Genomic DNA, 64,374 nt, shown 5'->3' with positions numbered 1-64,374 from the left:
TAATGAAATATAAGGATGTGTGCTGTGTGCAATGCAGTAACTGGGTAAGGGGGTTACATTAACTACTACTACTACTACTACTACTACTACTACTACTAATAATAATAATAATAATAATAATAATAAATTATTAAGACTTTTGTATGTAAATTAGCTGTCGTTTGTGTGTAAATTAGCTGTCACAATCACAACTAATTGTTGTGTTACATGGTTGAACTATGTATGAGCATAAATTCAGTCTGCTTCAATCTCTGTGTGCAAAAGTTAAACGCTGAAACTCAGTCATCTTCTCTTCTTGCTGAAGTTGAATAAAGTTGAAACTTTTTTCCTGATGTGTGACTAATGGGACAGCATATGCTGTGTCTTAACAGATCTTCTCAGGTCCTGAACCCCCCATGACAGATGGCAGGGCAGATAATAATCACCCTCCACACCCCCCACCCCCCTCACACACACACACACACAGCACACACAGGGGCCCTGATTGAAGTCCAGGGCATCTGCAGAAGGCTGAATGAAGCAAGAGGGGAGGGGTCATTTCACTTTGACTTTTCACACAAAGTTTTATTTCAAAAGAATAAAAGATGGTAATATTTTTTATTAGTAGCATTAGTAGTAAGAGTGCCAGCAGTGGCAGTATTAGCACTATAGTATTAGCAATAACAATTGTTTAGGTAGTTAGGCAGCAGCAGTATTTTTGTTGTTAAAATATAACTTTATTTCTATAGCACTTTTGGTGAGTTTTAAATTTGGGAAACTATTCCAGGCTCTGAGGGCAGCAAAAGCAGCAAAAGCAGAGGTCGACCTCAGATTAGATTAAATTTTTATTGATCGCTGTGGGGAAACTGGGTCACTGTTGCAGTAAATAGGAACAGCATCCAGGAAAGAAAAACAGGATTATAAAGAGAAAAATAGATTATACCAAGAACAGCACAAATGAGGGGTGAATCTACACGCACAGCTGACAACTGAACTAGAACATGGTAAGTAGAATGTATGAGGAGTGAGTGCTGGGCCTGGAGAAAAGTCTGGATTAATTTGCTCAAACAAAGAAAAGACTGACTGCAGAATATAGACGAAAATGAAGCCAATCAGAAAAAGCACTGTTTGAACATATGACAATATGGTTTTATGATAAAACATGTACTCAAATTATACTTTTTAAAAAACCTTTGCTGTATATATATGTTAAGCTATATGTCATAGAAAGGTAAAAGTCACAAAAGAAGCAAACTGGAGTGCATCCGTTAGAAAATAATGTTTGACTTTAGTTGAATGTTTTTACTCTTTAGTGACTACTTGGTTGGCTCTGGTATTTTTATTTTTATTTTATTTTATTTATTTATTTATTTTTTTTGGTAATGTCACATGCTTTCATTTCATTGTCTGAAAAGCTGTTCAAACCAGATTTTTTTTTTTTTTTTTTTTTTTGCACATTTCTCACACACGTTATTAGTCATTTATTTATTATTCAATATTGCATTAATAAACTAATTCAGAGTTTGCCTCATCAATGACTCAGTAGCCTTACAGAGCTCCTAACACTGAAACTATTTCATTTAGTTTTTAGTCTTATTTTAGCATTATAAATGCTGTTTGAGAGGCTCTTCCACCCTGAGAACTATACAATTAAGAGAAAAACACTGAGCACAAGGAGTGTTTCGGGATGAAGATGTATAAGATATTGAACGTCAGCACAAAATATCAGCTTTCAGCACCTCCAGTGGAAAACACATTATCAAAAATATCATTTCTTTAAATAGGAGTGGAGGCGCTGAATGCATTGCACATTGCACCACCAATCACACACCTTTAGGAGTTCTATAGTTGCCAATTTTACACACACACACACACACACACACTCACTCACTCACTCACTCACTCACTCACTCCTTAGGCAGCTTGTTGTTCAGTGGCCTGGAAAGAATTGCGATAACTCCGCCCCAAAGTGTGAACAGCCTTTGTTATTGTAATAAGCCTGGAACATAAGTGTGTGTGTGTGTGTGTGTGTGTGTGTGTGTGTGTGCATATGTCCACTGTGTTTGTGCGCAGTGAGAAAAGCTCTCCTTAATCCAGCTGTTAATTATTATTCCAAAATTAGAAAGAATTACTAGTTATATTATTTGACATTTGCTTCTGCTATCTCTGATTAGGTTTAAATCTTAGATTCACTGTTGCACCATCAAATTTTACACATTTAACAGATTTGAAAGCACCACAACTGTGACAGAGGTCTCTCAGTGCAACCACAGCTCTCTTTCTAAATAGTGAAGTTACACATAGTTGACACTTGGTCCTCTAAAAGATTGATGAAGTGGTTGCAGGCCCTCCCACCAGCACCACCCCCACAACAACACGCCTCAGTTGGCATCTGTATGTAAATCAGCATGATGGTATGCAGAATGCCGCCTACCATATTTACTAACTAAGATGGAAATCGTCTAAAACCACAGGCCGCTGTCAGATCTCTATAGGAGCACTTCAAAAATGCATAATTTCAGGGTAGTGATGAACGTAAAAATCCTTAACAGCAGAAAAATTCCTCTGCTCACACAGTTATTTTGCATTTATCTAAAGTTAAGGGGGAAACTGGCATGGAGTTTTTTTTAATCCCTTTTGGAGTAATACGAAGCTGTAAGTGATTGCGTTTACAAATCCATAATAAACCCAGCTTCCTCAGGTCACGCGTGTTGAAGAGCCTGTTCAAATGGTCTTAAGTGATCTCAAGTAACAGAAACATGTTGTCCCTAGCGGTGGGAGGACAGAGCAGTGCGTGCCATCAGGGGAAAAGACCGGACCCAGTGCTCAGCGTTTGACCTCTGACCTCACCTCGATGCCTAGAGAGAGAGGTCAGCACCCCAGGGAGACCTCACTCTTTCCTCAGCTGACCCCTTGACAAACAGTGATAGCATAGCTGAGCTTATTTACTGGCTCTGAATGCATCACACGTGCCTCCCTCCCAAAGGGCTGACGGGGGAGCGAGCTACAATGAGACAGCTTAATTAAGCAACCCTTACAATATTGCACGGTTATCATGGAGGCTCTTGCTGAGCTGGTGGCCCTTCTGGCCCTGCAGGAGTAATTGGAGGAGGAGGCGGGGCAGGAGGAGTGAGCTTCTTGTGTTTTGTTGGCCAGGAAGTGTCAGGGCACTCTGCCTTAATGTGTTTCATTACTGGGCTTTCACAGCCTGGCTGCAGGTCCTCACTGTGAATGCACCACTGAGCGGAATCCCTTAAGTCTGTGGAAAATCTGTCCTTATCTGGAGTGTGAGGCCTTGGTATTTAACACTGAGGCTTCACAGCCAGAGGGTTGTAGGTTCAATTCCTGGCCCTATCTGTGCAGAGATCGTATATTTCTGTGTGTTCTCCTGGTTTCCTCCACAGCCAGGTGGATTCAACACTCTCTACCAAAGTTATGAATGTGAGTGAATCTGTGCTCGACCTGTGATGGACTGTGATGGACTCACCTGTTTCTTTCTCAGCCAGTGCATGCTGGGATAGGCTCCAGTGCCCACCACCCTGAAAAGGAATAAGCAGCATGTAAATGAATGAATGAATGAATGAAAATAGTATATCTATAACACAGGGATGAGGTGCTCTTTATTCAAACTGATGATGGTGTCATTCTCCTGGATTTGCAAGCATTTGAAGGAAGTGGAGGGGATGTTTGTTCATATCATTAGGTTAGGGGCCATGCCCATAAAATCACAAAGGTTATGAGGATTATTATATACTTCAGCAGTACAAGTCCCTAGAAGATGTGCAACATGGCAAGCTTTTTTTTTTTTTTTTTTTTTTTAATTTTTCTTTGTCTTGATTTTGGTTTGTCCTCATGTCTTGTTCTGTGTTGCTGTAGGTTGAACATTTTAATTTGTGTGTGTGTGTGTGTGTGTGTGTGTGTGTGTTTAAATAATGTGTTTAGCAAGGAATTTTGGTTGTATTTGAATTGAAAAATAAAGTAAAATATAAATCAATAAAAAATCCCCATGCATTTTCCAGTCCAAAGCCGCACAGTATCTGCTAAATGATTGAATCTCTCCTCTCAGTGTGTTGGATAGGACATCTGCCTAATGTCAAAAGTCTTTTGTTGTGTTGTTGTTGTGCCACCTGAATGAAAAAAGATTATCTTAATTCAAAATCTAAACATTGCTGGCTAATGACAGAGCCAGTCATATTCTCCACCAATGCTGAACCATTCTCCAACCTGCAGAGATTTCACTCCTATCACCTAAGTACATAAAATGAATTTCATCAGCATGTAAACATGCCTGCAGGAATCTATTTCTGTTAGTTTTAGAGTCATCGTGAAGAACTGTCTAATGGTGGAAATCCCAGATCCAGATCACCACCATAATCCAATCAAGTGTTGCTCTACGTCCACCACATGTCATGTAAATGTTCTGGTAAGGACTGCTTCCAGGCCCTAAGCCCTGGGTTTAGCTGTCGGTTCTGTACAGGGGGAATAAAGAGTAGAAACAAGAAAGGAAATGTGTGAAAAGACTTGGAGCAAAGCCATTAGCGGCCCTGGGTTTCACTGATTCAGAGTACCATAAAACCCTTCTGCCAGCACTGCAACTCTTCTTGCAGTAATGACAGACATGATGAGCATCGGTGCTCAAAAGGGGAAATCTGACACAATTGAAGGGTCTAATTAGCAGAGCTCTGGCCAGTTTCATTGACATATGCCGCTATGCTGATGCAAAAAGAGAGGCCTGAGAAGGAAGGAGACTGGCCTTAGGCATCCAAACAGAAGGACGGGTCAAAGACTGTAGAGTCGTAAAAACAAGAGGAAAGGCAAGCTGACACTGCCTGCAGGCTGAGGGAGGAAGTGTGACCGCTGAGGACTGACAAATACTGCAGATTCTCTGACTCACTGTGTACTTTTTCAGGAGGCTCAGTCTGTCCCTGCAAAAATTAGTGGATACACACCTGACATTAGCAATATAAGTTAGATTATATGTATTTGCCTGCCATGTTACAGAGAGTCCTATCACCAGAGAGAAAAAGGGAAGATTTAATGAGGAAGTTGCATGCAGATTAGATTAATCTTTACAGAGCCACTTATACATTTCTGATGTAAGGTTTCTAAAGTAAGACCAAAGACTAGAGTACCATCATACAATCATAAACCCAGTATATGTAATGATAAATCATGTAGATACAGAAATATAGCAGTCTATAAAAGGTTATGTTTGGTTTGTGCTACACAAAAATCCCATTAATGCATCTGAATAAATACACAACACAGGCTGAACTGCAGTGAATTAAGTACTTCATGAAAGTAGATAGATAGATAGATAGATAGATAGATAGATAGATAGATAGATAGATAGATAGATAGATAGATAGATTTTTTTTTTTTTTTTTTTTTTTAATGAAGAATGCTCTTATGGTCCCAATTTTATCCACAGTGGTAGTTTAAGGGGCCATTCAGATACACTGATCTTTACCATAGAGTCCAGACTGTGTCATAGATCAATGTTCACATTCATATGGAGAAATAAACTAAAGCAGTTTCTCGGTGTTATACTGCCACCTAGTGTCAGATTTTCTCCAGAGTGACTCTTGAGCTCAAGGCTGAGCTCATCCACACAACAGGACAGGTAAGTTAGTTTGAGGAATTACACGTATCTAACCTAACATACTCGTTGCACTGGGCCCGGATGTCTTAGCCAAAGAAAACAGTGTAGTAGCTCGTTGTGTGCGGGCTGACCTGTTCAGATTCATTCCGCATCATCGGTTATCTCACGGCTCTGTCTGCTGTTAGCCAGCTAACTAACGTGTGTGACTTGTGTGCGGGACTCGCTAACCAGCGGTAAGGTTACCAGGCGACGCCGCCCGCCCGCACTGATAGCAGCGAGCGTTAGCCTGCTAGCTAACAGCGAGTCCGCTGGCTTAATAATTAGCCAGCAATCAAAATGCAATGAAGGCACCCGGCGTTAGCCAGTAAGCTAGCAGCTATCAGTCTATCAGGTTTGCTAAGGCTAACGTTAGCTGGTCAAGTCGTGTTAGTGTTTCAGCTCATGCTAAACATCTTCAGACTTTTTTTGTAATGTTAGTATAGCCTCAGTTGAAGACTCCCCCGTGTTTGTGACTGCCTTCTCTAAGAGACAACGGCAAACACAAAAAAATGGTACCTCACAGTTGTATTTCCTACAGGAAACCATTCATTACTCATTGAAAATGAGTAAAGATAGTTTCCAAATCTTTACGAACCACTTTTCAGCTCGGCATACAACTAATTTACCAAGTAAAATCACGCTGCTGTTATGTCTTACTTAGTTATTCTTACTTAGTTGATGTGAACAACATGAACAATAATATATATATATATATATATATATATATATATATATATATATATATATATATATATATATATATGTGTGTGTGTGTATATATATATATATATATATATATATATATATATATATATATATACATACACACACACACACACATATATACACACATACAGTACAGGCCAAAAGTTTGGACACACCTTCTCATTCAATGCGTTTTCTTTATTTTCATGACTATTTACATTGTAGATTCTCACTGAAGGAATCAAAACTATGAATGAACACATGTGGAGTTATGTACTTAACAAAAAAAGGTGAAATAACTGAAAACATGTTTTATATTCTAGTTTCTTCAAAATAGCCACCCTTTGCTCTGATTACTGCTTTGCACACTCTTGGCATTCTCTCGATGAGCTTCAAGAGGTAGTCACCTGAAATGGTTTTCACTTCACAGGTGTGCCTTATCAGGGTTAATTAGTGGAATTTCTTGCTTTATCAATGGGGTTGGGACCATCAGTTGTGTTGTGCAGAAGTCAGGTTACTACACAGCCGACAGCCCTATTGGACAACTGTTAAAATTCATATTATGGCAGGAACCAATCAGCTAACTAAAGAAAAACGAGTGGCCATCATTACTTTAAGAAATGAAGGTCAGTCAGTCCGGAAAATTGCAAAAACTTTAAATGTGTCCCCAAGTGGAGTCGCAAAAACCATCAAGCGCTACAACGAAACTGGCACACATGAGGACCGACCCAGGAAAGGAAGACCAAGAGTCACCTCTGCTTCTGAGGACAAGTTCATCCGAGTCACCAGCCTCAGAAATCTCAAGTTAACAGCAGCTCAGATCAGAGACCAGATAAATGCCACACAGAGTTCTAGCAGCAGACCCATCTCTAGAACAACTGTTAAGAGGAGACTGCGCCAATCAGGCCTTCATGGTCAAATAGCTGCTAGGAAACCACTGCTAAGGAGAGGCAACAAGCAGAAGAGATTTGTTTGGGCCAAGAAACACAAGGAAAGGACATTAGACCAGTGGAAATCTGTGCTTTGGTCTGATGAGTCCAAATCTGAGATCTTTGGTTCCAACCGCCGTGTCTTTGTGAGACGCAGAAAAGGTGAACGGATGGATTCCACATGCCTGGTTCCCACTGTGAAGCATGGAGGAGGAGGTGTGATGGTGTGGGGGTGTTTTGCTGGTGACACTGTTGGGGATTTATTCAAAATTGAAGGCACACTGAACCAGCATGGCTACCACAGCATCCTGCAGCGACATGCCATCCCATCCGGTTTGCGTTTATTTGGACGATCATTTAATTTTCAACAGGACAATGACCGCAAACACACATCCAGGCTGTGTAAGAGCTATTTGACCAAGAAGGAGAGTGATGGAGTGCTGCGGCAGATGACCTGGCCTCCACAGTCACCTGACCTGAACCCAGTCGAGATAGTTTGGGGTGAGCTGGACCGCAGAGTGAAGGCAAAGGGGCCAACAAGTGCTAAACACCTCTGGGAACTCCTTCAAGACTGTTGGAAAACCATTTCAGGTGACTACCTCTTGAAGCTCATCGAGAGAATGCCAAGAGTGTGCAAAGCATTAATCAGAGCAAAGGGTGGCTATTTTGAAGAAACTAGAATATAAAACATGTTTTCAGTTATTTCACCTTTTTTTGTTAAGTACATAACTCCACATGTGTTCATTCATAGTTTTGATTCCTTCAGTTAGAATCTACAATGTAAATAGTCATGAAAATAAAGAAAACGCATTGAATGAGAAGGTGTGTCCAAACTTTTGGCCTGTACTGTATATGCAGTTAAGTACATCTTGGTGGATCATGTGTCCATATCGAATTTACCAGAAAACCATAAGGATTTGTTTAATGTGTTAAAGCATATTCCACCCTTAATATGTTTGTCAATGAAGCAGGTCATAACAAAATTGCCATTTTTCTGCAGAGGAATGGTGTGCAGCTCTCTCTCCTGAGTGAGGGACAGAGTGTGAGCTGGTGTGTGTTGTGTGTGCAGAGGCAGCATGGAGCCCTCCAGCATGCTGGCGTTGTGGCTGCAGCTGGCCGAGAGCTGTGGCCTGAGCACCGTCCAGCAGGGCCTGCAGCAGATCTGGAGGCTGCTGCTGCTCTGCCTGCTCTGCAGACTCTGCTTCAGACTGGGTGAGGACACACCAGACATCCAGAAAGACTTCACTCACATGACAACCACAGAGTAAACCTTGGACACCTAGATAATCATGTTAATTTTTGTATGTGTCCCTTGTCTTCGTCTTCATCAGGAGGCATGTCCACTGTAAAGCACATGGTGTCAGTGTTGACTGGGCTTTATGGCCTCTTCCTGTTTTTTGAGCTGCACATGCTGTGGGTGCTGCTGCTCGGTGCGCTCTGTTACTTGGTGCTGCTGCTCAGTCGACGGTCCAGCAGCAGAGGCCTCTTCCTCTCAGGAGTCATCCTCATCTACCTCCTAATGGGGTGAGGACCTTTTTTAAAAAAAACACTTTTGGCAGTTCTGACATTACAGGAGCCATAGGTACTCTGTATTCACATACAGAAGTAACTTAATGGCAAAACAGTGCCCTTGAAGTCTTTCTTTGTGTCAGTTTTTATAATAAGACAATTTTGTCAGGGGCGGCATCTATCTATCTGTATGTAGGCTAAATTTTTTAAATTTAATTTTGAACTTCATATTCACACATCTGGTCCATAAGACTGGAATGCCACAGTGACACTGCTTTTTTATTGTTTCATCAGCATTAAATCCAACAGTGTCTTAAGTGTTCCAAATTCACAGTAAAGCATAGCTTGTGCTGCATTATTTCTTAAAGACTGGCAATCCAACGGTGACACAGTAAATATCTGCAGTAGAATAAATGTCAGACAGGCCATGTTTTAGGATAATAAAAAAGCCTTTAAAAACTCATGTAGGGGAAAGGCGAAGTAAGGTGGGGGATATAGGGAGCGGGCAGGGATAAATTATGTTTTTCATGCGATACCTGGGGTTTTTCGGTCACTATGCAACGCTTTCAAAGTCTCCTGCCTGCCTGCAAGGAGGAATTTCACTTCCAAAGGTCTGAAAATTACAACTGGGAATCTGGTGTAGAAATCCAGTCTCCTAATGGAAATCTCCTGTGTCTTCATTTCAGGGAGCTGCATTTAATCGATCCAGTAACCTGGCATAAAATGAGAGGTAAATGTTCCATTATTTGGCCAGAAAATTGGTCTGCACTCAGACTTTTAAAGTTGTGTTCGCTTCACCTTGAAGCAATTGTGGTTAATATAAATCACACAAGTTACGACACTATCCCAAGCTCGACCAGCCAGTATGTGTCGGAGATTGTGCTCCACAATTATTTGCTGTAAAAAAAAAAAAAAAATGCATTGTTGAGTATTGCAATTTGTGTTCCAAAAAGATTCAAACAAGGTATTCTGGTGCTATTCAGTGTTTACTTTCATATGAAGAAAAGCCTAAATTATATTCATATTAAACAAAGTCTAAACAAACTCTGAAGTCATTTTTTGGCAGTCTTGTGCAGCCCTGCTCTTACAACACAGAAAGAAAGACACTCTGCTTTTCCAGCGATATGTCTCTGTTTCTGTCCAGGATCAGGGCTGATGTATTCTCTGTTCACACACTAGCCTTAAGCTAATTGTTGTCTCCTGAAGGCTCCCAGATGGTGGTAGCCATGAAGGCCATCTCTCTAGCCTTTGACCTGGACAGAGGGGTGGTTGCCAGCCTGCCCTCTCCAGCAGAGTTCCTGGGCTACGTTCTCTTCGTGGGAACCGTCATCTTTGGCCCGTGGATCAGCTTCTCCAGCTACAAGGGTGCCATTGAAGGCAAGAAGCTCGTGAGTAACTGAAGAGCTCAACTGGCACAGGCATTAACATGCACCTAAAAATGTGATTGTTGTGCATTTAATCTTGTCTGTTTCATTCAGAGTTGGTCGTGGCTGCAGAATTCCTCCCTCAGTCTGCTGAAGAGCCAGGTCTGCCTGCTGGTCTCCAACTGCATCGCCCCTTACCTGTTCCTTTTCTTCATCCCAATCCACGGGGACCAAATCACAGACAAGTACGGCAAACATTTGTTTAGTAATTCCTCCTCCTGCTATTTTGTTAGTTTTGTCAATACAAGAGCAAGTTATGTGGTAAAACCATTTGAGAATGTTGTCTCTTTTTCTTTCCCTGCTTCTAAGATACATTTTGAGAGAGGTAAGTTTTGTTTTCAGGATGGAAATATAGATTTTTTTTGTCTTCTTTTCAGGTCTTCTTATGCTTTCAAACTGAGTTGAAAGCCTCTTGCATTGATTCTGCTCTTGAGAAAATTCTTTTCTGCCCAGTCATCAGTCATTATTCATCCTGCTAGAAAACACATAATCATCCTATTGTCTGGTGACCAATTGGAGGTAGCTGATTGCTAGCTGTTGCATCAATGGCATGCAGTAACATTAATATGTGACTGTTTGTTAGCCAGTTTGGTGATGCAAAAGTGTTGCTGTAGCTAACTTTACATGTTGCCAAACAAGGAAGCCAGATGTGACTGAATTATCACTGATCAATATTGTTTTGGTCACAAAACATGAATCAGCCTTCAACTGGTCTCTGAAGTAGAAAAGGGGGGGGTGGGGGTGAATGTTGCAGGGGCTCAGTCTGTGGAATAGATGAACTCTTCAAGGGAAAAAACGACAAGCAAGGTATAAAGATGGTCTCTGAAGTAATTTGAAGTGCAGAAACATTTGTCAACAGCAAATGTTTGCTTATAGCACACAATACAGTTAGTAGTAGAGTAAAGTAGCTTTATCTCAATATTTATAGGAGAAGCATTCCTATTCAAAGTCTTAGCAAAAAAAAAAATGAGGTTATACTTGGAGGCAGTGGTATGTGTAGCCTATGTAATTTCACTAGTGTGTTGTTGCTGTGCAGGTGGCTCCATGCCTACGAGAACGCAGTGTCCTTCCACTTCAGTAACTACTTTGTAGGCCACCTCAGCGAAGGCACCACCATGCTAGCGGGAGCAGGTTTCAGTGAAGAAAAAGACAACATCAAGTGGTAAGTTCAGCTGAGGCTGTGCAGGTGTAACACCAGCTGTCAGATCAGAGATGTGATGGTGGAACAGTATCATGGTGGTACAGGAGTCAGGACATAATCTGCAAAGAACCTGGGTTTGTCTCGCTCTTTATTCTGATGTAAACAGTCAGGGTTTAATAAACTGTCTCCAATTTATCTGGATGGGACATATGAAAAAACAGTAGAAATATCAGAGTTTCCACTAAAATCAAAATGCAAAAGATTTTTTTTACCAATGCTGTTGTCACCAATAAAACAATGATATAGTTTTTAAATTATAGTTCTTAAATTTTAAGCATAGTTTCTATTTCAATCACTGACACATACTGTGTGACCATGAGTGGTAAGTGCTCTGTATGTCATAATAATGCACCCACAATCAAAATCTAAATGTAAACTCTTACAGCACCAAAACTAACACAAAATAGTGCATGCTAGGCAATGATGAACATATGAGAGATATACTATCAATAAGCATGCAGATATTTAATGACTTTTGAGCACAGTGTAGCTTTGAGGTTTGGTATTTGGAAAGGTTCAGGACTTTTCATAACCTTGCACATCCAAAAAGCGAATCTGATTCCTTTGCTTCTGTTGTGTTTTCAGTGTTTTCCCTTGACTGTGTAGTCTAGTGGTAACCTGCCTATCAAAAGTTAAGACACTCCCAACTTGTTCTTCAGAGGTTGAAAAGTTATGAATTCTTTCTACCCATAATACTTCTTCCATATGCTGTTCACGTTGGTTAGTTCTGTGAGCCACTTTTCACTCCCATCTGCCTAACCTTCTTGTGACAACTGACTGAATGACATGTGGAGGACCATCTCCTCACAATCCATTCTTGTGTCTGTCCCAAAATAACTTTTATTTAAATGCAATTACCATGCCAATTTGAATACTCTTTTAAAGATACACCCGTGATGGCTCAAAATTTCAGTCCTGACCCTGAGAAGTCCTGATTTAGGTAGCTTGATGAAGAATTCACAATGCAGGAACAGCCCTCCTTCATCATCTTCTGGTGATGAAGGAGTGTGGACGTCACCCTTGTTATATATTTTATTGTCTGTGTTTGGCTGCATAGGGATATGAGTGTGGTGAAGCCCCTCAGTGTGGAAATGCCTCGGTCCATGGTTCTGGTGGTGACGTCCTGGAACATCCCCATGTCTCGCTGGCTCAATACCTGTAAGCCCCAGCCTCCACTCTCTTATTCATGTCAATGGAAACAACACTATGGACAGTATTGGATTTACTGTACTGCATGCAGTCAGCTAATGCTTTGGCACCTGCTTGTTCCCCAGATGTCTTCAAAAATGCTATGAAACTCGGGACATTTCCAGCCATCCTGGTGACATACACAGCCAGTGCCTTACTGCATGTTAGTAAGATTATCCTATGAAGTGTATAATTTCCTCGAACACGTTTACATATAATTTTGTCTAACACAGTATCATGAGCGGTACATATAGCAGGGGTGGCCTTAGTAAGATTTCAAGATCAGCCAGTTGGTAAATAGCAGCCATCTGTTTTTTTTTTTTTTTTTTTTTATCTGGTGAAGTTTTTGTCAAGCATACTAAAAATAGTATAAGCCCAAAGAAATGGGACAATACCAGACCTTGGACATTGCCATGACATCAAAACATGGATATAAGACAAAAGTACACAAAAGTTTTTTTCTTTGGTGTCGGTTTAAACCATGTCAAAGTAATATTATTTGTCGTGTTCAGTGCATCTACTTTAATGTGAGCATCAGCATTGAGACAAATGGGTAATTTTAATTTCTAATTGCTTAGTTGTTCCATCTTATTAAATTGTGTATCCATAAAAGAATTGTAAATATTTAGGTGTGGGTCCTGGCCCCTCAGTACTTATTAAAAACCCAGCATTTGAACATAGATGCTGACAGATACTGGAATTTATAACAGTCATGGAGAAGTTTTGAAGTTTGATTAGGAAGGAAATGTGGAGAAACTATGCATTTTCTATTGGTTGGTGAATGATTTGGTGTCACTGCTTTGCCTAAATCTGCCTAAAAAATTTCTGTGCCCCTCAGGGTCTGAGTTTTCACCTTGGAGCTGTTCTGCTCTCCTTGGGGTTCATCACCTATGTTGAACATGGTATGAGTAGCCATTTTTTTCTTTTTCAATACATGTAACTGTTGTATAACTTCAATAGGGCCCCTGATTCAAATGTGGACCATGGAGCTCTTTAGTCCAAAACTTAAAACATTTTGCGGTCCAAATTGCTTGAATTTCTATCAAGCTTTAATTGATTAAAAACATGAGGCCAAATTTCCACGGCTCTTTTAATCAACTCACATTATTCTTCCTACAGCATGCAGATGCCTTATCTTTGTGTCACTGTCAGTTCTGCCTAATTAAATTGTACCAAAACAACCAGTGAATTCAGCACATACTGCATCATGATCACTAGTTGTTGTTTTTTTGTCTTTTTTCTTCTAATTATTTCATCTTAGCTACACATAGCCCTGTGTACGATACTAGTGCCCAGTTGCAAGTTGCAAAAAAACATTTAGGTGTCAAATATAAGTTTGTCCCTTAAGGCAAATAATTCCCCAGGGCAGAACAGAAGTTATTTCCTCCATGTATGCCTTATAGTTATTGTTTTTACAGCTTTTTCATCTGTAACTGAGCATTTGTTTGAACCGCTGTCTGCATTATTGTTATTTTGAAACTTTTTTAAATCACAGATTCCCTTGCAATTTCATCAAACATTTACCTATCTACACATAGAATTTATTTTTTCTTCAACTTAAATATTAATTTGTTCAAAAATGATTGTAATATAAACAATACTGAAGAGATCATGGAAGGCACTCTCTCAATCAGCAAGTGTCTCTTGAGTTATATCTGTTAAGACCCATTCTAAGGAAGCAAATGCCCTTAAGGGGTTTTGTGCAACACATTAGTGATGAGTGGTGAGCTGCATGGGATTTGGATAACACACTTGAATTTAAGGTGAATGTTCAAGAGAGCTTAAGGTATAAAGCTTAATTAAGAGCTTTTTTGCAACCAGGCACAGGAGGGGACACAGGACTGAACCTTGCAAGCATAAAACATTCTCTTTTTTGCTTGTCCTTGGCTTGCTTTTTAATTAAGAGTTTTATGAGTTGTTTCCACTGACATTTTTTTGCCCCCAACATCCTGTCAGTCATCTCTTGCACAAATCAGAAAAGCATGTTTTCCTCTCTTGGTCAGGAAAACTGCAGCAGTCAAGGCTTCACAGAGCTCTGCTGTCTCCTTAGCTGGGCATCAGTGGTATGGGCACTCATCAGGCTTGGAGTGTGATTTAGTGTTGAACTTGGTCGTCTTATGGGAGCCATTTAATTTAATGGCTTTTGCCCATCACTTTGCATGCAAATTAATCAGAGTTATGAACTTCATGACTGATATCGAGGGATGCGCACTGGAGAAATAAAGTACTGAATGTGAAATGCCATGAGCCTCCATTTATTGGTAATATCAAAACCAACACATTTTTATTTTATTTATTTATTTGACCTTTATTTTAACGGGCATAATCATTAAGAACGGGTTCACAATGATGGCCTGTGCAAACAACAACTTCACACACTTCACCTTGGAAAATTTTCCACAGAATGTTACATATTATCCGAGGTACAGCTGGCACATAACATACCATTAATTTGTTATAGTATTATGGAAGAAAGGCTGATTCCCAAATTGTACCTGTGTTTTGTTTCAGTCTGAGCGAAATTTCTTCATATGGAACAGTTAATGATAATAATAAAAGTATTGCTTTTATCCAGAAATCAGAAAGAACAGTTATTGGTTAGTGATGCTCCAAAGTATCTTTGAGAATCAGAAATTCTGGTTCAAATTAGCCAGTTACTCAGAGCACCGTTTTCCTTATGTGTAATTCAGCTTCTTGATGTGCTCCTGGTCTCTCTGGCCCACGTACAGAAAGAAATAATATAATTGAGGTGTAACTGTAGTGTTCATAAAGGCAAGATAATTTGATTCCCATGCCCGTCATGGTCTGTGTTTTTCCTCTCATTTCTTCTCCTCTCCCTCCATAGTCCTGAGAAAGAAGCTTGCAGCTATTTTCAGTGCGTGTATCCTGTCCAGGCCCTGCACCTCCGACTGCAGCCACCAGCACAAGAAGGTACAGTTTCAGCTCTGTGCCTGTTCTCAGATTGAACTGGGGGGTTGTCAGTAACAAGGGAACATAGACACTGTAAGATCATAACAAACTATGGAAAGCAATATCAAGCTGTATTAAGATCAACAAAGTTCTGTAAAAAAGCAAACATCTGCTACTGACAGGTGTAGACAACTCACACTAGTCCCATGCTTGCTAGCTGTGAGCATCTTCATCTAAATTAGTACAAAGCCAAACAGCCAACAGTGACACAGTTATAGCTGACACCAAACAAGCTGAACACTAACAAACAAAAGCACACAAATCAAACCACTACATTTTTCAAGTTATCCAAATCCATGTGAACATATAGAAATAAAAAAATAGTTTAAAATAAGCAATACTATCTAAATGCGATAACTGACAACTTGACATTGTCAGCAGTGTCTGCCTGCAACAAAGAAAACCAACAAACAATATGAAAAATCGTAAGTAGTCTGATGTTGTTAAATGCTGTGAGAGAACTATGATTATTCACTTACCAAATGCTGCCACTAACCTGTTAAATTATCAAGAAATGTAAAATGGAAAGGATTAGGCTTAGAACTTATTAACTACTGCAGGCATTATAGACATGACAGGTCAACACAGATATAATGAAAATACTACAGGCTCTTAGACACATCAGCACATGTAGATGCTGGCTCTGTGGCCAGGTATGTAGAGGTGAAGAGTTTAGAAGGATGAGTGCCATATTGCTGTCTCTCCTGGACCTTCAGGAGTGCTGGGTGATGCTGGTGAACCTGCTGTTCAGTTTCCTTGCCATCTTCCACCTCACCTACCTGGGCTCCATGTTTGGTCCTGATGTTGACGACCAAGCAGCAGAGGAGGTAAGACAAACCAGATTGGACTCTGTAACTCTGTTTTACCAGCGTTTATATCAGATAACAAGTGGCTAAGTGAAAATAGCAAGACTGAACAGTCAAAATATGGCCAAGCTAAAATGTGAAAAGTCAAAGAAATCTAAACTTGCATCCATAGTCATGGTCTTTCCAAGCAAAATTTGTAGTTTGAGCCAGTGCTACAGTTCACATCATCTAGCAAAGACTGTGATTTTGGATGTAAATCTGATGTCTTTGCATATATGAACTCTTTGATGTTTTGCTATCTTTGTGGTTTTGGATTGCAGTAGTTGTATTTTGGTGTGTGACCTCAATTTCTTTGTGTTATAACTGGTTGACATATCAACCATACTATGAGGAAAAGTGTTTGGGAAGGCACATTTCTCGTCCAAGCAGGCAGCAATTTCTTGTTTGCTGTTCTTTGCAGGGTTACCTAGCCAGTCACACCATCCAGAAGTGGTCTGAGCTGAACTGGGCCAGTCATCAGGTGGTCTTTGTCTGTTGGGTGTTCTATCGCCTAATTCAGTGATCTGATTGGAGCAGAAGGCAGAATGGAAGACTCGAAGACCAATCCACTGGAAGAATGGTAGTTGTACAGAGGCGACCTTCAGCACTCAACGTTTCACTGAAGATCCGGAGGTTGCTCACTTGAGACAAAAAGGGGAAGGAGATGTGCCAAATGGAAAGGAGGTGTACTACTGAGCCTCTAAAAACATTGTTTTCACACATGGCAGGGAGATGATTAAGCTTTCATGCTTGGAAATCTTATCATTCTCTTCCTTGCCTCTGTGCATGTTGGGAGAAGGGATTGTTTCAAAACCACAACTATTGAAATGGACTAATAAAAGTACAAAATACAGGTTAAGGTGCTTAAAGCCAGTCAGGTGATATCACCAGGGTCTGCCAGGAATGAAAGGATAACTGGAGAGAAACACGGACTTTACCACTAAGACCTCCCATTAATTAGACTTTATAGAGGCATGTGCTTATTTGAACACATTGACCATTGCTGGTCTGAGGACAGGCTTGGAAACACTATATTGATCTCATCTCCATTGGTATTATTTTTGTGTCACTAATGCTGTACTGTAGGTACAATCCATCAGTGGAATTGGTACCCCACTGATTTTGTTTTTATGTCCAAAAACCATTTCGGCAGTTTAATACGTATCATTATCAGTAAATGTATATCTTTAAAGGGTCCATAACTGTAAAAATATGTTCTGTTGTTACAGCTGAGGGTTTTTGTAGCTGCTATTTGATGTGTATCTTTTCTCCATTAAACATTTTTATATATATACATGAAAAAATCTACTTCTGTTCTATCCTGTAAATGTTGCTGATAAGCAGGATGCATGAAAGATAGTTTAAATACATGAGGAAGTCTAGTGTCCTCTGCATACACACGTATATGCATTTTTGCCATAAACCATAAACTCTATTTGTACTTGTGAACAATATGCACAGCGGAAAAAATGGCTTGTAGAGGTGATACTTCCCCTCAGTCATTTTAAAGCAAAATTGAACTAGTAACAGAGTAGTAACCTGAATGTTCAAGTCCACATGCTGAAATATCCCACGGGACATGACAGCAGCTAATTAGGAGATTTCACCAGCATATAACAACCAGGTAACTTTATAACCCAACACTCTACCAAAGTTCAATTTTGCTTTAAAACTGCATTAAGTATTAATTATTATCTGTTACTTTTATTGACCTCTACTGGGGACCATTTGGAATTGCAACAATATTTACATCTCATTCTACATTGCTACATTTGACATGATAGTGGAGTGTCTTGAAACCTCAGTAAGTGGAGAGTTTCTGTTTAAAACCAGAAAGTACATTAGAAAGCCACAAATAATCCTTACAATCACTGATATTGATCCACTATCTTTTTGTGATTAAGGGGCAAGAAAAATCTTCAGTTGTGCCCCACAACAATCTGCAGTCATATAAAATTGGGTTCTAGCTGCAAAGGCTGAATTGCACTTTATTAAGAGGCAGTGGAATAGTTTGCCAGATTTGATTTGCCACTTTGAGAAGCACATCATTTTTCCAAAATCGTGTCCAATTTATTATGTATTGCAGATCTATTTTTCCTCCATAGCGCACACCTTGTTCTCTGAGGTGCTCTGAGCTTTTCATGGGATGGACTTGGATCCCCACCTGTCCACTTACCTGTATCTGGTCAATCATTAATGGCTTCTGTCAGAAAGAAACTGTTCAGGTCAACACGGAACAAACCAGACGCTCTGAATTAGAAAGCCATGCCTTCTCATCCTTGATCCAATGCATTTACAGGTTAGTGTGTTCATCCTCTAAGTGGATGCACTGTATTTTTTTTTTGTAGCTGATAATGACAAATGTATTTGTTTTGGTGACTGACAGGTTAACTGGGTGAATAATACTTTAAAAAGATGGGAAGAGGGGGGAACTGCAGCTGGATTGGGCCAGAGATCCCACTGTCATCTGAAATGTTCAGTGGTAAGTTGTTCTCTAGAAATGACTAAATCATTGTTCACTGTCTCTTAAATATGGGCAACGTGCAATATGGGTCATGTTACATAATCACCTAATAATGGCTTTAGGTTAGGTCAGGTTAGAGGGTGATTTTTCCGAGGGGAGTCCTGCCTTCGTTAAGTGGAAGTAGAAAACCGGAAGAGGAGCTTGTGATCTTATTCTGATAGACTTGCAGTATGAAATTCTCAAGTGCACTTTTTAAGAAGGGGGCATTTTGTTTCTGTCAGTGATAAAGGATGAGCTCTGGCTGTTCCTCATCCCTGCCGGCTTGGCTGCGATTTTACTGGCGTTGTTTCTGGAGGAGGTGGGCTTCTTCCTACGCCGCGTTCCTTCCTCCAGACGGAAACACCTCTACCTGTGGATATTAGGGATGTACCCGGTAACATGACCTCTTGATTCCAACTCTTACCATTGGTGGTAAAGGACTAAAATGCATGCAACTTGAAGTAAACCTAACTTGAAGATACTTTTTTATTGCTTTAAAGTGTAGTTGCATTGTATCCTAATCTTAACCTTGCATGTTCTTCTCTCAGGTGTTTGCCTTGACCTCCCTCATAGCGCTGTATATTCCACGCTCTTCTTCGCTTTGTAATTTCATGGCTTCTCTGTGAGTTAACACTTCAGATTTTTTTTACCCTTCTTGCTCTATGTAGCCCAAATCATGTTTTTTTTGTTATAGCAGGGTATCATTAAATGTATTAAATGTGCTACTGATTTATTTAAAACCTAGTAAAGTATTAAAATAATAAAATATGAGAATTCTTCACCATGCCATGCAGATTTAGTTTCAAATAAATGTTCAATTTTAATGCAGCTGTGAAATTAGTGGTGTTGACATTGGTATTTAGTGAGGGAAGGTTGTGAAGGAGACAAATTCCATGAATTGTGTTACTTCACTAAAAGAACAGTAATATTGGTTTTATTGTGTTACTTTGAATTACATTACATAGAGTTTGAATCTGTCACATCATGTATGTTGACCATTGTTTCAACACAGAACAGGCTAAATACTGTATTAGCTGTGTTTAGTCACAAACAGGCCTGTGCTGACAGCTTTATTCTTTCATTTTGGTCATTGAATTGTATGAAATGCAATTCCAGACAGGTCTTAAAAGTTTTCAGTCTTCCCTGTCAAGCTGTTGTACACTGCTGATCCTCTCTGAATGTGTGCAGTTATCACTCCATCACCCTGCTCAAGTTCATGGGCCTGATCACCGACTTCTTTGGAGGGAAGGCTCGCATGCTGGGCGTCTTGTCAGGGGAGCAGGTGTCTCCAGATCCCTTCCCATGCTGCTGCTGCTGCTGCCTCCCCATGGTAGCCATCAACAGGTACACACAGAAAGAAAAATCAATGTAACAGACTGCGACCAAATTGATGGATGGGTCACTCTGTCATGACTGAGTTTGGACTGTGCCAGATGCTCTAATTGCGTGTGTTTTTTGGTGTGTAGCTGTAAGGTGTTTTTACAGGTAAACAGTGTATTTTTTGTGCTTCTGGTAATTTGTCGATCATGTTGCTGACATGCAGCTGATGTGACATATAAAATGTTGGTGTCTCTGCTCTCGCACACAGGAGCAGCCTTGGCTGGATGATGGCTGCGGTACTCCAGCTCTCTGTAGTGCGAAGCATCTTGTTTTTTGTCACTCTGGTGCTTTGGACAGATGAACAGTATGACTACGGTGATGTGAGCAGCACCCTCTTAATCTGAATCCTAATCCTAATCTTAAAGTCTTAGTCTTAAAGCTATCTTTAATTTGCAATAATTTATCTTGTGTATTTGTCTCTTGAGAAGTAAACAGACTACATCAAATCAAACCCATTCTTTGGATACTGGAGTTAACTGGAGCGTTTGCCCTTGTCCTGGGCAGATGCTACTCCAAACAGCTGCAGGTGAGTTGAGGGATAAAGTCACTGACATCTGTCTTATTTTTTCTCCAGGTAGATTCTGTCAACCCCAACTTGTATGTGAACGGTATCATAGGCGTGTCAACCTTCCTGTCCTTCTACGGCCACCTGCTGTTTTACAAAGCCACCAAGATGGCCTTGCCCGGCTATGGACTGAGGGCCAAGTTTATCTGCATCATCGTGGTACTGGTGCTGTGTGGCCTGCAGAGCGGCATCTTGGAGACGATGGGGGCTCTGGAGGTCATCCCCTGCACGCCGCCGTTCTCCGTCATCACCAGATCCCAGTGTAAGTGACAGAGTGCTGTAGAGGCAACAGTCTGACCTCTTCCCATTGCAATCCTTAGCTAGTTAGGCTAGTCTGGTCAGCCTTACAGTTCAGTGAGGAGATTAGAATGCACACCCAAGGATGTTAAATAGCTTAGTGTCCATATCACGAAACGTCACATGATGGTCTACCCCCAGTAATTCATACTTTTCACAGCCACAGTCAGTGATATAATATAAAGTAGAGATATGGAAATCATTTGACAAACACAATTAGAAGATAAAAGCATGGGCCCTTTTAAATTTACTTGTTCGGTTCTCCTTGGTGGGACAGGGAGGGTTACAGTGCCATTCACACAAAATCTAATTAACCTAAAACATCGTTAGACAATTAAAACATATAAAATAACAAGAATTGTTGACTTACCTCACATTTCTGGGTCCATTTGGTGCTGTATTTTTCTTACTCACATGGACAACTGGTCTATGTAGAGAATATTACCTCACACTGAGATATTTCCAGCACAGCTACAAAAGCAATTGGATCACTATCTGCAATCATACGGGGATAAATCCAATGTAGAACATGCAGAGATGTCACACAGATGATACAAACCTCAACAGAGCAGAATATAGTGAGGCCACGAGACATGTTGTGCTTTGAAGAAGAAGTGAAGTGACCATCATGGTTGTTTTGGGAGCATTTGGGCTTGCAGTTGCTATTTGATCATATTTCTGTGATCAGCTTCAAGCTGTTACAAAGAATTCTGTGAAATGTAGAAAATCACTAACTGAGGCAGACAACATAAGCTGGGGGAAAGTTGGTAGAAAAAAGTAAATTACAGCACTTCATCACAAAACAGCTCCTTAAATTCATTGATCAACAGTGGAGAGTATCCCAAGATGGATTTTTCCTGTGATGAAGTTAGACAGGAGCCTGCCAATACTTATTAGCCAGCATGTATAAGCAGTAACCGACCTCTGATCAAATAATCTGCTTGAGCGTTAGTCATACCACCAGAACAATCTGCTGAGTTACACTTTATATTTTAGATTTGTGGAGATTTGTTTCAAAAGTGGTTGTTATAGAAATGCTTCAAAAAGGGGAGTGTTGTGGTGAATTTTTCCATTCTCTGTCCTCCCTCAGTGATCTACCACTACTGTGTGATCGTCGAGATGTTCTGCATCGGCCTCTACGCCCGCCACACTTTCCGCAAAGTGGAGCCGAGCGTGGAGGAGGATATGCTGGGGAGCGGCCCGCTGCTGGAGAAAGCGGTTCAAACAGAGGATGATAAGACTTCACATCACAAGCCCAGCCTGCCGTCAGAGGAGCCCTGGCCTGACCGCTGCTTCTTCAGCGCCTCCAATCCGAGCTACAACAGCGATAGTGAGGACAGCCTGTGCAGGATAGAGCATGCGCCTCTGGACGGCTTCTCTTTCCCCCAGGCCAGAGGTCGGGACCTGGGACGGACAAGGACAGCGGTGGACCCCAGTCCCGCGGAGGAACTCGGTGTACATATGTCCACGGTCACGGTCACGGCTGATATTAACTATGAGGCATCCAAGGACGTCACTGTTGTTTGACACTGATGTTCAAATGTCTTTTGTCAGAATGGATGTACACCAAGGAGTTCTCCCTCACCTGTTACAACTGCAAACATAATAACCACTACCACTGATTTTATGATAACTTGCAGTAAACAAGCCTGAAAACATGATCATTCCCTATCAGTGTCATAAAAAGTTAGTTACCATTAAGGCTAATTTTATTTCTGTTAATGTAATATTACATTATTGGGTTGTAGTATACTAGTGAATAGATCATGTAATTATCAAAGTGTACACATAGTCATCCTTTATTAAAAACTGCATTTTGTAACCAAATCTGTGAATGAATTGTGTATTTAACTTGGACCATTATTGCATTTTTGGTTGTAGTATTTTCACCTTAACAGGAAAAATGTTATCATTTCAGGAATGGCAGGCAATCTTTATTACATAAATTGGAGCTCTATTATTTCAAACATTTATCAACAGCTGTGACACCGTCAGCTCCAACCAGATGAAATGGAAGTGTCTGAGGAGGCCTTTCAGAAACAAGCTGCGGTGGAAAAACTGACTGCAGTTGGGTTTTATTGGAGGTTTTGGCCATCACTGCAGTCTTAACTTGTGTATGTGTCTAATTAGCCCACACAAGCCTCTGATTCACTTCAGCTCTGAAAACTAATTTTGATGGATTTCAAAACTGTGGTTAAAATATACAGTCATTGTTATTAGATTTATTTTCATAATATAGTTTCATCATACCTTATGACAATAGATGACAATAGAAACCCAAATGTTGCAAAAAAAGATGAAAACTTTAATCAAATTGCAAACTGCACAATTTACAGATAATGGTAGAGGGTAGCAAAAGCACTAGCAGAAGTAATCATAGTCATATTTACTAAATCAATTTTGGGCTTTATTTCCGTCTACAAATTGGATTTGTAGATGGTGAGTCTTTTATTCTGAAAAAATGGGACGGAAGTGTCTTGTTTTGCCAGGCTTCACAATAAAACATTTCTGTTGTGGAGCAGGCTGGAAAACGGCAGATCAGCTGTAAAAGCATCGCAAACATTAAACACCGAGTAAACAAAGACACTTTAATTTAGTAGTAAAAAGTTTCGACAACATGCTCGGGGTTTGATATAGAGTTCAAACAGCCACGGTTTCCCCTCACTGCGCGGTCTCTTCCTCTTCCTCATTCTCACACAGGAGAGCTAAGGCTTCACACTGGACAATAAAACTGCGCTTTTATATTCAGGAGGTCAGCTTTTCAGAAAAATCGATACTATTAATATATTTTTAAAAACTTAATTTCAAGTCATGGACAAAAATAACATTGCTTACAAATATATGGCGCATTAACACAACACAATAAAGAAGTGCAAAAGAGAGAAATACAGCAAAGACGAACAACAAACCTAACTAAAAAAGACAAGTAATAAAATATATATATATATATATATATATATATATATATATATATATATATATATATAAACGCGAGTGTATGACAATAAATTCACTTTTGAAACAAGAGTTTCAAAAGAGTTTGAAAGTCATTGTTTTGATTTTTTATGAAGAGGTCGATGAGATGTTTTTTCCCAATTCCGTCATGATTACAAAGAGATTAGTTTTTTTTGAAAGAAGTAAAATAATAAAAAAAAAATGCATGATCATCTTTGTTGCTATAAACATGGCAACCAAATGTAAAGTTTCTGTAGAAAAGAGTAAAATCTGAGAGACTGTTGTTATTAATAAAACTATTAACGTCTTTTCACAGTCCACATGTATACAGACAGAAATATCAGTGTTGTTAAAGTGCACGGCCACTGCTGTCTTCAAACTTCTTCGGCCAGCTCTCCACCAATAGGAGTGCAGATACACGGCGCTCGACCAATCAGCGGGCGGATGCGTCTCTTCCTGCTGGATCCTCCTCTCCAATGTAGTTTGTCCTATTTTGGCGGCTGTGCGGAAAACATGGCGGAAAATTTGAAAGGTAACCCATGAGGAAGATTATTGAAATTAATTTCCATCGTGTGTGTGTCTGCTGTCGCCGTTTTCTTCGGTGTAAACGCATGACTTTTTAAATACCTCGAATATGCACGTGTTGGCTGCCCGCGAGCCGACCTATCATTAGCAGCACGGCGGGTGGGTAAACACGGCCACTTTGTGCACTAAGCTAACTTAGTTGTTTCTCAAGTGCGGCGTAATGCAGTTGAACTCGGCTTGTTTATGTGAGGAAGAGAGCAGCATGCGGCTTTAAACTGTGACTTTGCGTCGACATAAAAACGAGCAGCGGGGTTTTAAAACCCTCGGGACTCGGTGAGGTGGTTGAAGCGGTGTGTTGTGTTGTCGGGGCAGGCTGTCAGAGCGGGCTAAGCTCTGCCGCCGCCACCACATACCGACGATAAGTGACGATTCAGCACCAACTGTTTAAATGGCGTTGTGCATGCTTTTGCTGTTGTTGTTGCTTCCAGTTTGACTGTCTGTAGCCTGACATAACCGAGCTGCCTTGGCTGGTGAAACCGCAGCTGGCGAAACTAAAACCGCAGTTTAAAGCTGCTGCGCTTATCTGCAAACGTTCCTAACTGGTATCCTTACATAACGCAGGGTGCACTTTTCAGTAAGATGCATGCACACCAAGCAGCACTTAGTCACATTTCAGATGTATTCACTGTTTCTCAAGGGCTTTGCCCCATTTCATGATATATTTATAACGCTGTGAGAGCTCCAGGTGCATGTACCAAACCGCTTACAGCACCACAAACTTTTAATTTATGCTTCAAAATGACATGTTAGTGTCAGTGAGTGAGTCAGTGCCACCACAAGGAAAAGTTCATTTGACATTGTTTAAAGAGGGCTGGTAACAATGCTCAGATGGTTTGTCAGTGTGACAGCGGGCCGTGGACTTGTGTTGCTTATCTCCATACTCCAGGCTCATCTTTTTCACACACCGGCTGTAACAGAGTGTCATTTTTCTGTGGCTGATTGAGTGCCACTGTGTGTCAGAATGAATCCCTGAATCCTGATCCATGTAGATGGTGTCCAGGAGGCAGAGGAGATGCTGCATGTTGTCTGGCCGAGTGGTGGGAACATGTTTACTCGCATCGGTCAGCGAGCAGGCAGGTTTCTTCATGTTTCCAGAAAGTGTGGTGATTCTGTTGCTTCTGTAATTGAGTCAGTCAGGTTCTGTGAATGTGTTTGAAAATAACTGTGCTCATGTGTAGCACCTGTGAGGCAACCTGTGAGCTAAATGGACAGCTGTATGACTGGTTGATCTAAGATGTGAGAAACCTTTCATTGTAACTGAAGATTCACCTGACAAGCATTTTAAATCAGTTCAGCAGACATTACACTTCTATGTTAATGATATTTACTAAATAATGCATTTGCTTGATAGATTATAACAATTGGATTGACCATTGTGCATTTGATATACACAATGAACAAAGTTACATATGGTTTTAAGAGTAAAACTACTCAGCTAGAAGCAACAATCTGGATCAGCAAGACATATAACTGTGGTATAACTGTTGGTAACTGTGCCAATTGTAGACTTAAATGTGCTGAAACATTTGCAGTTTTCTTGTGAGAAAGACAGATTGTCATCTTTTGTGAGCATGTGACCAAATGGCAGGGAGGTCTAACTTAACTTGAAAATTGTTTTTGCATCTACGCCTCTTAGTTCTGCTCCTCCTCTAAATAGAGGAAATGAGTAAAAGCAAGCAGTGCAAACGTTTTATTTAAATGACACGCTTTTTGGTGTGCTGAATTGACAAATGGATCCTGATGATAAAAAAGGCTTTAAAATCATTCAAAATATCAAAATATGTTTCATATCCCGTTATTCAGTGAGCAAGGCCCGATTTTTTTTTTTTTTTTTTTTTCCATGTACAGTATGTATGTGTATGTATATGTTCAATTATCTGTTATTTAAAGCGGGTTGCTGTGTCAGATTGCAGTGTGCCATGTAAAGTGTCCTTGGAGGGACTGGAAAGCCTGTGCCGCCACCACAGGCTCCACTGTAAACAGCTGAATGTGAACAGAAACAACTTGAATGAATATGAGGTGGAGTTCCTCTGTGACTACAAGAAGACTAAGGTAAGACTGCAACTGTTTTGTATTTTAATTTAACTGTCAGCTACAAATCATTCAAGATTCAAGATATGATGCTGGCTGATAGCCTTACTGATATATTTATCAATTTCTTTGCATGCTTTTACATGTCTTTGCCATTACTCCTTCTTGCCTCTGCTCTCTCACCTATATTTTGAGTTACCACAGAGAGAGAGAGACAGGTTTGTAATGATGTGTGGGATCACTGTATATATGCAGCAAGACTAACAGGTGTGAAATGATGGTCAGTGCAGCTGGTTTTCATGTCTGTTACTCTCTTGTGCATTCAGTCAGCTCATGCAAATCAGTTAAAAGTAGCAGCTTTGCTAGTCCACTAATCCAAGATATGAAATTTTATATAGATTTTCTCTGCAGTAAATATTCTTTCATCTGATTTACTAAATTGAAGTGTCTTCACTGCTCTCCTCAGTTTTTGTTGTGTTCCTTCCCCATATTCAAAGTGTTGTGTGTTTCAGGAGGAAGAGTTTTATCTGGTCAAATGGAGGGGCTACCCAGAGTCGGACAACACCTGGGAACCCAAGAAGAACCTGAAATGCACCAAACTGATGAAAGAGTTCCACTTGGATCTGGATCGGGAGCTGAGGCGCCACAAGAGACGCTGCATCCCTAAAAAGCTGGATAAGGAAGTTTCATCGGTCCTTGTCCAGAAAGCCAAACACCGCCAGAGTCTCCAGCGCTGGGAGGCCCACCTGAATAACACCCGTAACCACCCAGGTCGTATTTTTGTCCTCAATGAAGTGGACCTTGAGGGCCCACCCAAGGACTTCACCTACATCAATAACTACAAAGTCGGCCAGGGCATTGTGTTGAACGAGATGGCCGTGGGCTGTGAATGTAAAAACTGTTTAGATGAGCCAATAAACGGCTGCTGCCCTGGAGCCTCCCTGCACCGCATGGCCTACAACGACCGGGGGCAAGTCCGAGTCCGAGCGGGCCAGCCCATCTACGAGTGTAACTCGCGCTGCACCTGCGGCCCTGACTGCCCCAACAGAGTGGTGCAGAAGGGCATCCAGTTTGACCTTTGCATCTTTAAGACAGATAACGGCCGGGGGTGGGGCGTGCGCACGCTGCAGCATATCAAGAGGAACACCTTTGTCATGGAGTATGTGGGAGAGGTAGGCCTGTTTGAAAAGAGTTGAGCTCTCTTTATCAGCCTCCTAAATACCATCAGGGTAGGCTTCCTGTCATATAATTTTGTAAGTGACCGCTAAAGTTAAAACCGTACGCATGCCAGGAATAACCGGACAATTTAACTGATAGAATTGTTAATGTGCATTTTGGATAGAAATGTCATTCTATCCATCTTCAATGCTTTTTCCTGTATAGCAGGTAATGTGTGTTCATTTAAAACTTGCTTATCCGCTCATATGGTAGATTAGCATTGTAACTTACCAAATTACAAGAGCATTTTGAAGCATACCCCTAACATTTGAAGACTGATGTTTGCTGGTAGCCCTAAAAAAGATCAGTAGTAGGTTTTTACACTTGAGTCCCTGTATATTATCCATATTTTCCTATTAACAGTTAAAAATGACTAATTTTGCATTTTTGGAGAACGATGACATCCCTTGTAGTTTGCTTACCCCCAGCTTGACTTTCTGTCCTGTTCATTCCAGATCATTACGACAGATGAAGCAGAGAAGAGGGGTCATGTGTACGACCGCCAAGGCTCTACATACTTGTTTGACCTCGACTATGTGGAAGACGTGTACACAGTGGATGCTGCTCATCAAGGCAACATCTCCCATTTCGTCAACCACAGTGTGAGTGTCTTCACGTGTATCCAGACGAGGGCTGAGGAGTTTCAAGAAACTTAAGACATAATGTTTCATGCTACATAGACACGATGAAACTGCACGTTTGCAACACTACAAAGTTGACTGAAAATTTATGAAGAGAGCTTAAATTATAACATATTGCATAAAAACTATGTGGATAAGATATGCAAGATATTATACCATCTTGACAATTCAAGACACACTGTAGTTTCTTTGAAAAATTAAAATGCCTGTATTTTACATGGCAGTGTGTATTTAAAATGACAAAGGTGTTGTGACTCATAAGTATTCATGAAGACATATGTGCTTTGCAATGCTTTTGTCATGTCAAATGTCCATAAATTGTGGTAAATTGGCCTAATATTCAAAACCACTGGTATGGTCCTTTTTATGCTTCAGTGGTTTGAACAGGCAACTGGTTTGGTATTGTCTTTAATAACATTTTTTATTATTAGTTAACATGAGTAATTTGCAAATGCTAATTAGAAAAAAATATACTGAGTCAGAAAAAGGCTGGTATTAGGATTAAACCATTATACAAACAGTTTTTAGAAGTGCATTCCTATAGTTTTTCACAGAAAAGTTGTAGAACTGGGAAACAGTAAATAGCTTTTCATTCATTTTGCATTTGCGAGGGAGACCTGTTCATGAAACCTCACCATGATGGTAAAGAGATAAGGAGCGAATAGCAGTTGGCTGACGACTATGGAGGGTTAAGCTGTAGCTGAGTTTCACTGCTTGTTTACCTTCAGAGGAAATAAAATGACTCCCAGTGAGTTGTTAGTTGTGTTGCTGATCGTGTGATCACAGGGTTGGCAGTTCAGTGTTGAGTTACTTATCCTGCTTTTTTTTTGGGGGGGGGGGGGATTTGCAACATGAAAAATTGTTGTGATGTCTGAAATGAAAATAGATGGTTACTAACAACTCACTGATTATAGGCAGTGTAATGCAAAAATAATAGCTCTGAAGTAAAATTATTGTGGTGTGTGCGGGCAGCAGATTCATCTACATCAAAGTATTAAAAAGGCCAGTTTATTGAATGTGGAGAAATGACTAATGGTTTTGTCATTATGTCCTCAGTGCAACCCCAATCTGCAAGTATACAACGTGTTCATAGACAACCTTGATGAGAGGCTCCCAAGAATAGCTTTATTTTCAACACGGGCTATTCGGGCAGGAGAGGAGCTCACCTTTGACTACAAGATGCAAAGTAAGTGTGTTCTGACTCAGTTATTCATTGCTGTGCAAAAACACCTAAAGTTGTTTTTTAAGATGATTGAAGATGGTCACATGCTTCATTTGTAGAGCCATGCTGTTTGTCAACCCTGGGGCAAACAGCTAGAAAATCTCTGAGCTCTGAATGGCTGATCAGTCAAGTCAAGAGTGTGTGGGTAAAAGATACAACAGTCATACAAACCACAGTAGTCAATCGCTACATCAGCATGAAACCCATTCAGGCTACAGCGAACAGTTTTGGTGCATTAGCGGAATTTTAATGTTATTAAACCAGAGTTCAGTTTTGTTATGAGAAGTGGAGGAGAAGTGGTCACTGAGGAGAAGCTCATTATTGCAGGAAAAGAAAGGTCTGTGTTTTCTGACATTTTTATTATTCATCCAACTGTTGCACTGAAAAGTTGATTTACTACATATTAGTCAAACAGTCAGTCAGCAACTGGCTATTGAATATTTGTTTTACCACTGAGATTTTTATTATTACATCTACCTGTAAAAGCTCATTTTGGGTGGCATCTGCCACATTTTACTGTATATGGCACGTGGATCAGTCAGTTACATCTTGATACGTTTCTCCAAGATAGAGAGAACCCCGGTTGTCAGTAGGCCCATGTAAAATCCTTCTTTGGTAAACTTAAAGATGAACCTCGTCCAGTGAGGCATACGCAAAATGACAAAGAGCACACCTGAAAAGGCATCAATATTCTTCGAGTGCAGACGACAGCGGACCAAGCCAGGCCAGTACACTCAATTCTCTAGTAGGCTTTTCTTGTGACAGATTAGTTGACCGATTGTTCAGACAGTCCACCAGCTAGTTAGTTCTAGTTAAACTAGTCAGAAAAAAAATCTCATACATCCCTAGTATTTATGATACTCAGTGTTTGAAAGAGTAGGGGAGGTATCAGTAATGTTGACCACCTCTACTAACTGTAAACTAATCAGTCGACTTCTTCATTACTTCCTCACTTCAAGGTTCCATTGTAGCTCTGGACAAGTAAGGATTTTTATTTTGAGTTAAAACTCTGTACACACTGATTTGATTATGCATAAAAACATTGGACCGCTAAGTGTGCACGAGGAATGAATAATCATCTGCTTGTAGTTACTTGATTTCACTAAGTTACACCAAATGAATAATTATTCTAATAAAAATGGAAACGGTATTAGTGCCATAATTGTTTATTTGTAATTCCTTTTTTCCTGTTTTCCACAAATTGTTTAAAATTGCCAACTGCAGGCTTTAATGTGCAGCTTGTCTTCCATACATGCATCTTTCTAATGGCCATTGCAGAAGATAAGAGCAGATTGAGTAAACTATGTAAAATCACTTTTGTGTGTTTCCAGTTGACCCAGTTGACACAGAAAGCACCAGAATGGACTCCAGTTTCAGTTTAGCAGGACTGCCCAGTTCTCCAAAGAAGAGGATTCGGGTTGAATGCCGGTGTGGATCGGACTCATGTCGAAAATACCTGTTCTGACATGAATCACAATGCCGTTATCCTTCTAAAGATGTGGAAAATTGTACAGATGTTTATGAAAGGTGCAGAAAACCCACCTTAAACTGTTGGATACTTGTGAACATGACCAGCTCTTTTCCAAGGTTGAAAACCATAGTCAAGAGACTCAAATCTGACCTCCTCAAAACTTGGAGCTGCCTGGTTTCCCTTGAAGACTTGAGTTTGATGAGCGATTACTTTCAGAGAATTTCATCTGATGGTAGCACTCACAGAGGCAGAGCATTTGCTTCCGTCCCCTAAAATTCACTCTGGGTGTTTTGACTTTGTTCTGAAAGTTGCTGTCCCATCCACTGTCGGCAGTGTTAGAAATTTGTAGATGATCATCTGGTTTTAGCTCTTGTTTGTTGCTTTGACAGTCTTGTTCTCCAATCTGAACTGAATTGTCAAATAAAATGTGAATTGAATGGGCTTTCCCTGTTGTTCAGCTCTTTTAAATTGTGACTTGTAGTTTTATCAGCAATTTTATAGCTTGTTATATATTTTTATATTTTTTTAATCCTGTGAGGTTGTTGTCATGTAAAATGGATTCAGCAGCGCGTTAGAAACGTGAGACGAATTTGGACTGCACCTGTTTTTGTTTTTTTGTTTTTTTTTTTATGACTAGATAATGCAGTGTGTCATAAGCAGAAAAAATCAAGTCATGTCCTTTACAATGAAATGAAATTCAGCCTCAAACTGGTGAAAACAAATGAAACATGACTTAGTGAACACTGCTGTGTGTGCTTTGTTAGATCTATAAAGGCCATGGGAGGCTGGTTGTAAACCCTGTAGAGGTGATGGTTGGACGACGTGTGTACTCAACATTGTTGAAATTATGCAGCAGACGTCACTGAGAAAACCAGCTGTCAACAGACGTTTTCTGAATCAACCAAATTTGCATTTTGGATGTTATTGTTCATGTCTTTTGTCCTCAAGTTGCTTGTTCACATAGACCTTGTGGTCATTAATGTGGAGTTTACTGTCCATTAATGGTGTTTCCTGCAGATTGTGCCTCAGCAGATACTATGGAAATTAATTTTACAGACATGTCCCACATCTGAGTATTTCCCCTCCTACCACCTATTTTGTGTCGCTGTGAAGTTCTGCACTGCTTAGTGATGATACGCAAAATTTACATTATTTGAATTTTCTTTGTCATTTCCTTGTCACTGTCCTTGTACGTTATCTATTTGGGGGCGAAATAGTTGTCTATTTTACAATGTCATTGATATTTAAACATTTTGGTCATTCATTAATGCTTGTTTTTTATCATTGGCTTTCTTATAGGAGGAGAACAAAACAGTGTAAATAAATGGCTAAAAATATAACATTCTTGAAAGCTTTGTTTTTTTTTTTATCGCCTCATCACATCAGATTTGTCAAGAAGTGTGTTAATGAAACAACTGGGTGATTTTTACTGTGACATCCATCAGCAATGCTTCCCACCACTAGATGGCGCTTTTGTCTGGTGTTAACCACAGAGCAGGTTTACGTTTCATTCGTCCTGTGCCTCATCTCTATGATGTAATTAGTAATCAACATGGTGGTTGGCATAGATGTTCATATCTTACAGTAATTGAATTGAATGTCCTCTTTATGCTTTATGCTTACCTCTGTAGTTAATAAGGTGCTGCTTTTTGAAGGTGGATAGATATTTTTAGACAGAAGTTGCCAATATTTTGTGCCCGAATCTTTAGATTTGATCATCACAGACACTTTGATTCCTAAATATTCCAGCTATTTTTTTTTTTTTTTTTTGGAAAAGCCAATGTAACATCTGTTAGATATATCAGTTTGATATATTGGTTTAACACTAATCCCTTGAGTTGCATTGCCTGGCCTGGTCTGGCCTCAGTGACAGCCCTTTGCATGAGAATATAGGCCACAGAGCTGGTTAGTGTGGCCAAACACTCCCTTCATGCCCTTAGAAAACCCGTGTATACATCAGCACGGCTAGGTGGCTCCATGCAGATAAACACTCTGATTGGATTGGCTGGATTTGTGAGGGATCAGGACTTAGTGAGCGCCAGGCAAAGTAGCAAGTAGGTGAGTGTGATGGAAGATGAACAAGCCAAATCAGCCAGATGGCCGGCGCCTGGGTCAACCAACCTCTCACTGGGTCCACAGTGACGGTCAGGAAGCTCAAGAGATACATTCGAGGAGCAGTGTTCATAAAATGTGGCTCTTATGCTGTGACTACATGATATATCACATGAGTGCTGGAGGCAGCAGAGATTAGACCAAAATAAAAAAAAAATAAAATAAACTGAATCTAGTTACAAAATTTATTCATTTTAGTCTAAAAAGTTGTGGCTTCCAAAAGGCACTAATTAACTCGTCATTATATGTTTTTTTATTGACCACTATAGGCGACCAGTGAGACCTGCAACATCAACAGGTTTGGCATAGCTACAGTGGCTTGTGATTGACATAAATAATACCGTCAGTTTGTTTTTGCGCTGTCCTTGCAATTGCCTGGCCATGTAGAGCAGCTGGAAGTTAAGATTGCTTCTGGATTTCACTTGTTCAATTAATTTGCTGTAGATGAATGTGGAGAGAGACATTCAACAGGGATTTTTAAGCTTTTAGACAGCTGAGAATGTTAATTTAGAGGGTGCACGGGCAAAGGATGTACAGTAATGGGCAAATAAATTAAAAGACAAAGGCAGCACCTATGAATGAGCTATTGTGGCAGTAGCTGTAGCAGTAGTAATAATAATAGTAAACTTCATGAACTGTGTTTTTATAAAAACAAACAAACAAAAAAAAAAATCAAAAGTAATCGACAGCCCAAGAAGTGTCCACAATGTGATAAATTAACATTAAACTAGCTGCCAGCACTTGAGTAATTTTTTTATTCTGGTCTGAATGATGAGGTTCAAAAAGGTGCTCGATTTTGTTGTGTTCAGTTGAGAAATTCCTGTGAAGTTTGGTTATTTCTGTCCATTTGTAACTTGGAGGAACTTGCTCGGCTTTGCAATGACAATGAATTGCCTGGTCAAAGCTTGTAATACAGATTATTAGTCTTGTCCTCCTGTGATTGTTTAAAAGTCTAGATTAAAGACATAAGTGCCTCAAGTAAGAGCAAAGAGAGATTTTTTTTCTCGTGGAAATAATTGCCAGTAACTGCATATTTCCACTCTGCTTCTTTGGCTTCCTGTTTGAAGAGACTGGATAGTGATAGTGATTTTGAGGCCCGACCATGTGCACTGTCAAGGCTGAGTCCCTCTTGCTGCCGCCCGGGTTCGAATCCGGCCTGGACCCTTTGCTGCATGTCATCCCTTCTCTCTCCCCGGCCTTTCCTACTTCTCTGTACTGTCACTAGCAAATAAAGCAGAATGCCAAAAAAATAATTAAATAAATAGAGATCAACTGAGCCTGTGGGAAAAAAGCGAGGACTAATGAGAAAACGGCAGAGATGCATGAGTATTTTGTGTCAATCGGCCTTTAACTTGGGCTTAATATGTCTTTCCGAAAGTCGGGGGAAAGTTTTAGTCTGAAGTCACCATATCTTATCTGTATATCTTATTTCTTATTTCTGTGATGAATTGCACTCTGTATGACTGTTGAATACAGAACAGTGAGTCTTGAAAGAAGCTCTTATTTCTGACACTTAAATCTAGTATTTACTGGTAATGTTTTAGGTAGCTGAAAATATTCTACTTTAACTGTTTGGATGTCATGTAATTGCAATTTTATCTGTTTGGCCAGTTATCCACAGAAATTAAAAAAAAAAAAAAAAAATTACACCAAATCATGTAAAATGAAATAAACTCAGGAATACAACATAGGTCAAAATAAGCTCTTTCTCTAAACCAGTGATTTTGTGTTCTTCAGCGTATTTTCACAAATACTTTGTTTCAGCCACTTCAGCTGGCACACTTAAAATCCCCGAGTGTGATGTGGCACTGTTCATAATTCAGAACCCACTGTGACATTATTGAAATTTTTCTGCTGAGATGAAACGAAGTCTTGTTCCATTTCACAACACCAATAAACTTGTTCTGTTTTGACAGTGTCTTCACAGAAATGATGATAATTTTGGTGGCACTAGTCCCCACAAACTCAGATGGTACAGTTTAGTCACAGTTTAGCAGCAGAGGAGCTTTTATGTGCGAGTGCATCAGACAACGGTCACCACAGCAGCATCTGAAGGACACTGCGGTGGTGAAACACTTCAACTGAAAGTATCAATGGTTCGTTAAGATCTGTATCATCAAACATTTCCAATGTTAATTATCATTATGCGAGAAATACCGTCTTTCGTCATGGTTAATCATAATAACTTCCAGATAATTTCAAAGGAAATTTATTTTCATTACAAAACCAACAACAAAAATCATAAATCGCCAGACATGCTTAACAGCTCAACCAGTTTTTTTTTTTTTTTAATAATACAGAAAAAAGGGAAATCACATCATCTGACTTTCCTGCATCGGTTTCAGTGGTCAGAATACATTTCTTTTGGCACCCTCAAACCTCTGGTATTTTATGTCTGATATTTGACTGCAGGATGCATTAAGATGTTATCACTATACCGCTGACATTTAATGTTTTTCTTAAAGGCTTAAATGGAAAAAAGTATTTGGAGAATCTGTGGGCCTTATCTCCTTTCAAAGATCTCGAGGTTCTCTCAAACATATCCATAGTTGCCGTATGGTTTTCTTTTTGAGAGAAATTTTCTCTTTCCACTATTGTGCGCATTTACCACACAGAAACACAGCAGAACTACCAGCTATCAGTCATTTACACATTCACTTGTCAAAATTGGAATTTGGCTCACTTGGGGCTGTTACAGAGCCACTCGTAGACAAAAGCAAGAGGTTAAAGAGAAAAGCAATTTGAGTACCAATTTAATGCCAAAATGAAATTGCCAGGTGCATTGTATGTACAATTCCTGGTTCCATATATTCTTGATTTTTTTTTTCATTTGATATACCAAATCCTTTCCTTTTTTATTCTTCAGTGACACATTCAAAAAGAAACCAGTGTATACAATCGTGTCCGACCTTTCCAGATCCCTTGTTTCAAACCTTTTCACCCTCACAATCCCTAAATATTTAAGAACAAAATCCGGTCCAATTTATGACCTAACAAATGTCTCAAAATGGATTTTGAGTAAACTTCATTGGTTTTAAACACATTCAAATCTGTGTGTCAGGAGCAGGGTCAGGATGAGAAATACTGAGGAAGCCTGTCCAGGAGAGATGTTTTTAAAATGCAACGTGTATCTGGTCAGTATTTTCTTCTCATTTTCCTGTTTCATCCCTCTAGCCATCATGTACACATACACACATTCATACCTACGTATAGAAATACACGCACACACACACAGTAAAAACACGATGATCAGGAACCCCTCCATTGCATTTCAAAGTTAGTTTGCTGTCAATATAATACACACTAAATAGTACAGAGGTCACAGTAAATTTACAAAAGATAATCCGCCTGAAGCAACTAAAAAGCACTGTCAGGCTTCCTTTCCAGCATGATCCTCAAATCCACACTTTTTTTCAGGCTTTGTTTCTCCGAAATGAAAATGAAAAGGCCAGTCTCTTCCCATTCCCTCCCCAAGTTGATATGCAAGAGGAAAGAAACTGAGAAAAAACACTTCCACAATAATCCAGGAGGGGCTTCTGTCAACTCCACGAGTTGTCAGATGTGAGTTCTCTCAGTCCTCAGTAGCAAAGTGGACACTCATTTCACAATTTTGAGTGTTCATTTTTACCCCCGTTTACCATCAACATTACAGTCTGTGATCAGAGTTCCTCCAGGTATTGAGGGGAAGAGTAAATGTCTTCCAAATGTCTTCCAAAAGTATACACAGTGTTGTGTTTTCCCCTTTTTAATGACTTCAGCGCATACAGAAGAGACATATTCGTCAGCTCTTTCTTGCATTGGTTTAACTTTTTTTTTTTTTTTTTTTTAATCAAGTAAGGCCATAACGCTGAACACAAAAAAAGAAAGAAAAAAGCAATTCTCTGTGGCATGCTATTGTTGGGTGTTGTCAGTTATGCCACAGCAGAGAAGGGGCACCTAAAAACCCAAAACCACACAGTTTACCCTCAACCTTAAGGGCCATGTCATGTATTCAGACATTCACTTACAAATTACAATCCCTGTGTCCTGTCCTACGCCTGCGCCTGAACTCCTCTTCAAGTCAAAGCTCGTTTGCAGAGAGAAAGAAGAAAGAAACACAGTTCGTCAATTTATCTCGATTTGTGCAAAAATAGTAAGCGGCAGATTTGTCCTCCATGGCACCTTTCTACCTTTCTAAGTCCTCCGTGTGGAGTGATAATGCTTTTGATTCTTATGCACAGTTAACCATTGTTTTACTAGGAGTAAACATTCACACAGAAGTGATATGGTCTTCATCAGATTTATGTTGGAGTCTCACTAGTTGGTGTGAAGGTAGCTCAGGTAAGCTGTAGATTAACTCGCCCTCTGCCTTGTTATTTGTGTCAGTGGATGTTCAGAGTGCTGGGCCACCATGGGGGCGCTGTACAAACTGTTATTACACCTCAGCAGCACCTCTGTTCTGGAGACACGGCACCCATGCTGGCCAAACTTTACATGTCAGTGGCTCCATATTTTTGTGCAAAATTTTTCTCAAAAAAGATGGCCGATAGTGATCTGTATTTGATGATAAAAGTTTCTGTAAGTGATAAAAAAACAATACCTCGCTCGGTCCCCCAAGCAGTCAGTAAAGTTCTCGGGAACTTTGAGTGGGTCGACCACCTCCTATCGATCACCAGTCGATATACACAACCTGTGACGGCAACTGGGCTGCATAATACAACAGTGGTTTGGTGTTGTTTGGTGTGCTACTAATGTCAAACAATTGCATGGACATTTAAGTGTTGATTTTGAGGGAAAAATGTCAACGGGGCTATTAAAGCTCTGACGTTACAACACTGCCAGATTGACTGCATTTGAAACTGTTACTGAGTTCACCGTTTGAAATGCCACATACCGTCTGTGGATCTTCCTGCACCAATAAAGTGACAATTTTTCCAAACCTTAGAGGAAAAATCCCCCATTTTACCCTCTTCCACTGTTCAGTCTCATCAGTCTGTACATTCAGTAATTTTGTGATAAGGTACTGTGATTTTCTTTTTTGGTGTACTCGGTGTTCCCGGACCCCCACCCCCCAGTCTACTTGTTTCAATATTCAGTCATTTCATACATTTCCCAGAATGCCCGTTGACAGCTCCAGAGAAGGGGTGTGAATTTGCTGATGTCAATCAAAGGCGGGCATGTGGGTTTATAAATATCGCTTTTAAACCAGCTGGATTGTTAACACAGGGTGTGTCCATAATTCCTCCCAGGCCCCTTAATCAAAACACTATGTGTCTTTTGGCTGTGCTGCATTCTGGTCTACTGAGGCTGCTGTCACTGGAGAAACTGGTATTTCTGCCTCTTCTACAATGGATCTCTCTCTCTATGAATACTGAATGTTGATCAGAAAATTATGGCTCTTACATAGATAAAATACGTTTGAGATAGCTGACACTTTTTTGCTATGGAAATCCATTTGAGCACTGCTGGAAAAATGTTGACATGACATGACATGACATCATCTATTTTTGGCCAGTTATCCACAGGAATAAGACACCAACAAACAACAAAATAGTCCCAGAAATGCAAGATACATTATCAGTGGCTGTTTTTTTTTTTTTTTTTTTTTTTTTTTTAACTAAAGCATTTTAGGGTGGCTTTTTCCTTTAAGCATCAATTTCTGATAAAATCTTCACAGTTTACCGCTGCAATCCCTGTTAGCTCGCTATGGATAAAGAGACGATTTCATTAGACATGCATTTGCTTCCCGGCAGCGACAACGAATTGATAAAGCGCATTGCGAGTATGTTATCTCTGGCATAACGCAGTAAACATACCTACAGCTTGACTCTAAAGTGGCCGAAAAAAGGAACATCAGCAGAGGCTTGGGTGAGCAACGTCTACAGGGTGTTTGCTTTGTCTGTCTCTACGGGAGAGAGACAGAAGGCATGGGCTGTGCTTTGGTCCTGTGTTTTCACATTGTTACCTTTCACATATACTCAGTGTGACCTCAAAGTTTTTGAAGCTGTTTTGGAACTCTCCGTCGCCGTGAGCAAAGAATTGGAACGAAAGACAATAATGAAACTTGATCAGTTGACAATAAAAGCCTTTCAGGTCAGCTGTATACATTCTATGGTTTGCCATGTTATTGTGAAACTGCAGATATACTATTAGCTTATAGCTGATCACATGGAGAACACCCACATATTTCCAATGTCTCAATTTTAAAACTCAAATCCTCCATTTATCAACCTACACTTAAGCACGTATTTAGTTGCTTTTTTGCTCAGTTCTTAATCATCGTCTCCAAATGTTATATAGAGTTGAAACCATAGGCGTTAACAGCTTTTCATATTGTCTGGCTGCCTTATATGATCAAATCAGAGTAGGAACAGCGCACATGCATGCCCATTGTAGAATTTTTCCTGCCACCTCTAAAGGGCAGTAGTGTGTTTTAGCTCCCATAAATATGGAATAAAACATAAAATAAAAAACAAGATGAACAAGGATTTTCTTAGGATAGACAAATGTGAACCAGAGTCATGAAAATGTGTAAAGTCACTCATGGAAACCAGATGTACATCACTTCTTGCAAAGTTTACTGTCACTGATGCCTTTGATTCAAGCAGACAGAGGAAAAAGTAATGATACCTTCCTCACTGAGTGGAGTGCCTTCACAGAAACACTGTTTTAGATTTTGAGAAGCAGGATGATCGAGACAAACTTTAACTACGTGTTGAAGCCTGGGCCCGGGGACACTGGCACGAGGGTTAAAAATGCGGCACAATCAAACTTTCTTTCTGGATTCAGTAAGATTTCCGCAGCAAATAAGAACACATACAGTTTGATTTTAAAATAATTTCAGGTTCAGACCAGAACTTAATATAATACAATATGAAGTGATACTAAATAAAGCCCAAATAATTCAACTTATTTCTCTTAATATGTTATTTAAATGTTTTTTGAACTCTAATGTACTCCGTTGTCAGGTGTTTATTAATGAGTGCTATTAAAAAGGAGGAATGTGCAAAAATCTACAATTTGAAAATTAGTTTTTCTTAGTCTCCTGTGAATTTGTTAAATTATTAGCAACCCAATGAGGCAATTACTAATCACTATGTCATTGGGTACTGGGTAAAGTATGGCTATCCAGTGGCTCTATGAAAACATGCAGCTAGCACATTAACATCACTTGAGAATGAATCTATTTTGGCGAAAATCATTTAAAACATTCATTGTTGTTCATACAAACTACGACCTCGCTGTGCAAACTAATCCAGCATGTCAGTAAAATAACAGCACAGCCACTAAAGAATCTAGAGACTGGAAAAGTTGCCAAGCTGCATTTAAAATTTTGTGTAATATAAATACTGGTTTTGTTTTTTTGTTTGTTTTTTTTTTTCGCATTTGTTTTGTCACCATTCCAGCTCACACAGATTTGTGTCAATCCTGGGACTCAAATAATTCATCAAATATTTAGTGATCCCTTACGGAGAAGCTTGTTTAATTTATTGGTGGCTGTTTCTCTGGCTTGGTTTACACAATAATTGCATGTTTTCACTATGAAAGTATTTTCCCCAGTTGTCAAAAATACAAGTAAAAGTTCTTACTTCCTGTATACTATTGTTTTAGGCAAAAAGGGTAGCAAAATGGAGAAACATGCTTACCATTCCAGTGTTTTTACCCTTAAACTCACTAGTTTACACCCACTATTCAATAGAATCTTGCATTGAATCAAAGGCCACAATAACTGAAATAATTTCTCCAACAACAATCTCTCTGCCGCTCCCTCTTTTTTCTCCATGTTCAGATACGCATCTCTGCTCACATAACACAATAAGGCTCTCGTGGCAGATGAGGTTTAGTCCTGCAGCAGGCTGGTAGGTGGGACAGGAGCCCTTTCTTCAGGTCTTTGTTGAGGAAGAAGCAGACAATAGGGTTGACCCCAGCTTGGGCAAAGCTCATCCACACAGTGGTGGAGAGGTACCGATGGGGTATTGTGCAGGCCTTAACAAACACCCGCCAATAGCAAGCCACTATGTAGGGAGACCAGAGCACCAGGAAAAGCAGGGTGATCACGTAGAACATCCTGCCAAGCTGCTTCTCCGCTTTGAACTCCTCCATGCCCAGTAGGCGTCGGTTCTGGTTGTGCAAGTTCTGCCGGATTCCCAGCAGAGTGGGTGGCATCGGGCCCCGGCCGAAGCCCGCAATCCAGTTGGCTGCCGCTTGGCCCGTGGCCCCCGGCCCGTGGAAGGTCCAGTTCTGGCTGATGGCTGGCACCATCTGGACCGGCTTCATCTTGCGGTGCTTGTACTCAAAGAGAAGTAGCTTCATGTAGACTACATGTGTGGCCAGAATGAGCACAGCCAACATGAGCATGAAGCCTAGTGTATCATTAGCCTTGAAGTAGCGATGCTCAAAGATGCACTGGTCCTCTTCACGAATGAATTTGTAGGTGCCCACATCAAAAACAGGCGGGAAAGCCATCGCCACTGACAGTGTCCAGACCATGCACACCACAGCAACGCATGTCCAGAATGTCATGCGTTTTGAGTAAAAGCGGTGATGGGCAATGGCCATGTACCGTGTCACGCTGATGCAAAAAAGCATGAAGGCGGCGTGGAAGCAGAACAGCACTGCCATGAAGGCCACCACCTTGCAGCTCAGCACACTGTAGGTCCAGGCAGAGCCATTCTTGATGGACACCAGCACAAAAGGAAAGCAGACAGCTGAGCGAATGGTGTCAGCCAGGCACAGGTCCAACAGGAAGTAGTAAGGTGCCTTATGCAGGGCCCGGTCCCTCAGCACCAACAGAGACACGACTAAGTTGCCCACCAGGCTAATGCAGATGATCAGCCCCAGCAGCACCAGTTTGAGATAGGTGGAGACAGCTGAGGAAGGACTCCCAGCTACCATACCTCCTGTGGTGGCCACCACTGCTCCCATGGGCCCACCCGGCCCTTCGCTGCTCTCATTCCCATTTGCCATCCCGTATGCCCCCCCTCCCATACCACACTCTCTGTTATCACCAAAGCCACCACTCCCCCACCGCCTCCTCCTTCAGCTGGCCTTTCCTTCGTCCTCGTGGTTGCTTCGTCTCTGGAGTTCACATGGAACCGGAACACTTCAAACCGCATCGCCCCATTTCGAGCAGGGTCTCTTTTTTGGTGCAGTATTATGTCTCACTTACTCGTCTTTTCCAAGAGCCTGAAAACAATCAGAGAAGACTGGGTGTTAGGAAATTGGATCAGTCTAGGGTATGGGCTGAACATGGAGTATTTGCAAAGTGGTATTTATATGATATTCATATGTTTTTAACAGCCTATTGCGTGTATAAATTTCAAATACAGATCAATAAGTAAGACTTCAATACCTTAGCTACTATCTCACTGTACTGACTCAGGCCACATACATACATCCCATAATCTAAATACATGTTAAAGGCAAACATTACTTTGTAGGAATGTGCAATAAGGCCTGGGAAGACTTGCCGTGGCCTCAGTGACTTATTTTTCTTGCCAGAGTAACCCAGCTGTTTGTCACACTCAGGTTAAAGTCTTATTTAGGTTAATCTGTTTGCATGACCCTTTAATACACCGCAGTGGAGTCTGTCTCTTGCCTTAAACACAGCAGGCATCAGAATAACGTCCACCTTTTGACTGAACAATAGTAGTGTAGTTTAAATTTAAGGGAAAGAAATAATTATTCCAGTACTAATAGTAAAAGTAAGCAACCATATTTTATTGATATCAAAATGTTCTAAATCTAAAGGTTTGTTGATTGTTCCTCTAAACCATTTTCCCCCTTTTCTTTTGGTCATTTTTCATCCATGACCACGAATCTGCAAAGCTGTGACAGATTTTTTTTCCCTTAAAGCCATTTACAATATTCACCTGACATACACTGACTTGAGTGAGAGATTGATGATGTTTCTTTGACTCATTCCTCCTGGGAATATTTAACACCCCGCTAGGTCAATCAGTGGTCGCACCACCAGGTGAACCAGGGGTTGACATGACATCTGCTGTAGCATGCTGTGGAAACATCTTCTTCCCCCCAGCACCAATCAGATCAGCTGGTTTCTCCACATGCTACATGGCATCCCAGCGACTAGCCTGTCATCACTATTACCCTGCTTGTTGCTAGGATACAACACCTTACTTCCCTGTATGTGAGAGTGAGAGAGAGAGCATGGAAGGGTACTGCAAGGTTTTCTGTATGTCTGTCTGTCTGTCTCTCTCTCTCTCTCTCTCTCTCTCTCTCTCTCTCTCTCTCTCTCTGTGTTTGTGTGTGTGTGTATGTGTGTGTGGCAAGGAGGAGGAGGAATGGGGATTTTCTGTTGTCCGACCCCATTACTAACCCAAGGGTGGAGGGAATCCCACAATACTGTGCAGTTATTTTTTCCTGTGTCCTTAAACTTATATTAGGTGACATCATTTAAGTTAATAGATATTTTTCTTTGTAACTATGTTGACTCTTTCCATTTCCTTTGTAATCATCAGGTGTCTGGTAGCTCTTTCCTGGCTAAAATCCTTGTTACAGTGACATGTTTTACATTTTCATTTCTTAGGAATTAACAGAAGAATTCTGTAGTTACTATAAGCAACGATAGCCACCTTGGCTGAATGGAAAAATTTGAAATTCCAACTTGATAAACAGAAAATACAAGCACATGATCCAAGTGCATGGTTTGAAAAGCATGGTGAGTGCGTTTAGGGTGTGTCCAAATCCACGTTTGCTATTTTAATGGTGGAAAAAAGGGGTCGTTGCACCAGGCACATGGTTTAAAAGGGTTGTACTTAAGTCTCTTCATTAATCATGGGTGTGTCTTGGGCGTAAGCACTAAACTAATTGGAGCACCATCTAGCATTCCTTTTAAAAGCCATGTGCGCTTGGCAGATTGCTGTTATGGTGGTGGATTTGCCAAGTAAGAAGGAAGGCTTCTCTGCAGAGGAAACAGATCTGCTCGTGCATGAAATGGAAGTCCACTAGTAGACCATCTATGGTAACAGCAGGATTTCACCAGAGCTCCCTGAGGTGAAAGCAGGCGTCCCTGTGTGTGAAACAAGCAGCAAGGATGCATGTTGTGCACCCACATACACTATATTACCAAAAGTATTCGCTCACCCATTCAAATGATCAGAATCAGGTGTCCTAATCACTTGGCCTGGCCACAGGTGTATAAAATCAAGCACTCAGGCATGCAGACTGTGAAACAAGACATTTGTGAAAGAATGGGCCGCTCTCAGGAGCTCAGTGAATTCCAGCGTGGAACTGTCATAGGATGCCACCTGTGCAACAAATCCAGTCGTGAAATTTCCTCGCTCCTAAATATTCCACAGTCAACTGTCAGCTCTATTATAACAAAATGGAAGCGTTTGGGAACAACAGCAACTCAGCCACGAAGTGGTAGGCCACGTAAAGTGACGGAGAGGGGTCAGCGGATGCTGAAGCGCATAGTGCAAAGAGGTCGCCGACTTTCTGCACAGTCAATTGCTACAGAGCTACAAACTTCATGTGACCTTCAGATTAGCCTAAGTACAGTACGCAGAGAGCTTCATGGAATGGGTTTCCATGGCCGAGCAGCTGCAGCCAAGCCACACATCACCAAGTGCAATGCAAAGCGTCGGATGCAATGGTGTAAAGCACGCCGCCACTGGCCTCTAGAGCAGTGGAGACGCGTTCTCTGGAGTGATGAATCACGCTTTTCCATCTGGCAATCTGATGGACGAGTCTGGGTTTGGAGGTTGCCAGGAGAACGGTACATTTCAGACTGCATTGTGCCGACTGTGAAATTTGGTGGAGGAGGAATTATGGTGTGGGGTTGTTTTTCAGGAGCTGGGCTTGGCCCCTTAGTTCCAGTGAAAGGAACTTTGAATGCTTCAGGATACCAAAACATTTTGGACAATTCCATGCTCCCAACCTTGTGGGAACAGTTTGGAGCGGGCCCCTTCCTCTTCCAACATGACTGTGCACCAGTGCACAAAGCAAGGTCCATAAAGACATGGATGACAGAGTCTGGTGTGGATGAACTTGACTGGCCTGCACAGAGTCCTGACCTGAACCCGATAGAACACCTTTGGGATGAATTAGAGTGGAGACTGAGAGCCAGGCCTTCTCGACCAACATCAGTGTGTGACCTCACCAATGCGCTTTTGGAAGAATGGTCAAAAATTCCTATAAACACTCTCCTCAACCTTGTGGACAGTCTCCCCAGAAGAGTTGAAGCTGTAATAGCTGCAAAAGGTGGACCGACATCATATTGAACTCTATGGGTTAGGAATGGGATGGCACTTCAGTTCATAGTATGAGTAAAGGCAGGTGAGCGAATACTTTTGGTAATATAGTGTATATAGGCATGCTATACTACCTTGATAATGCATCCTCAAATTACTGCACCATTGACCGACTGTTTTTTGGAGGTTGATCGCACAGTCGCTTTCACCTGCCCCACAACAACAACGCATCTGACCACTCGCCATTTTAAGACCAACACGCGCAAGTGCATTTGCTGTTTATACATGCTTGGCACTACATTGCATCGAGTGTAAGACAGGGCACAATCACTAAGATGAGGGCAAGGGTGCTAAAAAGGAAACAGACATCTCTAAACCAGAATGAGAGTTAACACTAGTATTGCCTTTCCAAGATGAAAAGCCAGTTCCTACAGGTCTAATGCAGACATTACTGTTGCTCTATTTTTTCTTGATGTTATTACCAATTGAGCATTTGCTTGTGACTATTGATTGGAATAGATGTGCTTAAAAAATGTGGCTGAGCAGTTATCATATTTTATGTTACGGTATGTAAAATGTGTGCTCTAGTGATGTAGTGTAGTGTAGATAAATACTGGTAATACGAGCAGGAGGACACCACCTTCAGCTCCTTCTCTGTCAGTAGACTTTGATGGAATTTAATGTTATGATTACTTATCATGTTCCCTCAACCTGTTTCATATATTTCTACTTCATTTACTGTTTTCCTGTAATCCCAGAATGCCCTTCAACAGGAGAAGTTCTCCCAGAGAACTTGCATGGAATTTCTGTGTTCAGCTCTTCCTTTTACGTGTAGGTGGAGAGAGTAATAATGATAGTCATAGTGATAGGAACGGCGAGAGAGCAAGAGTTTCCAGTCGAGAAAAAGTGAGAGTCACCCCTTAGTCAGAACATGTCTGGTGGCTGTATTACAACCTTTTCTCTTAAGGCTCCTGGCAGTGGAGAAATTTGTATCTTTGCCTCTTCTACAATGACTTTCTCCTTGTATGGTTGATGAACACTGGTGCAAAGTGGTGAACATTGCATGACATATGAAAGAAAGCCAAAGCAGAGCTCCTTTAGCTCTCTTTTCATCTGTCTTATAAAATGCTTGTTGATTAACAGTAGAAAGCCCAAGAGCCCACACCGATGGCTGTTGAGTTAAATTTCTCACTGTAATCCCTGTAAACACAATGTTCTCATTGGATGGTAAATACAGACCAATTTTAAGAATTATGTTTCAACAATACACCCTCTTTAGCACCTGAACAACTGGTCTCGCTCTCCTCTTCAATCAGCTCTCCAGCTATTGCATGGCTCTTTTATTTAACCACTGAGACTGAGCACCATCAAAAAATTTCACACACGACTGCTCACACTAATAGTGAGACAGGGATGGTGAGAGAAACAGCATGAAAATCACCAGCAGGACTGACAGTTTACTTTGTGTTTGTGACTTGCTGACACACGCTGCTCGGGAAGTCAGCGCGTCAGGCAGGTGAAAAATGAATATGGCGACTAATTCTTGTAAGTCAACCAACTTGTGCGTGAGTTAAGAGCTTTGTAACAAGCAACAGCAGGCCTTGCATAGTGCAGGGAGACCTGGGAGTTCAGGGTAATGAGTAAATAGGGTGTATGTTGTAGTGCTGTCACAATAACAGACATTTCAGTGCAATTCTGATTCCTCTGCAAAACAATTAATTCAAAATTTAAAAAAAATAAATGTTGGATACTTTGAAAGAGTATGGTGTGCATGCTCCAATTTAATTTACATTTCAAATCAACCTTAACGATGGCATGTGGACTGGAACAGAAAAAGATGAAGAAAAGGATGACGACTTGTGAAGCAATGTGGCAGCTGTGAAACAGTTTAGCTGTTTAGGTGTTTGAAAAAAAGAGTTTACAGTAGCTGCTCATAGGACAATGAGTCATGAACTGAAAAAGTAGGTTACCTTTCAGGATGTTCAACGTTATAAACAAGAGTTTGGAAACTGACCATCGGGGCAGATCTGAAGATGAAATTCTATGACGTAATTTGTCATCTGGACAGGATTTGAACGTTTTTAAATTACTTTGAGATAAGGGTTTTCTCCCAGGTCCAACTATGTGCAACAGTTTACTGGACAAAAAAAAAAATGTAACCTGTTTTGCAAGAACATGTTGCTACTTGTGCAGGACCTAAGCAAAGTGTCTGCATGCGCTGAGGCAAATTAGAGACTGCAGATGGAAAATACCATTATCAGATATAGAGTTAGGCTGCCTACAGGAGGCTACAAGGATTTAATCAGTCTGAAGGGAGAGCTCTCAGAAACCCTACAAGCAGCTGTGGAGGTCATAATAAGTTGAGCAACTTGGTCACATGAAGAAACGGGACTATGGTGCGCATGTTCTAACTGATGGCTGTTAAAAATCAAAGTACTCCACATTACTGCAATTATTAATACTTCAGTCTAGAGCACATCATTCATCACATCACTATACTCTGAGGATGCTGTTGATATTACTCACATTATTGCCTTAATTACATTATTATCACATGATGTCCATGGAAATATGCCTTATGTGTGTTGAACCACATGTTAACTGTTGAAATTTTTCTTGGGCTCAAAGTCTCTACTTCACATAACATCCACCTCCAGACATTCTTAGCAGCATCATACATTAACATTAGGGTCGAACGATATGGTATGATTCATTCCACAGATATTGTGACTGTGACACGATCAGAAAAACTACAGGCGTGGCTTGGTTGATGAAATTACAGTGTACTGAGCTGTAAAACAGAAACACCAGGACGTCAATGTAGCTTCTCCTAACAAAAACGGCAAGAAATGCGTACCAATATTTTAATAAGACAGAAACAGGCCTCCCAATATGCTTGCCTACTTCCACCATCACAGTCGCTGCTCTTTGTTTACCTCTGGCGCTCATATGGCATGTGTGGTCTGACTGGATGACTTGGACACATGGCTGGTCCAATCATCTTCTTATTTTTTGTAAACACCTATTGTCGCCACCCCTTCTCCAAATGGTTTGAATCCAGCAATGCCCAAAGCCCTCTGTGAACTGAACAACAGAAACAAAATCAGAGAAATAAGAGTATGGCTGCGACAAGCTGACCTACACAGCATTAAGACCATAATGAGACAGTAGAGGACGTAATAAGACAGTAAAGAACATGCTTCTTCCTCTGCATGTCAAACATGCACGGGTGTTCCTCAGAGACTTTCACATGGCTTTTATCTTTATCCTTGTACAAATTTTGTGTGTAAAATGGACATGTCTAATCAGGCAGACGGTATCATATAAAGTAAACCACAGCATCCAGAAAAGACAGAAGTAACTAGGAGACGGAAATTCATTTTCAAAAGAGATTGAATTGTTGCCTTCATATTTTTGAACCTCTTCTGCGAGGCACTCCTCTATCTGCTCCGTTTTTACCTCCGCCAATGGAATTGGACAGGGACTGGCTTATCTTGACATTTGCAGTGTCTACTTAGTACTTTCTAGCTGATCAGTGTTTCCTCTGTTTCAAATCATCTTCCCGACAGAAAATAGAACAATTCAACCAGTCAGCTTGTTTGAAGTGCAGGACCACACAACGCGATGTTGAGATTTGGAAGGTGTGCATGTTAGCTCCTCTGTGAGCCTCTGCAACCTACAGTTACCCATAAAACACATGGTCTGGCGTTTTGGTATGGATGGGCAAAAACATAACTTTTCGGAAACACTGACGCAGGATTGTCACATAATCTAGGCAGCTGTACATATGTCTCTCCGCTGAAACCCAGACTAGTGAAACTCTTTTAGGATTAGCAGGTCTTTAAAGGCCAGTTCAGGTCAAAGACAGGTCAACTAGACGCAATGAAACTGGTGAATCCTTGCAAAGGAATCACGAAAAATGGATTGTAGACATTCTCAAACTAGCAAAATAGACAATCACAAACACAGACGACCATTTCCATACCAACTTCAGGCAAGGTGAACCTCCACACTCCTAGCTGTCTGTTACATGGCACAACATCTCTGGGCATTATGGTAATAATATAGACTTTCTCTGTACCACTGCCTTAAAATGAAGAAATATTAAATATAAGGCCATTTTTCTATAGATGTGCTCAGAGCGGTACCTCCTTCACAGCAGAGGTGGACAACAGTCTGGATGATATTTAATACAAGGTCAATATCTGCTCGATGCAGATATTGATCATGTGTATGAATCATATTAGAACATAATGACAAGGGTAGACAACGCCGGCTTTAATTGAAGCTGTCAGCGAATTTAAACTACGACTACCATCCATCTATTAGTCAGATAAAAATAAATTCTTTGTCTCGGCCAGAGAGACGAGCCATAGAGCTGCCAGTCTCCTCGCCAGCATGAATCAATGTATATTTTTAGCGAGATATGTAATGTACAATAAAGCATTAAACCCATAATTGAAGGAAGATCAATATAAGACAGCAACAATCTAATTTCTGGACTTAATTTCAGACAGCTCTTTTGCATAATGACACAATTATCAGATATATTGAATATTTTACAAGTCAAAATGTTCCCCTATAGCTCTGAGGAGCAGTTCAGTGTATTGAGTGCAGCTATGGGATCAGTAAAGGAACACCTATCTCCCAAATCATCATGAGTTGCAGGCATTTTTCCTCACTGATCTTTAGTCAATGTCATTGATGTCATATGTCGTCTGTGAGTGTGAAGGTTAAAACTGTGACTTTCATTTGTGAAAGTGCGAGCCAGATTGTGCAAAGTCTTATGTTGCAGCATAAAAAGGCGCCTTCATGCTTACTTTATAGGAGTGTGTGCCGGTAGGTGGTTGATATGATTTGCCTCTCACTTTCTGTGGAGTCTTGGTGATTAATAATTGTTGATCTTAATTATTTAAGTTAAATATGACAGTTGTTTGGACTGAGGAGACAGCTGATGCACAGCAACCTCAGTGCACTGACATAATATTCTGTTGATGTTAATTTCATATTTCTGCTGTCGTCAGTAAGTGCATGGACAATGGATTGCTTGCTGCAACCAATTTGTACAATTGACACCCCTTGCTCAAGCCTGCGGGGAGCTAAATGTTGTTTTTAAGGTTTCCAAAGTGAATTACAGCTTACAATGAAACATAAAAATACACCAATTCGGCAACATTTTTGCAGTTCTAACTTAATTGAGCATACAGCTGAGTTGCTGCGTGCTGAGGCTCACACCACTGATCTAGGATACACTCTGGATGGATAACATAATAACAGAGCACCCACTAAGGTTGAGGCCCCAGAAGTGGGTCAGCCCCAAGAGGAGGTGGAAGATGCACAGCTTAGGTTGAAAAACTCGTAAAGGGAGAGGGAAAATAATCCACAGGTGATTTGAACATCAGGAGCATTCATGTGTATTGAAAAGATGACAACTTCAGCCAAGGTGGATGGAGCTACAGATTATAGATTTAGTGATTATAACACCTCTGTGCCCGTATGGTGTCGCAGTGGCTCCACGTTTATTACGTCATCAGCAATCCAGGTTTTATTATAGATCAGTGGCTCCCACCTGTCAACATCCTGTACAACACAGATAACTGGAGATGAGATCAGTGGCCCTTTCAGCCTTTTTTAAACCTACCTCCATGTTTCATGTTGGTAGACTTTTTGTGTTGCTTTTGACCATTGATTTTTCACATTTTAAAAGATTTTTTGAGTTTCCTGGTATAGTAGTTTACTTTTCACAAATTGTCTTGCAGAGTCATCTACTGACACGAGCTGCTGTCAGAATTGGGTTACAACAAACTAAAAATAAATAAAATCCAGGGTTTCCATGATTTCCCACATTTTCTGTGCTGCGTAACTTAAAGCAAATGAAGGATTTACATCGGAAAATCAAACAAATAACCGTGCATCATGAGTAAAGACACGAGGACTCTCCTTGTCCAAAAAGTCTGAGACAACAGTCACCCAGCGAGTCCCACTGGTCACTTTGAAAAATGAAAGCTGCCTGGGACAACTGCTCTACTTTACGGCCAGCAGTAGATGCCGGTGGGGACAGCAAGCTTGTTAATGTATTTATTAAGGATGCTGACACAGTGGCTTCCCCACTGAACATCTGAACACACCACAATGCAACATGGGTAGAAAACCCAAACAATTCTGACAGACTTCACAGCAGTCTAATGGGACTTTGTTTCCAAATGCTCCGCCACAGCTTTCTGTTTAATCCACTCAAATCCATGAGGCAAGTTATCAACACAGCATTCAAATGGAGCAGAAATTCCATATTCCACCTCTGGAAAACACTGCAATAAGAATCCAGCTGCCAGTCTACCAACCAGTTACTGGCCTTTTTATTCACTCTTGGCATGGAAACACCGGTAGGCTGGTGGGCTAAGATAGTCTTGCCGTGACAACAATAACTGAACAAATCTGCACCGACTCCACATATCCAACAAGGTGCTATTTGGGTTACAGGAAAAGCATATTTTGTTTTTTCTCCTCCTTCTGGGATATTTGGAACATCTGGCATTGTGTGCCTTATATAAGTCATCGCTGCAGTTTTTTTTTTTTTTTTTTTTTTCTGTGAATTTGGAAAAATTATTGGTATAGGTAGCATATCTGTACACCCACTACACTCACTGCTATTAACTAGGCCACACCTGTTGCCAGTCGTGTCATCATGTGGTAGCTAATACTACCAAAGTGCAGAGGGAGCCAGGAACTGAAAGGTTAGTGTGTGCCTTGGACTGTTCTTTTGAGAATATCAGCCTCTTGAATACACAACTTACTGTATATACTATATGTGTATATATGCATTCACGGCTGCTATTGAACAGCTGACACTCACCAAGACAGTTTAAATTGCAGGCGGGGAAGCAGCTGCAGTTACTTAGTAGTTGTCCTTTTGTAAGTGAGAACCAGCCGCCTTGTTGCTGCATCTTTACTCTCCGAGCACATTGTGTTCACTGAAGAAAACACTGCACTAAGATGACATTTACAGTATTACTGGGTTGAAGCTGCAAAACTTGGAAAGACACACATAGGTGGTCAGTGGCTCGCCGTCTAAGCCCATCTACACAGATGTACAGAACTAATATGAATGTGGCCAAAAACGGGCTTAGCCAGTGAATCCACAGTTAATGATTAGTCTCAATGGACTGGCCATGATTTCGAAGGAACCGCAGTTGTGTATCACAGTCCCACAGTCGACAGCACATGTCAGTGGAGAAATTCCAAGAAAGAGGTCCGAGGAGCTTTCAGAGGCTTAGGGAAAAGTGTAAAGAAGCAGTCACATTACGTTTGATGGATGTTTGTTTGAATATGTAGTATAGAACCGGATAGTCGGATTGTCAGAAACTGCTAAAATTAGAGCTTCCTCAGACGGTGACATGGAAAACTTCTCTTGGTCAAGCGCGCAAATTTGCCAGTCAAAGTTCACCGAGGCTGAACTCTTGTTTGAGCGAGAAGACAAAATTCCTCAGCAGAATGAAATTAATATTTTTTTGCTGCCCTCGCATGTATCTGAATTTACATTAACAAAACATGAAAGACAAAGGTGGCCGCCCTGTTCAACAATTATTAAGTTCATGGGATTTGACAAGAGCACAGGAGCCTTCATCATTAGGAAGAGGAGAACACATACGGAACAAGCCAGACTCTTCCTAGAACTGGTCGTCTGACTAAACCGAGCAACTGGGCAAAAAGCTCCCAGCTCAGTGAAGACACCAAGGAGCCAAGGACCATTCTGCCAGAGCTACAGAGGTCCTTGGCCGCAATTGAAGAACTTGCCAGAAGGACAGCCATCAGAGCAGCACTTACAGATCTGGGCTGCATGGCAGAGTGGCCAGAAGGAAGCCATTTCTGAAAAAGGCACATAACATTGGCCTGGACTTAAAAGACAGCAAACCACTCACAGAACTGGGCAAAAGATTTTGTGCAGTGATGTAAAAATGTTTTCAATATAGTGAGTCCCACAGCTGGCCATTTGAGTGGGTCAACAAATTGCATTGTTAAAATCGAGTTTGATGTTATATATATTTATAGTTATGGTTATATTCCTGTATGTCTTGTAAATGTATCTCAGAAATTAAACAAATAAAAACCCAAATATGAAAATCTGAAAAAAATGTGACTGTAGCAACATAATAGCACCAAAATTATTTATCAAATAAGAGAGCTCAGTGGAGCAGATGTGAGCAAAACACTATTCAAGTAAAAACAAAATGGCATCTGTAGCATTGGAGAGTAGCAGCTCCAAAATGAATTATGACAAACTGCATAAAGCCTGAGAATGAGAGTGGACATTGTTTACCACATGCAGGTAAACTGTGGATGAGATTTGTTTCTTTGGGAAAATAGCACCGAAATCATCTACCGAGTAAATCAAATGTGATAAGAAAATGACTTGAATCAACCAATGTGAAACTTTTATGACAGACATGAAACCTCCATTACAGTGTAGAGGAGGAGGGGGGCATTAGAGGTAGATTTAGATCCAGAAAATATACCTTCTATACTTTGTTTGACAGCAATATGTATGATTTTTTTTTTTTTTTTTACTAATGTGGCCTTTTGAAACATTTTCTTTTCATTAATTATTTGGGAAACAAGCAGGGAACTGTCCAGTAGTTTTTTTCCCCAAAAAAATCAACAAGACTCACTTAAAATGGCTGCTTCACATGAACAATATAAGTGCAACTTAGAGATTCACTGAAAAAAAAAAAGTATTTGGATAGGTTACCAACTACGACTCTTACAAGTGTCACCTTGGCTTTTCCGGGTTGTCCAGAGACCGCATGCTGGCCTCAGACTGGGAGAGACTTCAGGCTTAACTGTACTTTGTGGCCAGTCCCTTTAGACAGATGCCTCTCAATATAAAGATAATTGTCGCACAATCCCCACTTTTATACTTTGCTGAAAATATGCAAAATGTGCTCTGTCATTTCCAAGGTAGCAAGAGACATCAGGAAGTTGGATTTAAGTCTTTTCTTTAAGGTTCTTCCATTTGTGTTTACGTTCCAGTTTGCTGATACTCAAAGCTGGCGATCTTTTCCTAAGGGGTGGCAGCCATTTGTGCACCTCTGCATTGTTTACATGAGGAGTCATATAAATTACGATAATTCCTTTCTTCTTCAGCCAATCTATTCCTTTCATGTTGTTGTTGTTGGTTTTAATTGTAAGCCATTTATAGACGTGCCAAGCATCTCCTTGGCAATAAGCCTCCAATTAGACTGCGCACCAGTCTGGTTGGCATCTGCAGCGTTAGTAAAATTCTGCATGTACGCGATAAAGACACATATGCTCTGATATAAACTTGTTTTTGCTTGGGGGGAGGTGAGGTTTATCGAGAGACAGCTGTCCAGAGTACAGAGTGACAAAGTCCAAATAAACCTTAAGCGTACCGCCAATTCAGCACTGGAATGCCTTCACAACTTGAATGCCATAGTCAGTGAGACTTATCCCTAAAATTTCCCTTTTACTTTTGCTCTTGGGAAAATGTCTACTAAAAAAAATGATTTTGATCTCTTGATTTTGAGAAAGCTCTGAGGTGCATTTGATGATCATTGCTGATTGTTTGTAATTAACGTGTACCTGTTGATGTCAGATAGCAAATGAAGACAGCCTGACAACCCCGTTAAAGGTGTCATGACATAAATGTTGAGCAAATAAAAAGCATTAAGGGAAAGGTGGGAAAACCATGGCAAAGTGATGTTAGACGGAAAATGTCAAACTCACAGAAACACACAAAAATGTTGGGAGAAATGTCATAAACATAGACATAAACTGAGAAAAAAAAAGACATGCTGAATCAACTATTGATATTCTCAGCACTATGACAACAAAGGTGCACACTTTGTAGGAAATTAAAATAAGTGGTTTTACATTAGTAGAAATAGGTTCAGGTTATTAGCTACAGTTGCACTGTTGAGCTGCTCACTTTGGACAAAAAGATCAGAGGCATGACAGCAGACTGCTCTGTCAAGCGTCCTGTCATCAGTGGAGTTGGACATGATTTTAACTGAAGCAGCACCTCCATCAGATAGTAAACTTAGATCTTAGGCTATAGGATAATCTTATTCATTGTGACTATAGTGCTTGACAGGAGCTTTCTGCCTGCAATATCCAAGCACCTCCACTGGCCCCGCAGCAAACTTACGGTGCGCTCCTCTGATACAGCGAGTGTGTGCTTGACAGCGACGGTAGGATTGCTGCTGAGGGTCTGAGAATGGGTCAGAGCATAACCTTAATTGTTGACAGAAAAAACTCAGGTGCCTTGAAACTTTGTTTCTATTCAGTCACTTACTAATGTGCCAGCCACCTCTAGCGGCACCATAGTCAACGTGCTGTTTTGCAGTAAGAACGAGACATAGGTTCTTTCTGGCCACCGCATTTAGGAGGTTTAGGTTTGCATCATAAATTAATTGCATGTTTATGGAGTGTTACTATTTGTGATTTAAATTATGAGAGACTTGGAGATGGTGTGTGATATACACAGATGTGTAGTCTTTGCTGCAAGGGTGTTTGGCAGGCCAGAAATAGCATGGAAATCTTTATTTTACTGCAGATTATTTAATGCATTGTGGTGCCAGTGCATTGATCCACCACATTTGGTAGCACACAGCTGAGGCATGGCTATGATATGGTGGCCCCGTATCTCCGCAAGGAATGTCAAGGTGGTCAGGAGGGTGAGAGCACTTGGACACGTCTAAATGTCTATATGTTGTCCAAGTGGATGTCACATTTTTGTTCTCTTCAATAGCTGCAGCTCTGTGGTGCGACAGAGATGCAGGAGAATGATGCTTGGTTGTCTAAAGTGCTTCATGAGCCACTGCTCTCTATCCATGGCACAGTTCTACAAGACATGCAAGAAATTATTTGCTGATTTCATTTCAGCTCAGCCTAAGGGTCTCTACTGTATTTAGCTGTCACTTGTGGTCATGCTAGTTTCTCTCCTCTTCTGCTTTCCATGTTTCACCAGGGACGGGGCTTAGCCCCTCCATACACACACACACACACACACACACACACACACACACACACACACACACACACAGCTGAGCAGTGAAGTTCATGTTGACAACAACTCATTGCATTAATAGGTGAAATGAAAGCTTCCCAACAACAGTAATTTATTCATGTAATCTGCCTAAAACCAAAGATGAACGCTGACCCCAGACATCTGAAATTCAGGCCAAAATATCTGCATTTTTTAAACACACCCAACCTGAATCTGACAATAGTTTTGCAGATGGTTAAAGCTCTGCACCCCTCACCACCGTCACCACCCCAGTGCGGCCCTTCCAGCCCCCTAAAACAGTCAACCTCAGGGAAACTGCAAACAAACACGCACCATTGCTGGATTTGGTTGCTATGTATTAATATCATAATTGAATCCTTTGATCAGTCAGCTAAACGTGGCTTTCAACTGAATTGAATAGTCTAATATGTCTATGAATTTGTCTGTATGTCTTTGTTAACATGGTTATTATTAGCAGCCTATTTGGACATACAAATGAACTGATACAGTTTGGGCTGTGAAATCTTACAGTGCATATAGAAGAAATGTTTTTAAGTAGAAACCTTGAGCAGATCTGTATTCCCGCATGATTCCAAAATTGCATAACTTAGATTTTGCATTAAAGCACAAAAATTATGAATGCCGACAAGCTTGTGTTAACATTTGAAACTAAACTTTAAGACTGAATCTGATTGTACATTTGTTTCATGAATGAGGCCCATTGAGTGACTCAGCCAGAGTCCTGACTTGAATCCCACTGACAATCTGTGGAATGACTTCAACATAGCTGTTCTCTCCATCCAGCCTGACTGCGCTTCAGCAAACGAACAAGACAGGATGGGAAAGAGGTCCAAAATCCAGATGTGTCTGGTGGAGCTCTAAAATGTGACTGCTAGCTTTGGGAACAGATTAGCAGAGACATGAAGTGTTAACACTGCGTAGAGATCATGGCCATGTTATGTCCACACGAAGCTGGGTAAATCATATAATGGTGTTTCGTCCTTCCATCCACACTAAACTGCATTAGCATTTTCACACTATTTCCAAAAGTCCATTGTCCACACCAAATTGTCCCCACTGCACATGCGTGGGCCGATGCCACTTCCACTCTTCATAACTTCCATTCAACAAAACACAGATGCATTCGCTAGATCACATGACGATCTTAAGTCATCATTTTTAGAAAGCTTCGTTTTCTCCATCCACCTGAAAACATCAAGCCGGCTTTTTCAGAAAGGCCAGTTTTGTGTGGATGAAGGCTAAAACTTGGAAAAAACAATGCATTTTAAAATTTACCCAGATAAGCATGAACAAGACAACAGTCTGTTTTAGCTTAATTTAGGATAGGATTGATATTATCTTCTCAACACAATTAATATAGTAATATGGAGCTAATCGGGTTTGTGGTTATTTTTCAACATGTAAAAAGTCGGCTACCATGCACATGTGCAGCTCACTCACAGCCACCTAGAGGAGGAGGCTACCATCCAGTCAGCTCTGTGGGAACCAAGGTCCTTTATGCTACAAAACAGGCTTGAAACTATGCCATCTGGCATTTGATGTGGCTTGTGAGACTGAACAATAATTGATTTCATTGGACTGAGATGCTGCTGCATAGGATGTGTAATTTTCTGGCAGGAACAATAAATCCACATTCTTACGCCCTTCAGTGTTTTGGAAAACAAGATTGTTTGTGAGTTGTTCTTCATATGTTTTCGGCCTCATAGATGCAGAAGAAGTGATCTGCATGCATACACTGAGCAGAACTAGAGAAACCATAAGACAACATGATTGCTTATAGGAGTTTCCCTTGGGGGATTTACTGCCCGCACCTGCAGGGTGGAGCGAACGTGTAGGCTCTCTACACATTAAATCACATTCACACTGGACTCGTTTTTCATTCTAACTTGCATTAAAAAGGTCTTGAAAAGTCTTACATCTTCACGCGATGAAACCTGCACACACCCTGGAAGCCTGGCTTTGATGTTGGCAGGGCAACTGTACTAGTTTCTAAATAGGTATGTCTGCCTTCATTATAGTAGACATTTCTGGAACATTTATTCTCAGCCAGTCATACAGTAATTATGCTAATGACTACTACAGTCAGATATATGGGGCCTCCAAGATGACACGGTGTGTTTCAAAATTTGTCAATTGTGATGCACAAAATTTCTCACCCATTTTGACGTATATGTTCACAATGTGCTGCCCTCTCCGACAGATTCATTAGAAGTCATGAAATCATTCGTCAAAATATCTATGAGATTATTATTCACGGCCAGAGTGTGAAATACTTCACGTCCAACTCAAATTCATGTTTGCTGCTTCGACTGAGGACACGGTTTAAACTGTCTCACCCTTGAGCGAGAATAAAATCATTTGTTTATAACCCAGTTTCAAAAAAAGACACCCAGACCTGCCAGAGGAGCAGAGGCAGGGATGACAAAGGCCTACATTCACAGTGATTGGAGACAGGGTGTCTTACAGTTGTGGTGTAGTAATAGTGGACGTTTCCACAGGCTGAGAGCTGTCGGGAAGTGTGAGAGGGCTGTGGATCCTGAAGGAGGGGCTTGGAGAGCTGGAAGTTGGTTGGTGGTGGAGGGCAGAGTCACTGTCAGGAACTGGGTAGCAACAGCAGTCCTATACCGCTGGCTTGGTGTCGGTGGGAGGAGGCGACCAACCCAACAGGATGAAATGTAGACTGAGTCCCTTCACTGACAGCAGAGCCCAGCATCCGGCCCGGCCTGTCCTCCCCACATGCAGCCTACAGGTTTCACTGGGGCTGGAAAGCCACCAGTGGTGCAATGCCGACATTTAAGTGCTGTGGTGGGAGTGATGGGCTGAGAAGCAGACAGCAGAAAAATCCCCCCCAGGGGGTGGCGCTATGCTCTCTAGGAGGCACATTAAAGCAAATCATGTAAACTCAGTTGACTCCGACATTGTGCACAGCAGCTGTCCCGGTGCTAAGCGAGGCCCTGCAGCTATAGCCCAAACTCCACTAATGCCACCAATACAATACAGCCTCATACTAATCAGCCATATCTACACAGCCTGCTGGCGGGCCTGGGGAACAAATGCATCAGCTGGATCCGACTTCCTCTCCAATGACATTCGCCCCAGTGATGGATGCAGCAAACATGAAGATTTTGCCTTCATTCTGTATAATGTCAGCTCTCTCTATACCCTATAGAGCCTAAATAAAGCTGCGATGTGCGCGCAAACTGACAGCCGGGGCCTGCTGTGGTATGCGGTAGGAGACTGCCAGAAAGACAACAGCAGAGGAAAACCTCAGCAAGAGCTTTCACATTAAAACAAATACCATTGCAGGAAATGATACGACAGCGTGACATTTTGCGGTCCGGGACCTGTAGGCAATACAAAATGGTTGTCATGTTCTGCTGCTTACCTGCAGTTGGCTGCTTGTCCTCCAGACAAAGGCTGGAGACTGCTAGGCCGTCTGTTGCAGTCCACATTAAATATAGGCTACAGCCATTCACCTGGCTTTTTTGACAGTGGGCTGATTTGAACGGGGGATTAAAAGCACTGCCCGTCGGGGAAAAAGGAACCACAAGGGACGGGGACAGTGCACATGTAAAATAAAATGAATATCCCTACAGCTGGAGAACAACACAATAAGTAAATAAATGAGGGGGGAAAACACAGAGCACATAAGGGATTGGCGACAGTGGGAATCGTTAAAAAATCTGCAGGATGAGATATTTTCCTAAGCCTGTTGCAGACTCCTAAAAAACAAAGAGTTGAAAGAAGCCAAAGCAGCGTTTCCTCTTTTTTCTTGTGCATGTCATGTCTCCGGGTTTTACACAGAAGCTCCTACACTGCTCGCCAATAAATCCCAGCTCCAGTGACAGCGGAGAACATGGGCTCATTCCAATTCAGGCGATTTCTTGGCGTGTCTCGACACTTATTTCCCCTCTTGATGGCACCAACTGCATTGTATCCTATGGCACGATTCGCAAATTCATCTTTTATTATTATAATTATTATTATTACTATTTTTTTGGTTAGGAAATCACTGTGATCTGACAGACATCACCAGAATCTCCTGATCTGAGCTTGTCGATCCGCCACACTTCCCTTCGCATTACTCCGGTCAAGCCGAGGAAAAGCTCATCTTTGTTCATGAAATCCTTTCGCATGTCCAAGAGCAGGCGGCTTCTGGTTGCAGGACACTGTCAGAGGAAAAGAGGGAAAAACAGTGGGGTATTTGGGTGAGAAAGCCCCGGTCGGGTTGAGCCTGCTGGATGACACCGAGGCCAGTCCGCATCATGTCCCGCAGCACGTCAGCGCTCAGTCATTTTTCCCCCCAAAGAAATAATATGTATGGCAATAACATGTAGGGAATATCCGAGATGAGATGCCTGCTCCGATGGTGATGGTGTTGCTGGCAGGTGGAAGCTCGGCTGTTTCCGGAATGGACAGACACCATTCGGGATATTCCGGGAAGCGCTGCGTCCCACCGCCGGAGAACTGGACAGCGGGACTGGGCACCCTGGTGTTACTGGGGAAGTCCTGTGTTTCCTGCTGACTATAACTGGGATTATAACCCGGTCTGAATTCAAAATTATAATAATAAAACAAAGCACTATCCACCATATCTCCGTGAAGGCAGTCTAATAGCAATAATAGGGAAAAATGGGATACAATTTACCTTTTTTTTTTTTTTTTTTTTTTTTTTACATTATTTCTCACAGAAACTCATCTCCAAACTTAGGACATGTTAATGTACACATTCTGTCTTATATAACTTTAACCTAATATAATAAATCGCCACATGTATCTACTTCCATTTAGATAAAACAATCATTACACCTGTAATGTGATGAAATCAGCTGTCAGTAATCATATTTATTATCTTGCTCTCAGCACGTTTTCCAGAGATTTTACACCATCACATATTATTTATTGTTGTATTTGACCATATGGTTCATTTTATATGGTCTAAATACAATGATGATCCATTTATGATGGGAACAGGCAAACGTGGCCTTTTGAGCACTTTAAACATTTTCATTCCCATTCCCATTCATTTTTGTTTTTGTCCTTTTCTCCATCTTCAGGTCACTGCTATTTCCTCATCTTGTGATCTGATATTGAAAGGAATTATTTGTTACACATTATTTTACGTGAGACAGTGCTTTCACTCTCATGTTTTTTTTTTCCATCCCACTCTGCCATTTGGCAGATAAGCCACTCACGTTGCGAGTGTGATGCATCACAAGTCACATTATCTGCTTCAGCACTAAAAGTCTTGTCCAGATTGCTGCTTGTGGGGGTTTTAGGAAAATCCATGACTTTTATCGCCCTCTGTTGGCGACCGTGGAAGTGCAACAACAACAGCTTGTCTGATACAGCTTATGGTGGCCCTGATGGACATACATTTTGCAATCACGTTTCCAGATGGAGGGGACTAGCCTGGCTGATTAGAGCAGACTTCCCACAGACATCAAGTGAAGAGGTAATATTTCACCATGTAACCAGCTACAATAATGATACTGCTGTGTCTTTAATGTTTTGGGTTTGAGAACAAGGCACGGCACAGGTCACAGCTGTCCTGTCCTGTGCCTGCTGTCAGAGCACAGGTCAGATTTTGTGCCAAACCTGACTAGAGGCTAGAAAGTGACTATTTTAAGCCAGAAATCTCACCACCTGATCAGTTATTGAATTATTTGTATTGATCAATAACCCTGCAGACATATCATGGTCAGTTTGTGGTATGGGACAGTAAAAAAAGTATCTATTGCCACTTAAACCACATTGTTACTCAAGTCTTGTCCATGATATGACTTTTCCCTGTCATGGTATAATTCATTTTAATTCAAACTAGAAATAATAGCAATGTGTAAACCATCAGATATGTGGAATATCAGTATTGTTGTGATGATGAGGAGGATGAAGCTTATGTTGGCATCTTAATTTGAACAAGGCAGCTGCAGCAGTGGTCTGTGTAGCCTGATGGAAGTCACGCAGGGTGCTCAGATCTGTGTCTGGCGCCCGCTGGGCCGGAGCTTTCAGAGGTCACAGAAACATGTGGCAATGGCAATGACATGGAAACCTTCTCAGTGTGGTCTGGATCACTTCCCTCTCCATGCCCAGTCATTTCATTAGCCCCAATCTTTTCTGTGTGGTAAAGCGTCATGCCTCAACAGCTGTCTGGTCCGCTGGAAGCTGGCAGAACAGATGGTTTACTAGACAGTGCAAAACGCTGACCAGAGACAAAACTGCAATTTTCCAAGAATTTGGACCCAAATAACGGAAACTAAGAGGGGACATTTCCATTTGTCTGGAACACAATTAAGACTATATGAAAAGTAAATCAGAATCAGAAATACTTTATCGCACCCAGAGGGGAAACTGGGTCAGCTGAAGTAGCCCAAATTCTCGAGTGAAAAATTGATATAAGCATAAGTGAAATTATATGAAATAGAGGGAAAACAAGCAATATAAAAAGATGTGCATTAGAAAATATGTAGAAAAAAATGCAATTGTTGCACAACCACTTGTATGTGTTTTCCTTGAGTTTATGTGACTCACATATAGGCCTATGGACTCCACAACTCTTAAGATTAGAACAACCAATCAGTCAGATATTTTGAGAAACTGTTATTTCTCAACTGTCATGTCAGGGCCCACACTCTACACAAACTAGTGTTGTCACATTTTTATAATCACACAAGGCAATAACAGTCATGACTAAATTCAGCCCCTTCATTTGACAGTCTCACAGTCCTCTTTTAGACCCCAAAACCCAAAAGCCTCTGGGCTTTGCTGCTGAAATGTCTAGCCTGAAACAGATCAAAGACCAGAAGCAGAAAAAATGCCTGACAGGCTTTAGATTACTGGACACAAAATGAGGTGAAACATAATTAAGGTGGCGTTATTTGTACGTACACTATTATGTTGCCGTGGTGCTGTGGTGTTTGAAGGCTCAGTGCTTCCCTCTGTTGGTAGAGGTGCAGTAAGGCCTCCAAACTCCAGCAGCTCCCCAGCATCATTGTGAAACTGAATTGTGTATCATGGTTGAAACTGGTTTACAAATGGCTTTTGGACCATATGTGTTCAATATATTCTGATGAGACTGCATAAAAGTGGGTATAGTCCCTTTACTAACATTATGACAAACAAGTATCACACATTCTTCATCAGTCTGTGGGAATTCATATTTTCACTTCCCAGTGGTGAGAACTACATTACTCACTGAGAGATGAAGCGCACAAAACATGGGAGCGGCCCAATGAAAGCGTGAATAAGCCCGGCCTGACGAGAAAGCATATTACATTAACCATGTCAATGCAGCATTTTTCTTCACATACATATTGTGAGACTTGTGCACTGAACTTTTAAAAATTAATCAGTTGTCACAGGGTGAAAGGTTTGGCTCGATGCAAAGCAGATGATACAGGACTGAGAGCCACCATACATTATAAGCGATGATAATATAAAGTGTAAATGCTTTACAACAATAAAACAGTGTTACAGTATTAGCCTTCAATTGCCTTCAATTTTACTAACATTTTTTTTTTTTATCATTTGGGGTCAATTTGACCCCTGTAATTCAAACCTCCAGAAAATTACTGTAATAAAAACTGTTACACAAGTTCATGTGTCAGGTATTTTATGTGTCTTGCTGGCGACCTAAATAGCCCTTTAAATAAAAGGTAACCTCCTCCGCTCTGCCCACCTTATACATCACATTTTTCGTGGGAATCATATTTTCCATCCCAAATGTCACATTAACTGGACTGGTTCTCGCACTGCTACAGGTGAG

General features: G+C 40.9%; 4 protein-coding genes across 8 annotated transcripts; 3 read left to right on the top strand and 1 right to left on the bottom strand.

Annotated features, from left to right (window-relative positions):
• Positions 1-5,524: 5,524 nt before the first annotated feature.
• On the top strand, positions 5,525-17,695 carry LOC115362611 (protein-serine O-palmitoleoyltransferase porcupine-like). 4 transcript variants are annotated; one of them, XM_030056593.1, is made up of 13 exons: positions 5,525-5,602; positions 8,324-8,466; positions 8,586-8,778; positions 9,450-9,493; positions 9,970-10,151; positions 10,242-10,372; positions 11,224-11,349; positions 12,446-12,546; positions 12,663-12,739; positions 13,415-13,478; positions 15,422-15,507; positions 16,263-16,373; positions 16,813-17,695. In XM_030056593.1, the coding sequence occupies exons 2-13, from the start codon at positions 8,331-8,333 to the stop codon at positions 16,912-16,914; spliced, it is 1,353 nt and encodes a 450-aa protein (XP_029912453.1). In that variant the 5' UTR covers positions 5,525-5,602; positions 8,324-8,330; the 3' UTR covers positions 16,915-17,695. The 4 variants fall into 4 exon arrangements, with proteins under 4 accessions (XP_029912453.1, XP_029912451.1, XP_029912454.1 ...); XM_030056591.1 differs by having other exon boundaries at positions 8,255-8,466; XM_030056594.1 differs by lacking the exon at positions 5,525-5,602 and adding an exon at positions 5,651-5,814.
• Positions 17,696-18,756: 1,061 nt separating this feature from the next.
• LOC115362287 (organic solute transporter subunit alpha) lies at positions 18,757-22,915 on the top strand. Its single transcript, XM_030056149.1, has 7 exons — positions 18,757-18,873; positions 19,137-19,288; positions 19,443-19,516; positions 20,083-20,238; positions 20,483-20,594; positions 20,849-21,101; positions 22,227-22,915. The coding sequence occupies exons 1-7, from the start codon at positions 18,807-18,809 to the stop codon at positions 22,661-22,663; spliced, it is 1,251 nt and encodes a 416-aa protein (XP_029912009.1). The 5' UTR covers positions 18,757-18,806; the 3' UTR covers positions 22,664-22,915.
• Positions 22,916-24,547: 1,632 nt separating this feature from the next.
• LOC115362610 (histone-lysine N-methyltransferase SUV39H1) lies at positions 24,548-32,627 on the top strand. Of its 2 annotated transcripts, none has more exons than XM_030056590.1 (6): positions 24,548-24,623; positions 26,583-26,728; positions 27,220-27,879; positions 28,381-28,527; positions 29,623-29,752; positions 31,120-32,627. In XM_030056590.1, the coding sequence occupies exons 1-6, from the start codon at positions 24,605-24,607 to the stop codon at positions 31,251-31,253; spliced, it is 1,236 nt and encodes a 411-aa protein (XP_029912450.1). In that variant the 5' UTR covers positions 24,548-24,604; the 3' UTR covers positions 31,254-32,627. The 2 variants fall into 2 exon arrangements, with proteins under 2 accessions (XP_029912450.1, XP_029912449.1); XM_030056589.1 differs by lacking the exon at positions 24,548-24,623 and adding an exon at positions 25,630-25,749.
• An 8,084-nt stretch (positions 32,628-40,711) lies between these two features.
• Positions 40,712-60,543, bottom strand: gpr173 (G protein-coupled receptor 173). Its single transcript, XM_030056597.1, has 2 exons — positions 59,995-60,543; positions 40,712-42,536 (listed from the first exon to the last, which is right to left on the bottom strand). The coding sequence occupies exon 2, from the start codon at positions 42,336-42,338 to the stop codon at positions 41,154-41,156; it is 1,185 nt and encodes a 394-aa protein (XP_029912457.1). The 5' UTR covers positions 42,339-42,536; positions 59,995-60,543; the 3' UTR covers positions 40,712-41,153.
• Between the last annotated feature and the right edge of the window lie 3,831 nt (positions 60,544-64,374).

The sequence above is a fragment of the Myripristis murdjan genome, chromosome 7, assembly GCF_902150065.1.
Source record: "Myripristis murdjan chromosome 7, fMyrMur1.1, whole genome shotgun sequence".
Taxonomy (NCBI): Eukaryota; Metazoa; Chordata; class Actinopteri; order Holocentriformes; family Holocentridae; genus Myripristis; species Myripristis murdjan.
This window is presented reverse-complemented; position numbering and strand designations above follow the sequence as displayed.

Coding starts and splice junctions, on each gene's coding strand:
- LOC115362611 (XM_030056593.1), top strand. CDS start 8,331: ATGGAGCCCTCCAGCATGCTGGCGTTGTGGCTGCAGCTGGCCGAGAGC. Junction 9,494..9,969: donor AACCTGGCATAAAATGAGAG/GTAAATGTTCCA, acceptor TGTCTCCTGAAG/GCTCCCAGATGGTGGTAGCC. Junction 16,374..16,812: donor ACGACCAAGCAGCAGAGGAG/GTAAGACAAACC, acceptor TGTTCTTTGCAG/GGTTACCTAGCCAGTCACAC.
- LOC115362287 (XM_030056149.1), top strand. CDS start 18,807: ATGGGAAGAGGGGGGAACTGCAGCTGGATTGGGCCAGAGATCCCACTG. Junction 18,874..19,136: donor GTCATCTGAAATGTTCAGTG/GTAAGTTGTTCT, acceptor TGTTTCTGTCAG/TGATAAAGGATGAGCTCTGG. Junction 19,289..19,442: donor GGATATTAGGGATGTACCCG/GTAACATGACCT, acceptor TTCTTCTCTCAG/GTGTTTGCCTTGACCTCCCT.
- LOC115362610 (XM_030056589.1), top strand. CDS start 25,689: ATGCTGCATGTTGTCTGGCCGAGTGGTGGGAACATGTTTACTCGCATC. Junction 25,750..26,582: donor TCGCATCGGTCAGCGAGCAG/GCAGGTTTCTTC, acceptor TTGCTGTGTCAG/ATTGCAGTGTGCCATGTAAA. Junction 26,729..27,219: donor GTGACTACAAGAAGACTAAG/GTAAGACTGCAA, acceptor TGTGTGTTTCAG/GAGGAAGAGTTTTATCTGGT.
- gpr173 (XM_030056597.1), bottom strand. CDS start 42,338: ATGGGAGGGGGGGCATACGGGATGGCAAATGGGAATGAGAGCAGCGAA.